The sequence below is a fragment of the Giraffa tippelskirchi genome, chromosome 2, assembly GCF_054371585.1.
Source record: "Giraffa tippelskirchi isolate mGirTip1 chromosome 2, T2T-mGirTip1v1.2.pri, whole genome shotgun sequence".
Taxonomy (NCBI): domain Eukaryota; kingdom Metazoa; phylum Chordata; class Mammalia; order Artiodactyla; family Giraffidae; genus Giraffa; species Giraffa tippelskirchi.
The window spans coordinates 106,625,883-106,697,565 of NC_137276.1; the positions used below are offsets into that span (position 1 = coordinate 106,625,883).

The window sequence follows — 71,683 nt, forward strand, 5'->3', positions numbered from 1 at the left end:
TATTTTTCTTCTAGTTTTATGGAGCTATAATTCAGCTTATATAATTGTGTGTAAGTTTAAGGTGGACAGCATAATAATTTGACATACACACATCATGAAACAATTTTTATAATAAGTGTAGTGAACATCCATCACCTCATATCAGTTCAGTTCAGTCGCTCAGTCGTGTCCGACTCTGCGACCCCGTGAATCACAGCACGCCAGGCCTCTCTGTCCATCACCAACTCCCGGAGTCTACCCAAACCCATGTCCATCGAGTCAGTGATGCCATCCAACCATCTCATCCTCTGTTGTCCCCTTCTCCTCCCGCCCCCAATCCTATCCAGCATCAGGGTCTTTTCCAATGAGTCAACCCCTCGCATGAGGTGGCCAAAGTATTGGAGTTTCAGCCTCAACATCAGACCTTCCAATGAACACCCAGGATTGATCTCCTTTAGGATGGACTGATTGTATCTCCTTGCAGTCCAAGGGACTCTCAAGATTCTTCTCCAATACCACAGTTCAAAAGCATCAATTCTGAGATGCTCAGCTTTCTTCACTGTCCAACTCTCACATCCATACATGACCACTGGAAAAACCAGAGCCTTGACTAGATGGACTTTTGTTGGCAAAGTAATGTCTCTGCTTTTAAATATGCTATCTAGGTTGGCCATAACCTTCCTTCCAAGGAGTAAGCGTCTTTTAATTTCATGGCTGTAGTCACCGTCAGCAGTGATTTTGGAGCCCAAAAAAATAAAGTCTGACACTGTTTCCACTGTTTCCCCATCTATTTCCCATGAAGTGATGGGACGGGATGCCATGATCTTAGTTTTCTGAATGTTGAGCTTTAAGCCAACTTTTTCACTCTCTTCTTTCACTTTCATCAAGAGGCTCTTTAGTTCTTCTTCACTTTCTGCCATAAGGGTGGTGTCATCTGCATATCTGAGGTTATTGATATTTCTCCCGGCAATCTTAATTCCAGCTTGTGTTTCTTCCAGCCCAGCGTTTCTCATGATGTACTCTGCATATAAGTTAAATAAGCAGGGTGACAATATACAGCCTTGATGTACTCCTTTTCCTATTTGGAACCAGTTTGTTGTTCCATGTCCTGTTCTAACTGTTGCTTCCTGACCTGCATACAGGTTTCTCAAGAGACAGGTCAGATGGTCTGGTATTCCCATCTCTTTAAGAATTTTCCACAGTTGATTGTGATCCACACAGTCAAAGTCTTTGGCATAGTCAATAAAGCAGAAATAGCTGTTTTTCTGGAACTCTCTTGCTTTTTTGATGATCCATCGGATGTTGGCAATTTGATCTCTAGTTCCTCTGCCTTTTCTAAAACCAGCTTGAACATCTGGAAGTTCACGGTTCACGTACTGGTGAAGCCTGGCTTGGAGAATTTTGAGCATTACTTTACTAGCGTGTGAGATGAGTGCAGTTGTGCGGTAGTTTGAGCATTCTTTGGCAGTACCTTTCTTTAGGATTGCAACGAAAACTGACCTTTTCCAGTCCTGCGGCCACTGCTGAGTTTTCCAGATTTGCTGGCATATCGAGTGCAGCACTTTCACAGCATCATCTTTCAGGATTTGAAATAGCTTAACTGGAATTCCATCACCTCCACTAGCTTTGTTCATAGTGATGCTTTCTAAGGCCCACCTGACTTCACATTCCAGGATGTCTGGCTCTAGGTGAGTGATCACACCATCGTGATTATCTGGGTCGTGAAGATCTTTTTTGTACAGTTCTTCTGTGTATTCTTGCCACCTGTTCTTAATATCTTCTGCTTCTGTTAGGTCCATACCATTTCTGTTCTTTATCGAGCCCATCTTTGCATGAAATATTCCCTTGGTATCTCTAATTTTCTTGAAGAGATCTCTAGTCTTTCCCAATCTGTTGTTTTCCTCTATTTCTTTGCATTGATCGCTGAGGAAGGCTTTCTTATCTCTCCTTGCTATTCTTTGGAACTCTGCATTCAGATGGGAATATCTTTCCCTTTCTCCTTTGCTTTTCGCTTCTCTTCCCAGCTATTTGTAAGGCCTCCTCAGACAGCCATTTTGCTTTTTTGCATTTCTTTTCCATGGGGATTGTCTTGATCCCTGTCTGCTGTACAATGTCATGAACCTCTGTCCATAGTTCATCAGGCACTCTGTCTATCAGATCTAGTCCCTTAAATCTATTTATCACTTCTACTGTATACTCATAAGGGATTTGATCTAGGTCATACCTGAATGGTCTAGTGGTTTTCTCTACTTTCTTCAATTTAAGTCTGAATTTGGCAATAAGGAGTTTATGATCTGAGCCACAGTCTGCTCCTGGTCTTGTTTTTGCTGACTGTATACAGCTTCTCCATCTTTGGCTGCATAGAATATAGTCAATCTGATTTCAGTGTTGACCATCTGGTGATGTCCACGTGTAGAGTCTTCTCTTGTGTTGTTGGAAGAGGGTGTTTGCTATGATCAGTGCGTTCTCTTGGCAAAACTCTATTAGCCTTTGTCCTGCTTCATTCTGTACACCAAGGCCAAATTTGCCTGTTATGCCAAGTGTTTCCTGACTTCCTACTTTTGCATTCCAGTCCCCTATAATGAAAAGGACATCTTTTTTGGGTGTTGGTTCTAAAAGATCTTGTAGGTCTTCATAGAACCATTCAACTTTAGCTTCTTCAGCATTACTGGTTGGGGCATAGACTTGGATTACTGTGATATTGAATGGTTTGCCTTGGAAATGAACAGAGATCATTCTGTCGTTTTTGAGATTGCATCCAAGTACTGCATTTTGGACTCTTTTGTTGACCATGATGGCTACTCCATTTCTTCTAAGGGATTCTTGCACACAGTAGTAGATATAATGGTCATCTGAGTTAAATTCACCATTCCATTCCATCTTAGTTTGCTGATTCCTAGAATGTTGATGTTCACTCTTGCCATCTCCTGTTTGACCACTTCCAATTTGCCTTCATTCATGGACCTAACATTCCAGGTTCCTATACAATATTGCTCTTTACAGCATTGGACTTTGCTTCTATCACCAGTCAGTTAGATTTATTCCTAGATATTTATTCTTTTGATGCAATTGTAAATTTATTTATTTTCTTAATTTCTCTTTCTGATAGTTAACTGTTAGTGTACAGAATAACAGATTTCTGTATATTAATTTTGTATCCTACAACTTTATTGAATTCATTGGTGAGTTCTAGTAGTTGTATTTATTGTGGCATTTTTAGGATTTTCTATGTATAGTATCATGTCATCTGCAAACGGTGACAGTTTTGTTTCTTCCTTTCCTATTTGCATTTCTTTTTCTTTTTTTCTCTGTGGTGGCTAGGACTTCCAATACTATATTGAATAAAAGAAATGAGAGTGGGCATCCTTGTCTTGTTCCCTGATTTTAGAAGAAATGCTTTCAGTTTTTCATCATAAGGTATGATGCTAGCTGTGAGCTTGTCATATATGTCTTTTATTATGTTGAAGTATGTTCTCTTTCTGCCCACTTTGTTGACATTTTTATTATAAGTGAATATTGAACTTTGTCAAAAACTTTTTTCACATTTTTTGAAATGACCATATGATGTTTGTTCTTTATTGTTAGCACATTGCATCACATTGGGTGATTTCCAGATATTGACCCATCCTTGCATCTTTAGGTTTAATCTGTTCTTTAATCATGATGTATGATTCTTTTGATGTATTGCTGAATTCAGCTTACTATGAGGTTCTTTTTTCTTTGTTTGCTGTGATTAGGGAGTAGAACCCATGTGATGGTTCCTGTATGTGAACTGGGCTTGTGTGGCTTGAATCTCTTGCTGGTGTCAAAGGCGGGAGCAAGAGCCCAGACTTTCTCATCAGGAGACCAGATGTGGGGCAGAAAGAGAAGAGGGAGGCATGAGGCTTGAGAGCTGTCAGTAGTCCAATATAAAAATGTAAAATATATAGAATCTGTTATACACACCAAACTATAGTATCAAACTATTCCACTCTATGCACATTATAGTTCTGTTTAAAAGTAAAAACATTAGATGGAAAAAGTAGATAGTGAATGCAAACTGGACTGACAGGTGCTTTTTTTTTAAGGTATTCTTTTTTAAAAAATTTATTTATTTTAATTGGAGGCTAATTACTTTACAATATTGTAGTGGTTTTTGCCATACATTGACATGAATCAATCATGGGTGTATGTGTGTTCCCCATCTTGAATCCCCCTCCCACCTCCCTTCCCATCCCATCCCTCTGGGTCATCCCAGTGCACCAGCCCTGAGCACCCTGTTTCATGCATCGAACCTGGACTGGCAATCTGTTTCACATATGATAATATACATGTTTCAATGCTATTCTCTCAGATCATCCCACCCTCGCCTTCTCCCACAGAGTCCAAAAGACTGTTCTATACATCTGTGTCTCTTTTGCTGTCTCACATACAGGGTCATCGTTGCCATCTTTCTAAATTCCATATATATGCGTTAGTATACCGTATTGATGTTTTTCTTTCTGGCTTACTTCACTCTGTATAATAGGCTCCAGTTTCATCCACCTCATTAGAACTGATTCAAATGTATTCTTTTTAATGGCCGAGTAATATTCTATTATGTATATGTACCATAGCTTTTTTATCCATTCATCTGCTGATGGACATCCAGGTTGCTTCCATGTTCTGGCTATTATAAATAGTGCTGCGATAAACATTGGGGTACACGTGTCTCTTTCAATTCTGGTTTCCTCGGTGTGTATGCCCAGCAGTGGGATTGCTGGGTCATATGGCAGTTCTATTTCCAGTTTTTTGAGGAATCTCCACACTGTTCTCCATAGTGGCTGTACTAGTTTGCATTCCCACCAACAGTGTAACAGAGTTCCCTTTTCTCCACACCCTCTCCAGCATTTATTGTTTGTAGATTTTTGGATAGCAGCCATTCCTGACAGGTGCTCTTTAAAAATAGCGATGAAACTCAGAAGAAAATGCAAGAATATCTTCAAAGTACTGAGAAAATAGCTGTCAACCTATTTTACACTCAGTAAAAATATCTTTTAAAAATAAGACGAAAAGATGTTTTCTAATGAACAAAAGGGCTTCCCGGGTGGCTCAGTGGTAAAGAATCTGCTTACAATGCAGGAGATGCAGAAGACATGGGTTTGATCCCTGGGTTGGGAAGATCCCTTGAAGGAGAGCATGGCAATCCACTCCAGGATTCTTGCCTGGAGAATCCCACTGACAGAGGACCTTGGCAGATTACAGTCTGTAAGGTCACAAAGAGTCAGACACAACTGAACAACTGAGCACACATGCACGATGAACAAAACCTGAGAGAATTTACCATGAACAGATCCCAAGATTCAAATTGCCAACATCCATTGGTTCATAGAAAAAGCAAGAGAATTCCAGAAAAACATCTACTTCTGCTTTGTCAACTATGTCAAAGCCTTTGACTGTGTGGAGCACAACAAGCTATGGAAAATTCAAGAGATGGGAATACCAGACCACCTGACCTGCCTCCTGAGAAATCTGCATGCAGGTCAAGAAGCAACAGTTAGAACCGGACATGGAACAATAGACTAGTTCCAAATCGGGAAAGGAATACGCCAAGGATGTATATTGTCACCCTGCTTATTTAACTTATATGCAGAGTACATCATGCAAAATGCTGGGCTGGATGAAGCACAAGCTGGAATCAAGATTACCAGGAGAAATATCAATAACCTCAGATATGCAGATGACACCACCCTTATGGCAGAAAGTGAAGAAGAACTAAAGAGCCTCTTGATGAAAGTGAAAGAGGAGAGTGAAAAAGCTGGCTTAAAACTCAACATTCAAAAAATGAAGATTATGGCATCCAGTCCCATCACCTCATGGCAAATAGATGGAGAAACAATGGAAACAGTGAGAGACTTTACTTTCTTGGGCTCCAAAATCACTGCAAATGGAGACTGCAGCCATGAAATTAAAAGATGCTTGCTCCTTGGAAGAAAAGCTATGATCAACCTAGACAGCATATTAAAAAGCAGAGACATTACTTTGCCAACAAAGGTCCATCGCAAAGAGTCGGACACGACTGAGCAACTGAACTGAACTGAACTGAATCAAAGCTATGGTTTTTCCAGTAGTCATGTATGGATGTGAGAGTTGGACTATAAAGAAAGCTGAGCACCAAAGAACTGATGCTTTTGAACTGTGGTGTTGGAGAAGACTCTTGAGAGTCCCTTGGACTACAAGGAGATCAAACCAGTCAATCCTAAAGGAAATAAATCCTGAATATTCATTGGAATGACTGATGCTGAAGCTGAAACTCCAATGCTTTGGCCACCTGATGTGAAGAACTGACTCATTGGAAAAGACCCTGATGCTAGGAAAGACTGAAGGCAGGAGGAGAAGGGGATGACAGAGGATGAGATGGTTGGATGGCATCACCCACTCAATGTGCATAAGTTTGAGCAAACTCTGGGAGTTGGTGATGGACAGGGAGGCCTGGCATGCTGCAGTCCATGGGGTTGCAAAGTGTTGGACACAACCAAGCGACTGAACTGAATTGATTCCATGAAGGAAATTTAAAGTATATTCTTCAAGAAGAAGAATGGTTGGAAATGGAAGAAGTAATGGTCAACCAAGATATTGTTAAGTGTATGGATAAATCCCATAGAACATTTACTGTGTAAATCATTATAAATCAAATCTGATTTGTAGAGCTCTCAGACAGCAAGATAGGATTCAATATTGTGCAATAATAACACAATTTGGGGCAGAATGATGGGATGAAAGTATTCTGAATATTTTGTGTTATTTGAGAAAAAGTAAAGATATTGATCAGCCTTAGAATGTTGTGGTGGATTGCATACAGAAATGATGCCAATTCTTTGCCCACTTGTATCCATACCCTTTGCAAGTTGGTTTTCTAGCTCTTGCCATTAAGCAGTGGAGTCTGTCTCTACCCCTGGAATCTGGGTGCATGTAGGGACTCGCTCTGGACATTAACAGCACATGGCCTACGCCTCCAGAGGTCTTCCATCCTTCCACTTTCTCTCTTGGAAGCCAGCCCAGCTGCCCAGAGACTGAGCACAGACTAGCCTGCTGGGTGATGACTGTACTCAGTCCAGTGCTCCAGTGAACAGTCAGCCAACCTCCAGGAGCTGAATCTTCTAGCTGGCCTGTAGTGTACCCCAGACCCACAAGGGCCCTGTAGGGAACAGTAGAACCATAGAGATGACCCAGCTGAAGTTGTGACCTGCAGAATCTTTAACTGAATGAACAATTGTTTTAAGATACTAAGAATTGGAGGCATTTGTTATGTAGGAATAACTAACTGATGCACTTGTGTTAGGGCTTCTCAGGTGGAGCTAGTGGTGAAGAATCAGCCTGCCAACTCAGAACACTCAGAAGATGTAGTATCAATCTCTGGGTCGGGTAGATCCCCTGGAGGAGGAAATGGCAACTCACTCCAATATTCTTGCCTGGAGAATCCCATGAACAGAGGAGCCTGGCGGTCTATAGTCCATGGGGTCGCAAAGAGTCAGACACAACTGAAGAGACTTAACATGCATGTATGCATTTGTGTTAAGTAGGCTTGTTAAAATATCTGTTTCTGCTGACTCCTTATTAGGTGCAACAATAAATATTTCCCTTACATGTATTTTTTCCTCCAAGTTTACAAGCTCCATTTCTCCAAATGCATGGTGTAGCATACATAATTAGAAAAATCTGTGTGTGTATGGTCGGACTTACATTCAAGTCCTGGTCCCACCATGAATTACCTGAGAAGGACATGCTAAAATTTGTGGGCTCAGAGTCAAAGTACAAATCGAGGCATGGGTTACAGGCTGGCTCCTCCACTTTCTAACCAGTTCCATCCTCCCCAAAGAGTCCTATCCCCTAGCGGAAGGGTGCTGAGCTGTGTCAACTCCCCTGAAGCTGTGAGTTGACATTTCAGGAGGAGGTTGTGTCTGTGACTTCTGGAGAATCCATTTAGCAGCTAGGTGGTCGGACAAAGCTATGAGAGTGGCCATGATTCCATGTGATTTTATTTTAAAATCTAGAAGTTCGGGGTCCTAGAGAGATGGAAAAACTATAACAAGATTGCAAAATTCCCATTAAGTTCATGGGTCTTTGGAGCTTGAGTCAAAGCAAATCTAAACAAACAAGAAGGCAGTATGGATGGAGAAGAAGACCCCCAGGAGAAGATGCAGGATGTGATCAGTAAGACTCTCCCAGCAACTCTGGCTAACTACCTGCTCTTTGCTTGGCTTCTGGACTCCATGGCATGGTGGCTGCGGGGAAGAGCTTAGAGAAAAGCAGTGGTCCTCGCAGCTGGAGCAAGGATGAGACTGGGTGAAGGGTAGCGGGGTTGCGGGGAGGCAGGGGGAGTGTCGGGCAGGAGACTTTGGGTAGCTGCTGAGAGATAGGAGGATTTTAATCAGTTTTTCCACATGCTGTGGGATAAGTCATGCTGTGTACAGAAAATTCACAGAGGATTAAGGAAAGGATTTTCCTTCCTTTCTTTTCAGTTTTAGTCTCCTGGCTGGTGTTTCCTGAATAGCACACGTTACAAAGGTGAGCTGTGCAAAAGGAGCAGGAAGGTCCCAATTTGGAACCTTCACATTATCCTAAGGCCCCTGGATGCCACACAAGGATTAAGCGGTGGGTGTTTTTAAGAGTTTGGTCACGGCAGTGGAGAAACTGTATGGAAAGGGTCAAGGTCAGTTTAGGGAAGAAATTAAAAGTTCATCGGATAGAGACCAGATCTGTGGTTGCCAGTGGAGAGGAGGGAGGGAGAGGGAAGGAATGGGAGTTTGTCATTAGCAGCTTCTAACTGCTGTACATTGGATGGATAAACAACAAGGTCCTGCTATATAGCATAGGGAAATATATTCAATATTCTGTCTGTCTGTCTGTATGTGTAACCATCACTTTGCTATACAGAAGAAACACAACATTGTAAATCAACTATATTTCAATAAAATATTTTTAATTAACAAAAAAAAATTGTAAAAAGTTCATCACAAAAGTCTGGGGAAGAAGAGGTGATGACTTGGATCAGGGCTGGGGCAGGATGAACGGAGAGAAGGGGAAGGACCTGAGGTCTGGAGGGAGCAACAAGGGCATCTGAAGGTCACTGGGTTGCAGAAGTGAGAGACACAGGAGGCAAGGATGGTGCTGAGGTTTCACTGGGGCAGGTGGTGCTTCATTCACTCCAATGACAGGAAAGAGGCAGGCGTTTCAGGGGACCTGGAGCCCCATTCTGGATATGGGGGCTCTGCCTTGATGCCCAGGAGCAGACTGGGGGCCCAGGAGAGATATTGGCCCCAGCTGTGGATTCAGAGTCTGGAGAAATCCACGTGTTTCCTAGTGACCACCTCCCCTGCGTTCACCTTGCCCAGAGCCAGCCAAGCAGCACCAGTACATGTACCACCTTAATTCCCCTTACGGGAGTCAAGCATGAGGTGCAGAACCCTGCTGTTCCTCCAAGATGTCTACATCTGCTGATGAAACTGGTAACAATACTGTTTGCAATCTGCTTTCCTTCAGAGAAAATGTCTGCAGCATATACGTTTTAATAGCTTATGTTACCGTGGTCCTCAAACTCTAAAAATCTGTTCACTCCTTACGGTTAAGTCACTAATTCTTTTTTTTTTCTTTGAATGCTAAGACACATCTTAATTAAATTAAAAGATGCTTGCTCCTTGGAAGAAAAGCTATGACCAACCTAGACAGCATATTAAAAAGCAGAGACATTACTTTGCCAGCAAAAGTCTGTCTTCTAGTAGTCATGTATGGATGTGAGAGTTGGACCACAAAGAAAGCTGAGCCCCAAAGAATTGATACTTTTGAACTGTGGTGTTGGAGAAGACTCTTGAGAGTCCCTTGGACTGCAAGGAGATCAAACCAGTCAATCCTAAAGGAAATCAGTTCTGGATATTCATTGGAAGGACTGATGCTGAAGCTGAAATTACAATACTTTGGCCACCTGATGCGAAGAACTGACTCATTGGAAAAGACCCTGCTGTGGGGAAAGATTGAAGGTGGGAAGAGAAGGGGACGACAGAGGATGGCATCACCGACTCGATAGACATGAGTCTGAGCAAACTCTGGGAGTTGGTGATGGACAGGGAAGCCTGGTGTGCTGCAGTCCATGGGGTCGCAAAGTGTCAGACACGACTGAGGGACTGAACTGACTGAAGACACACCTGATCTACTGAGGTCCCCATTGGGTCTCAAGTTCTTGGCCACCCTCTTGTCTAGGAATGAGGCCTGCCATGTGGTTTGCAAAATCACAATGAATGGAGGCCAGTGTTACGTTCATCACATCTGTTCGCAAAAGGTCCCTCCAGGGGCAGCAGAAGCAGGCGGGGTGGGGTGTTGTGGGGACGGGTCTGAAGTGACTGCCAGCCACTCTGCTTTTTTCCTGAGGACAAGATTCCAGATACCATGCTGGGTCTTGACTTTCCATGTCAGGATGATTCTCCTCACAAAACCCAGCAAACTCAGTAATGAAACCCAGGAGAGGGGGATGGGGGTTAACGTTCCTTCCTAGTGTTGGGGTGGTGCTGCCCTGTCTCTGTGCTGTGCTCAGTCACTCAGTCCTGTCCGACTCTGCGACCCCAAGGACTGTAGCCTGCCAGGCCCCTCTGTCCATGGGCTTCTCCCACCTGGGGAATCCACTCCAATAGCTCAGGGCCCCCCCGGGTTTGTCCCCAAATATGCTTGGGTCTCTGGGTTCTCCTACAGTAGACCCACACGCTGTCTGGGCAGTTCCCAGGCTTTGGAGACAGACGCCAGCCTTTGAAGAGGGTAATCGATAGAGGCCATGTGGGAGGATGTGGAAAGGGACAAGGAGTCTGGGGCATCCTCCTTTGGGGCCAGGTGGAGAGCAGCAGCCATGAGAAGGGTGGAGAGGTCAGAGGACAGGCAGGGAGGAGGCTGGCCTCAGTTTCTTTATCTGTGCAGTGGGCTCCTGACAGCCCTCCTGTCTCCCCGCCACACTGAGGATGACCCAGTTCCCTCCCTTCCTTCAGAGTTCCTGCCCAGTGAGTCACCCAGGTGTGACCAGGCACCGCACACCTGGGAAGGACAGAATGATGGGTCCAGTGGTGCAAGGGAGCTCTGCCTCGTGGGTGAGTCAGGGGAGTTGCCGGCAGGACAGCACCCCAGGACCACTTCCTCCACACCCTGCAAGCAGGGGCCAGCCAGGCCCTTCTGAGAAGTGGTCATCCAGTTATTCTTCACGTGGACTTTAGACCGCATGTCTCACTGTCAGAGGAGCCACCAGGCCTTCTGACGTTAAGGGGCGGGCGTTTTCTCCACGCATGACACATCTGTGCACCCACCCGGGAGTCAGGGAACATCCCTCATCCCCCTCTGCAGAGTCACTGTCCTTGGGCGCTGGAATTCTGTGTCGGGAAGCATCAGGAAACTGCCCTTGAGTCTACAGCGGTGCTAGGCAGGATGGACAGGAGCGGGGGCAGCCCCAAAGTGGGCAATGAACGAGGCTGGAGCAGGGCCTGGTCCACCGGGAGAACACCTGACCCCTCACTCCGAATGTCTCTCTATCTCTGTCTCTGTATCCCTGCATCTCTGTCTGTCTGCATTTACGATGGTGACCTGAGGAAGCTCCACTGGAGAACCAGAACACATCCCCAAGCCACCCAAACGTAGAGCCATGCTGGGCAGGTTACAGGAGGGCCAGCAGCCTGTGTGTACTTTCTGGGCAGGGAAGAGATCTGCGAGGTGCCATCTGTGACCCACTTGGCCTGGCACTGTGGAGACATGCCTGGCTTCCCTAAGCAGGCCACCCAGGACTGCCTCTGTTTATTACTGGCTTATCTTACTCTGGGGGTTACAGACATCCACAGCATTCGAAGATACAATCAGAGCTGGAGAAGGGAGCAAAGACAGGAAAAGGAGGGGGTGTGGTCGGACCCCAGGCCCCTCTCCCCAGAGGGGCACCCATCTGCCTGTGAGGATGCACAGACCCAGTGTCCACCCGGTGACAACTGATTCTTCAGCTGAAAACAGTATTTCCATGTGACCTCAAATTCCTCTGGCTCAGAGGTGTTTTCCCAGCCCTCTCCATGGGGGTCCCTTATTCCCAGGAGTGGGCCAGGCTTGGGTTTGGAACGCAGACCCTCATAGAGGATGGAGGGGACAAGAAGCCTGAGCCCAGGGAGGTGCAGGCGGGGCAGTGAGGTTCTGAGCTGGCCCCCAGAGCAGGAACCCAGGGCAGGTTGGGCCTGGGGCAGGAGGGGATGGGTACCTGGTCTCAGGGGTGCTCACCACCTGGGGAGGCACAGGCTGACCTAGGCAGGAGACAGCAACACACTCATTCAGATGGGCGGGTCCGGGACCACCACGGGAAGACACTGCTAAGTCATCGGCAGGCCCTTCCCAGCTCCCGCCCCTCAGAGGACCCGGGCTCATCTGATGCAGACATGGATGAACTGTGTATCCTTCCAGGGTGCTTTGACCCATCACTCATCTCCCATTCTGGGTTCTGTGGCTCAACTTATCGACACCTCGGCTTCCCCGCTGCCCCCAGAGACTGAGGTCAAGGCCTAGCCTCACCCTGGCCAATGACCACACACCTACAGACCACAGTCCTGGGGGGACACTTGCCACAGGTGGGTCCTGTCTAGGGGAGCATGTGACAGCGTGGCCTGGGGACTCCTAGGGTGGTCAGGATCAGTGAGAGCCCCAGTTTCCTCCAGCATGCAGGGGGGCCGTGTCACAGCCCCCCATGGCTGATGTGAGTCCCCAGGGTGGTGTCAAGAGTTGCCTCTTTTTGTTGTAAGTTTTCAGCAACTGGAATTCCAATTTACACTTCAGGGATAAAAGTAGGTCAGGGAGACTGTATCCAGAATGAGGTCACTGTGAGGGGTGAGGTCGTCCCACTGTGGTCAAAGCCGGAGGGCCTGGGTTGAAAACAGCACAAAGCAGGATTAAGCGGGTTGGAACCTGGGAGTCGGGGTGGGGGTCTAGGGGGCCCCCCGACCAGCCCAGAGACCCTCATTCCCATCCAGGGAAGCTCCCACGCTGCAGACGCCCCATCTCTGCCTTTTGCTCAGAGTCTCACACTCATATCTCTCAGTTCCCAGCATGTGGAATTCTCCAGTCATCCCGGACAGAATCTCATTTTGCCAAATACGCCAGCATCTGACGTTGTCAATTCTTTATTTTTTTGGACCATGCAGCATGTGAAATCTGAATTCTCTGTGTATTCAGTTGCTAAGTCAGGTCCGACCCTTTGTGACCCCATGGACTGAGGATGCCAGGCTTCCCTATCTCTTGGAGTTTGCTCAGACCATGTCCGTTGAGTCGTTGATGCTATCTGACCATCTTATCCTCTCCCGCCCCTTTTTCCTTTTGCCTGACCAGGGATCAAACCTGGACCCCTGCTTTGGAAGCTCAGAGTCTTAACCTTTGGACCACCAGGAATGTCCCAGGTCAATTCTTTTAGACTAAACTTCTCTGAACAGTCCTTGAAGAATGAGAGAGTTTTAGAAGTAATACCCTATAATTTTTCAAAACACAAAGCATACAGGGCCCAGTGGTGTGTGCCAGCCCCTCCCCCACAAAGAATTTACTACTTCTCAATGCACAGACCTCCCCACTGGGTGGAAATTCCGGTTTCCTCACTTAGCCACTGGGCAGGCACTATTTGTTGCCAGCCCAGTATCCATTTCCCCACATCCTAACCAACAGAATCCCAATTATGCCCAGGCAGGTAACACGACCAGCTAAAAGTATTGACATCTTCAGACTCACTTGAAGCTATAGGTGGCCACATGACACTTCTGGCAAACAAGGCATAGACAGAAATCTGCTGGTGCTTCTGAGAAAGCATTTCCTTCTCTGACTCAGGGACTACCCTTCCTTCTCCTGTATTTTCCTCCTCTTTGAACTACAGAAGCAATGTCTGGAGCTGCTGCAGCCATCTTGCTATCACGAAGCAATGATCTGGGAATGAAAGACAACATTAATGGTGGTAGAGCAGAGAGACAGAAGAACTAGAGTCCCTGATGGCATTGTTGAGCCACTTGCCTAAATATGGGGCCTACATGTGATTTCTTACAATGTGATACATACACATTATTCAACCTGGATTAGTTGAAGGATCTGTTATTTGTAGCTAAATGTTCCTAGGATGTACCTGAGTTTATAGGGGAGGCCTTGTGATATGATCAGAATAGATCTGGACTGAAGTCAGGTGGGCATTTTGGCCAGTCACAAGTGTATTGTTGCTCAAAAAGACACAGGGGGCAAGCACATACAGGCTTCCTGGACAAGGGTCCATGGCTAAAGCTGTGTGGCCAGATTCTGCTGTCCCCACAGTCCTGCACAGTGACTGTACACCCTGGGGTGGTTACGGAGTCCCCTGGGGTCTGCTAATGAGTCAGACAATACAGAGGCAAAAACTCTGTTTCTTGGGAACCTCAGTTTTTGTCAGTTTGATTGATTTTCTTTTGTTTTTACCATAAATTAGGGTTCCCTTCTAACCTGTCCTTCTCTATGTCTGGCCAAGAGTGGCAAGATTGCCAGTAAGTGGAGAGGGAAAGGGTAAAGAGAGATTTCACTGGAAAACCTTTTCTGACTCTGGGAAGATAACCATTTATTGTTGGAGGTAGAGGTGGGGAGGTATTTCCACATCAGTTTAGTTCAGTTCAGTTGCACAGTCATGTCTGACTCTTTGCAACCCAATGGACTGCAGCACACCAGGCTTCCCTGTCCATCACCAACTCCTGGAGCTTACTCAAGCTCATGTCCATCGAACTGGTGATGCCATCCAACCGTCTCATCCTCTGTAAGCCACTTCTCCCACTGCCTTCAATCTTTCCCAGCATCAGGGGCTTTTCCAATGAGTTGGTTCTTCATATCAGGCGGTCAAAGTATTGGAGCTTCAGTTTCAGCATCAGTCCTTCCAATAAATATTCAGGACTGATTTCCTTTAGGATGTACTGGTTTGATCTCCTTGCAGTCTAAGGGACTCTTCAGAGTCTTCTCCAACACCACAGTTGAAAGCATCAGTTCTTCTGCACTCAGTTTTCTTTATAGTCCAACTCTCACATCCATACGTGACTACTGGAAAAACCACAGCTTTCACTAGATGGACGTTTGTTGGCAAAGGAATGACTGCTTTTTAATATGCTGTCTAGGTTGGTCATAACTTTTCTTCAAAGGAGCAAGCATCTTTTAATTTCATGGTGCAGTTACCATCTGCAGTGATGTTGGAGCCCAAGAGAATCAAGTCTGTCTCTGTTTCCATTGTTTGCCCATCTATTTGCCATGAAGTGATAGGACCAGATGCCATGATCTTAGTTTTCTGAATATTGGGTTTTAAGCCAACTTTTTCACTCTCCTCTTTCAGTTTCATCAAGGGGCTCTTTAGTTCTTCTTCACTTTCTGCCATAAGGGTGGTGTCATCTGCATATCTGAGGTTACTGACATTTCTCCCGGCAATCTTGATTCCAGCTTGTGCTTAATCCAGCCCAGTGTTTCTCATGATGTACTCTGCATATAAGTTAAATAAGCAGGGTGACAATATGCAGCCTTGACATACTCCTTTTCCTATTTGGATCTAGACTGTTGTTCCATGTCCAGTTCTACCGGTTGCTTCCTGAACTGCATAGAGATTTCTCAGAAGGCAGGTCAGGTGGTCTGGTGTTCCCATATCTTCAAAAATTTTGTGCAGTCTGTTGTGATCCACACAGTCAAAGACTTTGGCATAGTCAATAAAGCAGAAATAGCTGTTTTTCTGGAACTCTCTTCCTTTTTCGATGATCCATCGGATGTTGGCAATTTGATCTCTGGTTCCTCTGCCTTTTCTAAATCCAGCTTAAACATCTGGAAGTTCATGGTTCACATACTGTTGAAGCCTGGCTTGGAGAATTTTGAACATTACTTTGCTAGCATGTGAGATGAGTGCAATTGTGTGGTAGCTTGAACATTCTTTGGCATCGCCTTTTTTTGGGATCAGAATGAAAACTGACCTTTTCCAGTCCTGTGGCCACTGCTGAGTTTTCCAAATTTCCTGACATATTGGGTGCAGCACTTTAGGATTTGAAATAGCTCAACTGAAATTCCATCACCTCCACTAGCCTTATTCATAGGGATGCTTCCTAAGGCCCACTTGACTTCACATCCCAGAATGTCTGGCTCTAGGTGGGTGAGCACAGCATCGCAATTATCTGGGTCATGAAGATCTTTTTTGTATAGTTCTTCTGTTTATTGTTGCCACCTCTTCTTGATATCTCTGCTTCTGTTAGGTCCATACCATTTCTGTCCTTTATTATGCCCATCTTTGCATGAAATATTCCCTTGGTATCTCTAATTTTCTTGAAGGGATCTCTAGTCTTTCCCATTCTATTGTTTCCCTCTATTTATTTGCAATGATCACTGAGGAAGGCTTTCTTATCTCTCCTTGCTATTCTCTGGAACTCTGCATTCAAATGGGTATATCTTTCCTTTTCTCCTTCGCCTTTTGCATCTTTTCTTTTCTCAGCTATTCGTAAGGCCTCCTCAGACAACCACTTTTCCTTTTTTCATTTCTTTTTCTAGGGGATGGTCTTGATCCCTACCCCGAGTACTATGTCACGAACCTCCGTCCATAGTTCTTCAGGCATTCTGTCTATCAGATCTAATCCCTTGAACCTATTTGTCACTTCTCCTGTATAATCGTAAGGGATTTGATTTAGGTCATACCTGAATGGTCTAGTGGTTTTCCCTATTTTCTTCTTTCCTATTTCCACATAGGACTGTTTTTATCAGAGAAGTGTTTTGGTTTTCTTCCTGTTTGACAAGAATGCACACCAAGTATCACTGACGTCGGCATGAACTCAGCATCCTGAACCCAAATATTTACATTCCATGTGAATTAGTCTGCTGGGTCAGCTCAGGTACCAGCCTGAACATGGGAAAGGATGCCCTGCCAGATGCAAGGCTCAGGGCCCCTGAGGGTGGTCATGTGAAGCCTTGACCCTACGTGTCAGGTGAGACTCCTGTTGTTCAGATGCTCAGTCGTGTCTGACTCTTTGCAACCCGAAGGACTGCAGCATGCCAGGCTTCTCTGTCCTTCACTGTCTCCCAGAGCTTGCTCAAACTCCTGTCCATTAAGTCGGTGATGCCATCCAACCATCTCATCCTCTGTTACCCCCTTCTCCTCCTGCTTTCAATCTTTCTCAGCATCAAGGTCTTTTACACTGAGCTGATTCTTCACAACTTTAGCTTCAGCCTCAGTCTTTCCAATGAATATTCAGGGCTGATTTCCTTTAGGATTGACTGGGTTGAACTCCAGCAGACTCTCAAGAGTCTTATCCAGCACCAATGTTAGAAAGCATCATTCCTTTGGTGCTCAGCCTTCTTTGCGGTTGAGCTTTCACATCTGTACATGCTATTGGAAAAACCGTAGCTTTGAGACTCCTGGGAAATCAGTGACTCTGTTGCCTTTGCTCTGCAAATACACAGCCATGGGCCAGACCCAACCTGTCCGCATTCTGTGAACTGACTGCAGAGGAGGACACAGGTCACAGGGCAAGCGGTGAAGCGGCGACTGTCTCCTTCAGGAAGAGCTGCTCCCAGCTTCCCAGAGGGCCCGCTGCCCAGGGGAATTCAAGCCCTGTGGGTTCTGTAAGGCAGGGCTCTGGGGCTTCCGAGGAAGATGTCCTTCAGTAGGTTCCCTGCTCTGCCCTTCCCTCCCCACCCCCACCCTGGCATCCCAGATTCAGCAGTGGGGGCCATCTCATCCACCCCTGGTACTTGCCATCAATAGAATTTGTGTTTCTGTTACTCCTTCAGACAAACCTGAGTGCTCTTAGAGCATCCGGGGCCAGAGATAGAGGAGAGAGTCTGGGGCTTATATCTCTGCAACAGCAGAAACTACGTTCCAGATTCCCTCACCCCAATCCAGGTCAGCCAACCAGGCCGCACAGCCCAGGGAAGTCAGGGTCAGGCTGTTAATCTGTATGTCTGGCTTTAGGCATAGTGCTCGCATACAGTAGGTGCTCAGTGCTTGTTCAGTTGAGCCATTCCTCTCCTATTTGAAATAAGGACGTCATTCAGCTTTGATGAGAAGGGTGTTCTTTGTTGTTTAGTTTTTGTTTTTGTTTTTGGAGCTCAAAAAGAGAGCTGTAATGCTCTAATAATTTAGGCATCTTCATTTACCTGGAGGCTTTCAGATAATTCACATTGTAAGCTGTTTGATGATGTTCATACTAGGTCCATTTGGGACAAAGTACTAAACAACACACATACACACATCTTAGACAGGCCATCATTTCTCAAGATGTCATCCATAGAAGATGCTCCATTATTTTATGGAGTCGAAGCAGAAACAGTGGCTTCCAACTAAACTCTGCTATGCCATCATTTGGAAGATGTCTCCCCATTTCAGAGATGTTAAAATTAGACTTGACTTTCAACAGCTAAGTCAAAGATCTCTCTTGGTAAATATCACCTTGCACTTGAAAATATCTTTCAAATATCTTTTAATATTGATTTCTAAGATAATTCTACAGTGATGAGAGAAGAGACTCTGTATGATTCCAATACCATTAGACCATGAAATTTTTGCACCTTGTTTTATGTCCCTGGGTATGTTCTAGTGTCTCTTGGTTTATAGTCTATGAGAACTTGAATAGAATTTGTATCCTGCTGTTGTGTGAAAATTACGTAAATCTTAATTACTTTGAATTGGTTCATGGTGCTTTTCAGGTCTATTATATCCTTCTACTTTTCTGGCTCTTCATTCTATTAATTTTTGAGAGTTTGATATTGAAACTCCAACTGAAAATCTTTATCTACTTAACAAAAATAATTGTAATATATAGTGAAACTATACATAACTTTGTCCTGTATTTTCCAAGTCTCCTGTAAATGTGCTATTATACTCTCATAATCTAAAAAATAAGGAAATAAGAAAAGTCTGGTATTTATTCAATGAAGTATAGTAGTTATTTCCCTTGACTTGATGTGTGCTATGATTTATACACCTGAAATAAATCTAAAAACTGAGATCAGACAGTACTTATGAATCATGAATTACGTGCTTTGGCATAGGTAACGTGGGAATTCAGAGAGGAGAAATGCCAGACAGTGCTGAGTCATATCGGGGAAGGATTTGAAAAGAAGATGAAGTTATCTGGGCCCCAAAGAGTGACACTCTAACTTCAAGGATATGCCAGGAAGTGGCATCATGAAAAATCCTCAGAGCTTAGGCTTGGGGAGGGGGTTGGGGTGGGAGGCAGGGGAGCCAGTCAGACCGACTGCAGCTCAGGTATGATGCTGAGGATGCTCACCCGTGCACAGAGCTCTTCACACACATCATGTTGCAGCCCTCACACCCCGAAGGTGAGGTAGATTCCCCAGGAGCATGCATCATGTACTCAGGAAGTGCTGCCAGGAGAGCCTGGTAAAGGGCTGGGACCACCAGATCAGGGACTAGAAAAAGGTGAAGTCCCAGCCCGATCCCACAAGGGCACTGAGTGCACATCCCATCTTGGAGAAGGAAGCTGGGCTCTCACCTGTCCATCTGGATGGATCCAAATCCCCAGGCACTGCAGACTAAGATGTGTGGCAGAGTAGCTCTTCTAAGCAGTCCTGCAAGGAGACCTGCAGGTGAGGACTGCTCTGAGCAAGCCCAGGAGGTGCGCAAGTATGGGAAACGGGCTTGGGGAGCATCCAGGTACAGCCCCAGTAGTGTCGGTCCAACAGGCTTAATTACTCCCTTGTACAGAAGAAGATGACCGTGGTCTCTAAGGTGACACTTCTGGAAGTTAGAAACAGGCTCTCTGACTCTGAATAAAGCACTTCATGCATTTATTTATCCATTTGATGGCTAATTACTTATTTTTTGTCACTTTTTTTTTGTTTTTGCTACAGCCACTGCTGAGAAAAGGATTTGATTGCACAGTAAAGAAACTTGAATTAAAATGGGAAGGACAGAAGCATCAGTGAGCTGTGGAATTTTTCAACTATCTTTAGGTGTCCCTTTGTTCTACATTAAAATAGACAGATGATAGATAATTGACAGATAGAAGGTAGAGTGATTAAAAAAAAGTACCATAAGGAAAGTATACGACAAAAAACTAGTTAGGAGATTTCCTGGTGGTCCAGTGGTTAAGAATCTGCCTGCAATGCAAGGGACGTGGGTTCAATCCCTGGTCCCGGAAGATTCCACGTGCCTCAGAACAACAAAGCCCATGCACCACAACTACTGAAGCCTGAGAGCCTAGACCCCACGAGCCGAACCTCCTGAGCCCGAGTGCTGCGACTGCTGAAGCCTGTGTGCTCTGGAGCCTGTGCTCCACAGCAAGAGGAACCACAGCAAGGAGAAGCCTGTGCACTGCAACCAGAGAGAAGCCTCTGCTCACCACAACTAGAGGAAGCCTGCGTGTAGCAAAACAAAGTTTTTAAATGTTCGGAAAAAAATACATGTAACTTGTGAAACTCCGATACTTTGACCACCAGATGTGAAGAACTGACTCATTGGAAAAGACCCTGATGCTGGGAAAGATTGAAGGCGGGAGGAGAAGGGGACGACAGAGGATGAGATGGTTGGATGGCATCACCTACTCGATGGATATGAGTTTGAGTAAGCTCTGGGAGTTGGTAATGGACAGGGAAGCCTGGTGTGCTGCAGTCCATGGGGTAGCAAAGAGTCAGACATGACTGAGTGACTGAACTGAACTGAATTTGTACCACAGAAAAGGTGCTATTTTGCTAATGTTAAAGAGCTGCCAAAATCAGGGGGAAAAAGACCCACACGTCAATATTTGAAGTGGGCTGGAGATAATGAACATCAACTCACAGAAAAGGAAATGCAAATGGGTTGGACCATACAAAAAGATTCTCAAAGTTATTTTAAGAGAAAGGTAAATATTTTGAAAACCACAAGAGATTCTATTTCTTAGCTATCAGAACGACAAAAATGTTGATGACACATGCAGTTGGAAAAGTTGTATAAAATAGACATTCTCACACGCTACTTATAGGAGTACAAACATGGAACAACCCAATACAGAGGGGAATTTGATAGGATCTACTAAAATTTCGTGTTGATCAGATAGCTCAAGAGTAAAGAATCTGCCTGCCAGTGCAGGAGACACAAGAGACATGGCTTCAATCCCTGAGTTGGGAAGATCCTCTGGAGTAGGAAATGGCAACCCACTCCAGTTTGCCTGTGAAATTCCATGGACAGAGGAGCTTGGCGGGCTACAGTCCATGGGGTCACAAAGTCAGACACTATTGAGCACCACCACCCTCATCCAGTGATAAAGAGTAAGCATTAAAATCTAGAAGTGCACCCCAAAGATATACTGGCAAAATTAGTACATGAGACCCTGATGCTGGGAAAGATTGAGGGCAGGAGGAGAAGGGGGCGACAGAGGATGAGACGGTTGGATGGCATCATCGACACAACATCACATTTGCGCAATTTGAGCAAATTCCGGGAGATAGAGAAGGACAGGGAAGCCAGGCGTGCCGCAGCCCATGGGGCCAAAAAGAGTAGGACACGACTAAGCGACAGAACGGTGGCGATCTGTTCCCTGCAGTGTTACTCAAAGTCGTAAAGTACAGGAAGGAAAACAATTGTCCATCAACGAACTATGCTGCCTTCATACATGGAGTGCTGTGCGGCTCTAAGAAGGAGTGAAGGCGGTCTCTGTACACTGCTCTCGAGTGGGCTCCAGGATATGCGGACGAGGGGAAAAATAAGGTGCCGACCAGGGTGTATAAAGGCCACCCCTTTTGTAAGAAAGGAGAATAAACAAACACAGATTTTTGGTCACATGTGAAAAAAATGATGGAAAGATAAACCAAAACTTAATAAACTATTAACCCATAAGGGGAATTAAAAAAACAGGTGGAGGGAACTGTGATGCAAGCCAGACCTCTGTGTATGAATCTTGCAGGGAGTTATTGAAGGTGGTTCTCAGAACACAGATTTCCACGGGGAAAGTGATACACAGCCAGGCAGGTTACTGCCAGCAATCTCACCGGAGCTGTCTGGAGCTGACTCCTACTAAGTGGCAAGAGTCAAGTATTAACTATTCAGGAATTTCACAAGCTGGCTGTTAAGCTACTGGTAACTTGATACTGGACATGATCAAGGTGTTCCTGCCTGAGGACTGGCTCAGATCTAGAAGCCGGGAGTGGGATCAAGGTTTCTATTGGGGTGACTCCCTCCCCTTCCCATTCAACCGTCTTAGATTTCTGCTATTTTAGGGGGTTGGTTTAGGGGGTGGGTATTTTGTTTTACAGATTTTGAAGAGTCTACAAGTATGGAAACTAGCTTCCCGACAAAAGATGGTGATTTGCAGTGCTTGCCAATTTTCTTGATGTAAGTGCTCCCACCTCGGAAGAGCCCTGCAGTCAAGAGAAGTATGCATGCAGGTATTCTCCGTCGCTCAGTTGTGTCCAACTCCATGGACTGCAGCCCTCCAGGCTTCTCTGTCCATGGGATTCTCCAAGCAAGAATACTGGAGTGGGTTGCCATTTCCTCCTCTAGGGGATCTTCCCACCCCAGGGATTGAATCTGCATCTCCTGCATTGGCAGGCAGATTCTTTACCACTGAGCCACCTGGGAAACCCCAAGACAAGTTTCAGTAGTAAGAATTATCCCAGTTTTTCCCCCACCCCAAGCATTTACCCATGCAACAATATGAGGGAAGAGAAGAACCCCAACATTTCAAGGATGGTTGAGCACAGAGTTCAGTCCTGAAACATCATTATGGGCTCTGCGTCCATAGGACAGAGGGAAGGAACGTCTTTATTCAAGTCTGGGCTACATTCAGGTCAGAGAGGGTCCATCAGGCACGCAGACCAACTCAGAGGTCATTCCCATGTCTCTGCATGTGTAACTGGAATGGACGTCCCTGGTGTTTAAAACAACCCCACATTCTTTCCAAGCTTTGGAAGGAATTCTCATATTAAGAAAGATAAGCCTCTGAAACTGCTTCCCCTGTGCCCCGAGTCAGGAGAGTGCTTCAAAATCAGCATTGCAACCTGGGAGCAGTGGCAGAAATGAGTGCTGCTTTAAAGACCTGAAGGATGTGGGGGGTGGTTCCCCATAACATCTCCATTCACCAGTCTACAAAAAGCAGTTGGATCCTGGGAAATGACAAAGAACTACTGGAAACCCACCAGTGAGTAGCCCCAGTCTCAGCTGCTACAACACATGTGCTGTGTTTGCTGGAGCAGCCGAACCCAGCATTCAGTGCATGGTAAGCAGATAAATCAGATCTCATCAGCATTTTAAAAGTCTGTCAGAGGACACTGTCAAGAGACTGAAAGGACAACCCACAGAATGAGGGGCAATATTTGCAAAAAATGATTCTGATAAAGGGCCTAATAGTCAGAGTACATAAAGAACGCCTATAACTGGACAACAAGACAAACAACCTAATTTAAAATGGACAAAGTGCTATCACAGACATTGTTCCAAAGGAAATACACAAACAAGCACAAGAAAGGAAGTACAGTGTCATTGGCCATTAGGGAAATGCAAGTCAAACACAAGGAGATGCCACTTCATGTCGACTAGGGTGGCTATAATTTAAAACAAACAAATAAATGAATAGAAAATAAGTCTCGATGAGCAGGTAAAGAAATTGGGATCCTTGTACATCGCCAGTAGAAATGTAAAATGGCACAGCTGCTATGGAAAATAGTCTAGCGGTTCCTCAAAAGTTTGCCATATAACCCATCAAATCTACTGCTAGGTGTACACCCAAAAGACTTATTAATAAAAAGAGATGTTCAAACAAAAGCTTGTACATAAATATTCATCACACCTTATTCACACTAAGAAAAATGTGTTGTTGCTGTTGTTGTTCAGTCACTCAGTCCTGTCTGACTCTTTGCAACCCCATGGACTGCAGCACCCCAGGATTCCCTGTCCATCACCACCTCCTGGAGCTTGCTCAAACTCAAGTCCATTAAGTCAATGATGTCATCCAACCATCTCATCCTCTGTAGCCCCCTTCTCCTCCTGCCCTCAATCTTTGCCAGCATCAGGGTCTTTTCCAAAGAGTTAGCTCTTCATATCAAGTGGCCAAAGTATTGGAGTTTCAGCTTCAGTCCTTCCAATGTATACTCAGGGTTGATTTCCTTTAGGATTGACTGGTTTGATCTCCTTGCAGTCCAAGGGACTCTCAAGATTCTTCTCCAACACCATAGTTCAAAAGCATCAATTCTTTGGCACTCAGCCCTCTTTATGGCCCAACTCTCATATCCGTACATGACTATACGGACCTTTGTGAGCAAAGTGATGTCTCTGCTTTTCAATATGTTGTCTAGGTTTGTCATAGCTTCTCTTCCAAGGAGCAAGCATCTTTGTAACCAAGAGGTGTAAATGGCCAAAATGTTCATTGACTTATGGATAAATAAAATGTGGTCTGTTTCTATGAGGAATATTATTCAGTCATAAAAAAAAGGATGAAGCACGCATGTATGCTACAAAGTGGAAGGACCTTAAAAACGTTATGCCAAGTTGGAGTCAGACACAAAAGGCCACCTACTGTGTGATTCCTTTTATATGAAATGTGCAGAACAGGCAAAGCCATAGAGACAGAAAGCAGAGCAGTGATTGACAGGGACTGGGGAGGGTCTACTTAATACTACAAGATTTCCTTTTGGGAATGTCCTGGAACTAGATAGTGGTCATAGTTGTACAACGTTGTGACTGTACTAAACGCCCCTGAACTGAACACTTTAAAATGGTTAACTTTATATTATTTGTTACATGTCATAAAAAACATGCCTGCTAAGGATTTCTAACAGGGAGGCCCCCAGAGCTTCCCTGGTGATCCAGTGGTTAAAAAATCCACCTGCCAATGCCAAGAATATAAGTCTGATCCCTGGTCTGGGAATAGCCCAGGTGCCACAACTACCAAAGCCCATATGTCCTAAAGCCAGTGCTCCGCAATAAGATAAGCCACTGCGAAGAGAAGCCTGCGCGCTGCAACAAAGACCCAGCTCAGCGAAAAATTAACTAATTAATTTTTAAAGAAGAGTGAGGACCTCAGACTGTGCAGCACTGGGTATTATCAGTGTTGTAAATCTTGGCTGATCTTCTAGGTGGGACATTTGTGTTTTCATTTAGAGATTTTAATTATCGGTGATATCCAGTAGCTTTTCATACGTTGATTGGAAATTTGAATGAACTGTGTGTTTGTGTTTGATTCTTTCGTATCATATCCTGCTTTAGTTGTAAAGACTTTAAAATTTTATATTGCAAATGTTTTCTGGCAGTTCAATATCTTCACTTTATATGCCAAAAATATTTGTTTTGGATTCTGACTGAAGTTACATCAGTGATGGATTGATCCATAAAGAGTGGACATTCAGTCTCCACTGAAACTCAGCCCTGAGTTTCTTGCTCACGACTCTCGGGTCCCAGTGGATATATGTTGTGTGTGTTCTTTGATCAAGTTTACTATTTCGCTCACAACTTATCTTCTGAGAATTGCTCTTAGGTATAGTTTGGGCTGCGGTAAAGCTAGGCATCTTTCCCTATGTATTCTCACACTGTCGAGGCTGGCGTGAGGTGGGGAGTGGCTGCAGTGGCTGGGAACTTATCTCATGCTCAGCCCCTCCCTCCGTGAATGTGACTTAGGAACCCTGGCAGTCATTCAGCAGAAACTTGCGTCTTGTATTCACCACAAGTTTTCTGGAGCCAAACAAAGAACAGACGGGAAAACAGACTCTTGCAATGTACTCACACGTTTAATGACTAAAAGCTAATTGTAGAAAACACAGCAGCCCTAATGAGGGTCTCTGTGCAACCAGCTCCAAACAGCAACAAGGAAGGGAGGGCGTGGGAGCCTCCAACCAGGGCCATGCGCATACCCGGGGCGGGTATAAAAGCAGACATCCCCAGCACCTCACTCACACACACTCACGCATACTCACACACACTCACACCTCCTCCAGCCCCACCACCTCCACCATGGCCTTCTCCGCCCTGTCTGCTTGCTCCAGTGACCTGAGCTACGGCAGCCGGGTCTGCCTGCCCGGGTCCTGTGACTCTTGCACCGGCTCCTCCTGGCAGGTGGACGACTGTCCAGAGAGCTGCTGCGAGCCCCCCTGCTGTGCCCCCAGCTGCTGCACCCCGGCCCCCCGCCTGACCCTCCTCTGCGCCCCAGTGAGCTGTGAGTCCAGCCCCTGCTGCCAGCCAGCCTGCAGCAGCTCCTGCCCGGCCTCGTGCTGCCAGCAGTCTAGCTGCCAGTCCTCCTGCTGCACCTCCTCCCCCTGCCAGCCGGCCTGCTGTGAGCCTGACTGCTGTGAGCCCGTCTGCTGCAGGCCTGTTTGCTGTACACCTGTCTGCTGTACACCTGTCTGCTGCACACCTGTCTGCTGTGAGGTCTCCCCCTGCTCAACCTCCTCATGCTGCCAGCAGTCTAGCTGCCAGACCTCCTGCTGCACCTCCTCCCCCTGCCAGCAGGCCTGCTGTGAGCCCGTCTGCTGCAGGCCCGTGTGCTGCACACCTGTCTGCTGCAGGCCCGTGTGCTGTGAGGCCTCCCCCTGCTCAGCCCCCTCGTCCTGCTGCAGACCCTCCTCCTCCGTGTCCCTCCTCTGCCGCCCCGTGTGCCGCCCCGCCGGCTGCGTGCCCACCTCCTCCTGCCAGCCCAGCTGCTGCCGCCCGGCCTCCTCCGTGTCCCTGCTCTGCCGGCCTGTGTGCTCCCGCCCGGCCTGCTGTGTGCCCGCCTCCTCCTGCCAGCCCAGCTCCTGCCGCCCGGCCTCCTCTGTGTCCCTCCTCTGCCGCCCCGTGTGCCGCCCCGCCTGCTGCGTGCCCACCTCCCCCTGCCAGCCCAGCTGCTGCCGCCCGGCCTCCTCTGTGTCCCTGCTCTGCCGGCCTGTGTGCTCCCGCCTGGCCTGCTGCGTGCCCACCTCGGCCCCGGAGCCCTGCTGCTGACCGGCCGATCATCCGCCCTCCACAAGCTGCTGTCTCTCTCACAAGCTCCAGGAGCCCCTCTCGTGGTGCCAGGACCTCCCCTCTCCCAAAGGTGGACATGCAGCTGCTGCCCAGAGGGGACCTGAACTTGGCAGGCATCCCAGAGAGCCCTCGACAGGGTGGACGGTGGGGCCCCAGGAGCCTCCTCTGCAGGACGGGCTGCTTGAATCCCATATGACAAACATCAGCTGCTCTAATGAATAAAGCGTTTGTGTCAGGAAATACGGACCCATGACTGTCTTGCCCTCCTCCCGTGGGCTCCCCCGGCCCCCCCAAATTTGGCCTGTGGGTGCTCTGCCGGCAGAAGCCAGGCAGTAAAGACACATTCTCCCAAAGCTGCTGAGAGACCACAGGATCTGAAAGCCGGTGCCATCCACACATTCCATGTCCCTTCCTACCCCAGGCTCACTCTCCCTGCAGTGGACAGCCCTTCAAGGCTGGCATGGGAGGCAGGTGTGGGTGCAGAAGGCTCAGATCCTGAGTGGGCCCTGGGTTCCTCCCACACCCACCCCCTGCCCACGCAGGTTGAAGGCGACTTGGGGAGCAGGAGAAACCCTCCTGGGTCAGGATCTGAGAGTCCAGGGCGAGTGCCGTTGGAGAGAGGTGCCGACACTGAGGAGGCTCGCCTGTGTGCTGGTCTGTGTACGAGATTCTGGGGGCTCCAAGGGGGCGCGGGGTCAATTTAGACATCGCTCATTCTACTCAAGCTTTCAAGGCCTGACCGAGGAGGGACAGAACAAAAGAGACGCCTTGCGAACAAACCCTCAGGACAGTGGGGGAGAATGAGCCTGCAGTCTCAGTGGACACTAGCAACAGAGGAAGTGGGCACCAGTCAGCACCAGGCACCCTACTTATCCCCCCACCAGAAACAGACGGATGAGGCCCATAGGAGCAGGAGAACAGGGGAGGCTGGGGCAAGAGGGACCAGGAACTGAAGGCATCTCCCCAGGGGATACTACCCCACCCCCCGACCCAGCTCAGCTCCACCCAGGAAAGAGGGAATGGAGCAAAACCCTAAGAGGACCTGTAAACAGGCAGTGGCCACATGTAAACCTGCCTCAACTCTTAAATCTCTTTCCTGAGTTTACTCAAGACATGTACCATTTTTCTCCTTTGCCTTTAGCTTCTCTTCTTTTCTCAGCTATTTATAAAGCCTCCTCAGACAACCATTTTTGCCTTTTTGCATTGCTTTTTCTTGGGGATGGTCTTGATCACTGCCAAGTGATTAAAGGCAAAAGAGAAAAGGGAAAGATATACCCATTTGAATGCAGAGTTCCAAAGAATAGCAAGGAGAGATAAGAAAGCCTTCCTCAGTGATCAGTGCAAAGAAATAGAGGGAAACAATAGAAAGGGAAAGTCTAGAGATCTCTTCAAGAAAATTAGAGATACCAAGGGAATATCTCATGCAAAGATGGACACAATAAAGGACAGAAATGGTATGGACCTAACAGAAGCAGAAGATATTAAGAAGAGGTGGCAACAATAAACAGAAAAACTATACAAAAAAGATCTTCATGACCCAGATAACCACCATGGTGTGATCACTCACCTAGAGCCAGACATCGTGGAATGTGAAGTCAAGTGGGCCTTAGGAAGCATCACTACGAATAAAGCTAGTGGAGGTGATGGAATTCCAGTTGAGCTATTTCAAATCCTAAATATGCACTCAATATGCCAGCAAATTTGGAAAATTCAGCAGTGGCCACAGGACTGGAAAAGGTCAGTCTTCATTCCGATCCCCAAAAAAGGCAATGCCAAAGAATGTTCAGACTACCACACAATTGCACTCATCTCACACGCTAGCAAAGTAATGCTCAAAATTCTCCAAGCCAGGCTTCAGCAATATGTGAACCATGAACTTCCAGATGTTCTAGCTGGTTTTAGAAAAGGCAGAGGAACCAGAGATCGAATTGCCAACATCCGATGGATCATCGAAAAAGCAAGAGAGTTCCAGAAAAACAGCTATTTCTGCTTTATTGACTAGGCCAAAGACTTTGACTGTGTGGATCACAATCAACTGTGGAAAATTCTTAAAGAGATGGGAATACCAGACCATCTGACCTGTCTCTTGAGAAACCTGTATGCAGGTCAGGAAGCAACAGGTAGCACTGGACATGGAACAACAGGCTGGTTCCAAATAGGGAAAGGAGTACGACAAGGCTGTATATTGTCACCCTGCTTATTTAACTTATACGCAGAGTACATCATGAGAAACCCTGGGCTGGAGGAAGCACAAGCTGGACTCAAGATTGCCGGGAGAAATATCAATAACCTCAGATATGCAGAGGACACCACCCTTATGGCAGAAAGTGAAGAAGAACTAAAGAGCCCCTTGATGAAACTGAAAGAGGAGAGTGAAAAAGTTGGCTTAAAACCCAGTATTAAGAAAACTAAGATCATGGCATCTGGTCCTATCACTTCATGGCAAATAGATGGGCAAACAATGGAAACAGAGACAGACTTGATTCTCTTGGGCTCCAACATCACTGCAGATGGTAACTGCACCATGAAATTAAAAGATGCTTGCTCCTTTGAAGAAAAGTTATGACCAACCTAGACAGCATATTAAAAAGCAGACATTCCTTTGCCAACAAACGTCCATCTAGTGAAAGCTGTGGTTTTTCCAGTAGTCACGTATGGATGTGAGAGTTGGACTATAAAGAAAACTGAGTGCAGAAGAACTGATGCTTTCAACTGTGCTGTTGGAGAAGACTCTGAAGAGTCCCTTAGACTGCAAGGAGATCAAACCAGTACATCCTAAAGGAAATCAGTCCTGAATATTTATTGGAAGGACTGATGCTGAAACTGAAGCTCCAATACTTTGACCGCCTGATATGAAGAACCAACTCATTGGAAAAGCCCCTGATGCTGGGAAAGATTGAAGGCAGTGGGAGAAGGGGACGACAGAAGTTGAGATGGCTGGGTGGCATCACGACTCGATGGACATGAGTTTGAGTAAACTCTGGGAGTTGGTGATAGACAGGGAGGCCTGGTGTGCTGCGATTCATGGGGTCACAAAGTGTCAGACACCACTGAGGGACTGAATTGAACTGAACTGAACTGAACTAGGTTGGTCATAACTTTTCTTCAAAGGAGCAAGCATCTTTTAATTTCATGGTGCAGTTACCATCTGCAGTGATGTTGGAGCCCAAGAGAATCAAGTCTGTCTCTGTTTCCATTGTTTGCCCATCTATTTGCCATGAAGTGATAGGACCAGATGCCATGATCTTAGTTTTCTTAATACTGGGTTTTAAGCCAACTTTTTCACTCTCCTCTTTCAGTTTCATCAAGGGGCTCTTTAGTTCTTCTTCACTTTCTGCCATAAGGGTGGTGTCCTCTGCATATCTGAGGTTATTGATATTTCTCCCGGCAATCTTGAGTCCAGCTTGTGCTTCCTCCAGCCCAGGGTTTCTCATGATGTACTCTGCGTATAAGTTAAATAAGCAGGGTGACAATATACAGCCTTGTCGTACTCCTTTCCCTATTTGGAACCAGCCTGTTGTTCCATGTCCAGTGCTACCTGTTGCTTCCTGACCTGCATACAGGTTTCTCAAGAGACAGGTCAGATGGTCTGGTATTCCCATCTCTTTAAGAATTTTCCACAGTTGATTGTGATCCACACAGTCAAAGTCTTTGGCCTAGTCAATAAAGCAGAAATAGCTGTTTTTCTGGAACTCTCTTGCTTTTTCGATGATCCATCGGATGTTGGCAATTCGATCTCTGGTTCCTCTGCCTTTTCTAAAACCAGCTAGAACATCTGGAAGTTCATGGTTCACATATTGCTGAAGCCTGGCTTGGAGAATTTTGAGCATTACTTTGCTAGCGTGTGAGATGAGTGCAATTGTGTGGTAGTCTGAACATTCTTTGGCATTGCCTTTTTTGGGGATCGGAATGAAGACTGACCTTTTCCAGTCCTGTGGCCACTGCTGAATTTTCCAAATTTGCTGGCATATTGAGTGCATATTTAGGATTTGAAATAGCTCAACTGGAATTCCATCACCTCCACTAGCTTTATTCGTAGTGATGCTTCCTAAGGCCCACTTGACTTCACATTCCACGATGTCTGGCTCTAGGTGAGTGATCACACCATGGTGGTTATCTGGGTCATGAAGATCTTTTTTGTATAGTTTTTCTGTTTATTGTTGCCACCTCTTCTTAATATCTTCTGCTTCTGTTAGGTCCATACCATTTCTGTCCTTTATTGTGTCCATCTTTGCATGAGATATTCCCTTGGTATCTCTAATTTTCTTGAAGAGATCTCTAGACTTTCCCTTTCTATTGTTTCCCTCTATTTCTTTGCACTGATCACTGAGGAAGGCTTTCTTATCTCTCCTTGCTATTCTTTGGAACTCTGCATTCAAATGGGTATATCTTTCCCTTTTCTCTTTTGCCTTTAATCACTTGGCAGTGATCAAGACCATCCCCAAGAAAAAGCAATGCAAAAAGGCAAAAATGGTTGTCTGAGGAGGCTTTATAAATAGCTGAGAAAAGAAGAGAAGCTAAAGGCAAAGGAGAAAAATGGTACATGTCTTGAGTAAACTCAGGAAAGAGATTTAAGAGTTGAGGCAGGTTTACATGTGGCCACTGCCTGTTTACAGGTCCTCTTAGGGTTTTGCTCCATTCCCTCTTTCCTGGGTGGAGCTGAGCTGGGTCGGGGGGTGGGGTAGTATCCCCTGGGGAGATGCCTTCAGTTCCTGGTCCCTCTTGCCCCAGCCTCCCCTGTTCTCCTGCTCCTATGGGCCTCATCCGTCTGTTTCTGGTGGGGGGATAAGTAGGGTGCCTGGTGCTGACTGGTGCCCACTTCCTCTGTTGCTAGTGTCCACTGAGACTGCAGGCTCATTCTCCCCCACTGTCCTGAGGGTTTGTTCGCAAGGCGTCTCTTTTGTTCTGTCCCTCCTCGGTCAGGCCTTGAAAGCTTGAGTAGAATGAGCGATGTCTAAATTGACCCCGCGCCCCCTTGGAGCCCCCAGAATCTCGTACACAGACCAGCACACAGGCGAGCCTCCTCAGTGTCGGCACCTCTCTCCAACGGCACTCGCCCTGGACTCTCAGATCCTGACCCAGGAGGGTTTCTCCTGCTCCCCAAGTCGCCTTCAACCTGCGTGGGCAGGGGGTGGGTGTGGGAGGAACCCAGGGCCCACTCAGGATCTGAGCCTTCTGCACCCACACCTGCCTCCCATGCCAGCCTTGAAGGGCTGTCCACTGCAGGGAGAGTGAGCCTGGGGTAGGAAGGGACATGGAATGTGTGGATGGCACCGGCTTTCAGATCCTGTGGTCTCTCAGCAGCTTTGGGAGAATGTGTCTTTACTGCCTGGCTTCTGCCGGCAGAGCACCCACAGGCCAAATTTGGGGGGGCCGGGGGAGCCCACGGGAGGAGGGCAAGACAGTCATGGGTCCGTATTTCCTGACACAAACGCTTTATTCATTAGAGCAGCTGATGTTTGTCATATGGGATTCAAGCAGCCCGTCCTGCAGAGGAGGCTCCTGGGGCCCCACCGTCCACCCTGTCGAGGGCTCTCTGGGATGCCTGCCAAGTTCAGGTCCCCTCTGGGCAGCAGCTGCATGTCCACCTTTGGGAGAGGGGAGGTCCTGGCACCACGAGAGGGGCTCCTGGAGCTTGTGAGAGAGACAGCAGCTTGTGGAGGGCGGATGATCGGCCGGTCAGCAGCAGGGCTCCGGGGCCGAGGTGGGCACGCAGCAGGCCAGGCGGGAGCACACAGGCCGGCAGAGCAGGGACACAGAGGAGGCCGGGCGGCAGCAGCTGGGCTGGCAGGGGGAGGTGGGCACGCAGCAGGCGGGGCGGCACACGGGGCGGCAGAGGAGGGACACAGAGGAGGCCGGGCGGCAGGAGCTGGGCTGGCAGGAGGAGGCGGGCACACAGCAGGCCGGGCGGGAGCACACAGGCCGGCAGAGCAGGGACACGGAGGAGGCCGGGCGGCAGCAGCTGGGCTGGCAGGAGGAGGTGGGCACGCAGCCGGCGGGGCGGCACACGGGGCGGCAGAGGAGGGACACGGAGGAGGAGGGTCTGCAGCAGGACGAGGGGGCTGAGCAGGGGGAGGCCTCACAGCACACGGGCCTGCAGCAGACAGGTGTGCAGCACACGGGCCTGCAGCAGACGGGCTCACAGCAGGCCTGCTGGCAGGGGGAGGAGGTGCAGCAGGAGGTCTGGCAGCTAGACTGCTGGCAGCATGAGGAGGTTGAGCAGGGGGAGACCTCACAGCAGACAGGTGTGCAGCAGACAGGTGTGCAGCAGACAGGTGTACAGCAAACAGGCCTGCAGCAGACGGGCTCACAGCAGTCAGGCTCACAGCAGGCCGGCTGGCAGGGGGAGGAGGTGCAGCAGGAGGACTGGCAGCTAGACTGCTGGCAGCACGAGGCCGGGCAGGAGCTGCTGCAGGCTGGCTGGCAGCAGGGGCTGGACTCACAGCTCACTGGGGCGCAGAGGAGGGTCAGGCGGGGGGCCGGGGTGCAGCAGCTGGGGGCACAGCAGGGGGGCTCGCAGCAGCTCTCTGGACAGTCGTCCACCTGCCAGGAGGAGCCGGTGCAAGAGTCACAGGACCCGGGCAGGCAGACCCGGCTGCCGTAGCTCAGGTCACTGGAGCAAGCAGACAGGGCGGAGAAGGCCATGGTGGAGGTGGTGGGGCTGGAGGAGGTGTGAGTGTGTGTGAGTATGCGTGAGTGTGTGTGAGTGAGGTGCTGGGGATGTCTGCTTTTATACCCGCCCCGGGTATGCGCATGGCCCTGGTTGGAGGCTCCCACGCCCTCCCTTCCTTGTTGCTGTTTGGAGCTGGTTGCACAGAGACCCTCATTAGGGCTGCTGTGTTTTCTACAATTAGCTTTTAGTCATTAAACGTGTGAGTACATTGCAAGAGTCTGTTTTCCCGTCTGTTCTTTGTTTGGCTCCAGAAAACTTGTGGTGAATACAAGACGCAAGTTTCTGCTGAATGACTGCCAGGGTTCCTAAGTCACATTCACGGAGGGAGGGGCTGAGCATGAGATAAGTTCCCAGCCACTGCAGCCACTCCCCACCTCACGCCAGCCTCGACAGTGTGAGAATACATAGGGAAAGATGCCTAGCTTTACCGCAGCCCAAACTATACCTAAGAGCAATTCTCAGAAGATAAGTTGTGAGCGAAATAGTAAACTTGATCAAAGAACACACACAACATATATCCACTGGGACCCGAGAGTCGTGAGCAAGAAACTCAGGGCTGAGTTTCAGTGGAGACTGAATGTCCACTCTTTATGGATCAATCCATCACTGATGTAACTTCAGTCAGAATCCAAAACAAATATTTTTGGCATATAAAGTGAAGATATTGAACTGCCAGAAAACATTTGCAATATAAAATTTTAAAGTCTTTACAACTAAAGCAGGATATGATACGAAAGAATCAAACACAAACACACAGTTCATTCAAATTTCCAATCAACGTATGAAAAGCTACTGGATATCACCGATAATTAAAATCTCTAAATGAAAACACAAATGTCCCACCTAGAAGATCAGCCAAGATTTACAACACTGATAATACCCAGTGCTGCACAGTCTGAGGTCCTCACTCTTCTTTAAAAATTAATTAGTTAATTTTTCGCTGAGCTGGGTCTTTGTTGCAGCGCGCAGGCTTCTCTTCGCAGTGGCTTATCTTATTGCGGAGCACTGGCTTTAGGACATATGGGCTTTGGTAGTTGTGGCACCTGGGCTATTCCCAGACCAGGGATCAGACTTATATTCTTGGCATTGGCAGGTGGATTTTTTAACCACTGGATCACCAGGGAAGCTCTGGGGGCCTCCCTGTTAGAAATCCTTAGCAGGCATGTTTTTTATGACATGTAACAAATAATATAAAGTTAACCATTTTAAAGTGTTCAGTTCAGGGGCGTTTAGTACAGTCACAACGTTGTACAACTATGACCACTATCTAGTTCCAGGACATTCCCAAAAGGAAATCTTGTAGTATTAAGTAGACCCTCCCCAGTCCCTGTCAATCACTGCTCTGCTTTCTGTCTCTATGGCTTTGCCTGTTCTGCACATTTCATATAAAAGGAATCACACAGTAGGTGGCCTTTTGTGTCTGACTCCAACTTGGCATAACGTTTTTAAGGTCCTTCCACTTTGTAGCATACATGCGTGCTTCATCCTTTTTTTTATGACTGAATAATATTCCTCATAGAAACAGACCACATTTTATTTATCCATAAGTCAATGAACATTTTGGCCATTTACACCTCTTGGTTACAAAGATGCTTGCTCCTTGGAAGAGAAGCTATGACAAACCTAGACAACATATTGAAAAGCAGAGACATCACTTTGCTCACAAAGGTCCGTATAGTCATGTACGGATATGAGAGTTGGGCCATAAAGAGGGCTGAGTGCCAAAGAATTGATGCTTTTGAACTATGGTGTTGGAGAAGAATCTTGAGAGTCCCTTGGACTGCAAGGAGATCAAACCAGTCAATCCTAAAGGAAATCAACCCTGAGTATACATTGGAAGGACTGAAGCTGAAACTCCAATACTTTGGCCACTTGATATGAAGAGCTAACTCTTTGGAAAAGACCCTGATGCTGGCAAAGATTGAGGGCAGGAGGAGAAGGGGGCTACAGAGGATGAGATGGTTGGATGACATCATTGACTTAATGGACTTGAGTTTGAGCAAGCTCCAGGAGGTGGTGATGGACAGGGAATCCTGGGGTGCTGCAGTCCATGGGGTTGCAAAGAGTCAGACAGGACTGAGTGACTGAACAACAACAGCAACAACACATTTTTCTTAGTGTGAATAAGGTGTGATGAATATTTATGTACAAGCTTTTGTTTGAACATCTCTTTTTATTAATAAGTCTTTTGGGTGTACACCTAGCAGTAGATTTGATGGGTTATATGGCAAACTTTTGAGGAACCGCTAGACTATTTTCCATAGCAGCTGTGCCATTTTACATTTCTACTGGCGATGTACAAGGATCCCAATTTCTTTACCTGCTCATCGAGACTTATTTTCTATTCATTTATTTGTTTGTTTTAAATTATAGCCACCCTAGTCGACATGAAGTGGCATCTCCTTGTGTTTGACTTGCATTTCCCTAATGGCCAATGACACTGTACTTCCTTTCTTGTGCTTGTTTGTGTATTTCCTTTGGAACAATGTCTGTGATAGCACTTTGTCCATTTTAAATTAGGTTGTTTGTCTTGTTGTCCAGTTATAGGCGTTCTTTATGTACTCTGACTATTAGGCCCTTTATCAGAATCATTTTTTGCAAATATTGCCCCTCATTCTGTGGGTTGTCCTTTCAGTCTCTTGACAGTGTCCTCTGACAGACTTTTAAAATGCTGATGAGATCTGATTTATCTGCTTACCATGCACTGAATGCTGGGTTCGGCTGCTCCAGCAAACACAGCACATGTGTTGTAGCAGCTGAGACTGGGGCTACTCACTGGTGGGTTTCCAGTAGTTCTTTGTCATTTCCCAGGATCCAACTGCTTTTTGTAGACTGGTGAATGGAGATGTTATGGGGAACCACCCCCCACATCCTTCAGGTCTTTAAAGCAGCACTCATTTCTGCCACTGCTCCCAGGTTGCAATGCTGATTTTGAAGCACTCTCCTGACTCGGGGCACAGGGGAAGCAGTTTCAGAGGCTTATCTTTCTTAATATGAGAATTCCTTCCAAAGCTTGGAAAGAATGTGGGGTTGTTTTAAACACCAGGGACGTCCATTCCAGTTACACATGCAGAGACATGGGAATGACCTCTGAGTTGGTCTGCGTGCCTGATGGACCCTCTCTGACCTGAATGTAGCCCAGACTTGAATAAAGACGTTCCTTCCCTCTGTCCTATGGACGCAGAGCCCATAATGATGTTTCAGGACTGAACTCTGTGCTCAACCATCCTTGAAATGTTGGGGTTCTTCTCTTCCCTCATATTGTTGCATGGGTAAATGCTTGGGGTGGGGGAAAAACTGGGATAATTCTTACTACTGAAACTTGTCTTGGGGTTTCCCAGGTGGCTCAGTGGTAAAGAATCTGCCTGCCAATGCAGGAGATGCAGATTCAATCCCTGGGGTGGGAAGATCCCCTAGAGGAGGAAATGGCAACCCACTCCAGTATTCTTGCTTGGAGAATCCCATGGACAGAGAAGCCTGGAGGGCTGCAGTCCATGGAGTTGGACACAACTGAGCGACGGAGAATACCTGCATGCATACTTCTCTTGACTGCAGGGCTCTTCCGAGGTGGGAGCACTTACATCAAGAAAATTGGCAAGCACTGCAAATCACCATCTTTTGTCGGGAAGCTAGTTTCCATACTTGTAGACTCTTCAAAATCTGTAAAACAAAATACCCACCCCCTAAACCAACCCCCTAAAATAGCAGAAATCTAAGACGGTTGAATGGGAAGGGGAGGGAGTCACCCCAATAGAAACCTTGATCCCACTCCCGGCTTCTAGATCTGAGCCAGTCCTCAGGCAGGAACACCTTGATCATGTCCAGTATCAAGTTACCAGTAGCTTAACAGCCAGCTTGTGAAATTCCTGAATAGTTAATACTTGACTCTTGCCACTTAGTAGGAGTCAGCTCCAGACAGCTCCGGTGAGATTGCTGGCAGTAACCTGCCTGGCTGTGTATCACTTTCCCCGTGGAAATCTGTGTTCTGAGAACCACCTTCAATAACTCCCTGCAAGATTCATACACAGAGGTCTGGCTTGCATCACAGTTCCCTCCACCTGTTTTTTTAATTCCCCTTATGGGTTAATAGTTTATTAAGTTTTGGTTTATCTTTCCATCATTTTTTTCACATGTGACCAAAAATCTGTGTTTGTTTATTCTCCTTTCTTACAAAAGGGGTGGCCTTTATACACCCTGGTCGGCACCTTATTTTTCCCCTCGTCCGCATATCCTGGAGCCCACTCGAGAGCAGTGTACAGAGACCGCCTTCACTCCTTCTTAGAGCCGCACAGCACTCCATGTATGAAGGCAGCATAGTTCGTTGATGGACAATTGTTTTCCTTCCTGTACTTTACGACTTTGAGTAACACTGCAGGGAACAGATCGCCACCGTTCTGTCGCTTAGTCGTGTCCTACTCTTTTTGGCCCCATGGGCTGCGGCACGCCTGGCTTCCCTGTCCTTCTCTATCTCCCGGAATTTGCTCAAATTGCGCAAATGTGATGTTGTGTCGATGATGCCATCCAACCGTCTCATCCTCTGTCGCCCCCTTCTCCTCCTGCCCTCAATCTTTCCCAGCATCAGGGTCTCATGTACTAATTTTGCCAGTATATCTTTGGGGTGCACTTCTAGATTTTAATGCTTACTCTTTATCACTGGATGAGGGTGGTGGTGCTCAATAGTGTCTGACTTTGTGACCCCATGGACTGTAGCCCGCCAAGCTCCTCTGTCCATGGAATTTCACAGGCAAACTGGAGTGGGTTGCCATTTCCTACTCCAGAGGATCTTCCCAACTCAGGGATTGAAGCCATGTCTCTTGTGTCTCCTGCACTGGCAGGCAGATTCTTTACTCTTGAGCTATCTGATCAACACGAAATTTTAGTAGATCCTATCAAATTCCCCTCTGTATTGGGTTGTTCCATGTTTGTACTCCTATAAGTAGCGTGTGAGAATGTCTATTTTATACAACTTTTCCAACTGCATGTGTCATCAACATTTTTGTCGTTCTGATAGCTAAGAAATAGAATCTCTTGTGGTTTTCAAAATATTTACCTTTCTCTTAAAATAACTTTGAGAATCTTTTTGTATGGTCCAACCCATTTGCATTTCCTTTTCTGTGAGTTGATGTTCATTATCTCCAGCCCACTTCAAATATTGACGTGTGGGTCTTTTTCCCCCTGATTTTGGCAGCTCTTTAACATTAGCAAAATAGCACCTTTTCTGTGGTACAAATTCAGTTCAGTTCAGTCACTCAGTCATGTCTGACTCTTTGCTACCCCATGGACTGCAGCACACCAGGCTTCCCTGTCCATTACCAACTCCCAGAGCTTACTCAAACTCATATCCATCGAGTAGGTGATGCCATCCAACCATCTCATCCTCTGTCGTCCCCTTCTCCTCCCGCCTTCAATCTTTCCCAGCATCAGGGTCTTTTCCAATGAGTCAGTTCTTCACATCTGGTGGTCAAAGTATCGGAGTTTCACAAGTTACATGTATTTTTTTCCGAACATTTAAAAACTTTGTTTTGCTACACGCAGGCTTCCTCTAGTTGTGGTGAGCAGAGGCTTCTCTCTGGTTGCAGTGCACAGGCTTCTCCTTGCTGTGGTTCCTCTTGCTGTGGAGCACAGGCTCCAGAGCACACAGGCTTCAGCAGTCGCAGCACTCGGGCTCAGGAGGTTCGGCTCGTGGGGTCTAGGCTCTCAGGCTTCAGTAGTTGTGGTGCATGGGCTTTGTTGTTCTGAGGCACGTGGAATCTTCCGGGACCAGGGATTGAACCCACGTCCCTTGCATTGCAGGCAGATTCTTAACCACTGGACCACCAGGAAATCTCCTAACTAGTTTTTTGTCGTATACTTTCCTTATGGTACTTTTTTTTAATCACTCTACCTTCTATCTGTCAATTATCTATCATCTGTCTATTTTAATGTAGAACAAAGGGACACCTAAAGATAGTTGAAAAATTCCACAGCTCACTGATGCTTCTGTCCTTCCCATTTTAATTCAAGTTTCTTTACTGTGCAATCAAATCCTTTTCTCAGCAGTGGCTGTAGCAAAAACAAAAAAAAAGTGACAAAAAATAAGTAATTAGCCATCAAATGGATAAATAAATGCATGAAGTGCTTTATTCAGAGTCAGAGAGCCTGTTTCTAACTTCCAGAAGTGTCACCTTAGAGACCACGGTCATCTTCTTCTGTACAAGGGAGTAATTAAGCCTGTTGGACCGACACTACTGGGGCTGTACCTGGATGCTCCCCAAGCCCGTTTCCCATACTTGCGCACCTCCTGGGCTTGCTCAGAGCAGTCCTCACCTGCAGGTCTCCTTGCAGGACTGCTTAGAAGAGCTACTCTGCCACACATCTTAGTCTGCAGTGCCTGGGGATTTGGATCCATCCAGATGGACAGGTGAGAGCCCAGCTTCCTTCTCCAAGATGGGATGTGCACTCAGTGCCCTTGTGGGATCGGGCTGGGACTTCACCTTTTTCTAGTCCCTGATCTGGTGGTCCCAGCCCTTTACCAGGCTCTCCTGGCAGCACTTCCTGAGTACATGATGCATGCTCCTGGGGAATCTACCTCACCTTCGGGGTGTGAGGGCTGCAACATGATGTGTGTGAAGAGCTCTGTGCACGGGTGAGCATCCTCAGCATCATACCTGAGCTGCAGTCGGTCTGACTGGCTCCCCTGCCTCCCACCCCAACCCCCTCCCCAAGCCTAAGCTCTGAGGATTTTTCATGATGCCACTTCCTGGCATATCCTTGAAGTTAGAGTGTCACTCTTTGGGGCCCAGATAACTTCATCTTCTTTTCAAATCCTTCCCCGATATGACTCAGCACTGTCTGGCATTTCTCCTCTCTGAATTCCCACGTTACCTATGCCAAAGCACGTAATTCATGATTCATAAGTACTGTCTGATCTCAGTTTTTAGATTTATTTCAGGTGTATAAATCATAGCACACATCAAGTCAAGGGAAATAACTACTATACTTCATTGAATAAATACCAGACTTTTCTTATTTCCTTATTTTTTAGATTATGAGAGTATAATAGCACATTTACAGGAGACTTGGAAAATACAGGACAAAGTTATGTATAGTTTCACTATATATTACAATTATTTTTGTTAAGTAGATAAAGATTTTCAGTTGGAGTTTCAATATCAAACTCTCAAAAATTAATAGAATGAAGAGCCAGAAAAGTAGAAGGATATAATAGACCTGAAAAGCACCATGAACCAATTCAAAGTAATTAAGATTTACGTAATTTTCACACAACAGCAGGATACAAATTCTATTCAAGTTCTCATAGACTATAAACCAAGAGACACTAGAACATACCCAGGGACATAAAACAAGGTGCAAAAATTTCATGGTCTAATGGTATTGGAATCATACAGAGTCTCTTCTCTCATCACTGTAGAATTATCTTAGAAATCAATATTAAAAGATATTTGAAAGATATTTTCAAGTGCAAGGTGATATTTACCAAGAGAGATCTTTGACTTAGCTGTTGAAAGTCAAGTCTAATTTTAACATCTCTGAAATGGGGAGACATCTTCCAAATGATGGCATAGCAGAGTTTAGTTGGAAGCCACTGTTTCTGCTTCGACTCCATAAAATAATGGAGCATCTTCTATGGATGACATCTTGAGAAATGATGGCCTGTCTAAGATGTGTGTATGTGTGTTGTTTAGTACTTTGTCCCAAATGGACCTAGTATGAACATCATCAAACAGCTTACAATGTGAATTATCTGAAAGCCTCCAGGTAAATGAAGATGCCTAAATTATTAGAGCATTACAGCTCTCTTTTTGAGCTCCAAAAACAAAAACAAAAACTAAACAACAAAGAACACCCTTCTCATCAAAGCTGAATGACGTCCTTATTTCAAATAGGAGAGGAATGGCTCAACTGAACAAGCACTGAGCACCTACTGTATGCGAGCACTATGCCTAAAGCCAGACATACAGATTAACAGCCTGACCCTGACTTCCCTGGGCTGTGCGGCCTGGTTGGCTGACCTGGATTGGGGTGAGGGAATCTGGAACGTAGTTTCTGCTGTTGCAGAGATATAAGCCCCAGACTCTCTCCTCTATCTCTGGCCCCGGATGCTCTAAGAGCACTCAGGTTTGTCTGAAGGAGTAACAGAAACACAAATTCTATTGATGGCAAGTACCAGGGGTGGATGAGATGGCCCCCACTGCTGAATCTGGGATGCCAGGGTGGGGGTGGGGAGGGAAGGGCAGAGCAGGGAACCTACTGAAGGACATCTTCCTCGGAAGCCCCAGAGCCCTGCCTTACAGAACCCACAGGGCTTGAATTCCCCTGGGCAGCGGGCCCTCTGGGAAGCTGGGAGCAGCTCTTCCTGAAGGAGATAGTCGCCGCTTCACCGCTTGCCCTGTGACCTGTGTCCTCTTCTGCAGTCAGTTCACAGAATGCGGACAGGTTGGGTCTGGCCCATGGCTGTGTATTTGCAGAGCAAAGGCAACAGAGTCACTGATTTCCCAGGAGTCTCAAAGCTACGGTTTTTCCAATAGCATGTACAGATGTGAAAGCTCAACCGCAAAGAAGGCTGAGCACCAAAGGAATGATGCTTTCTAACATTGGTGCTGGATAAGACTCTTGAGAGTCTGCTGGAGTTCAACTCAGTCAATCCTAAAGGAAATCAGCCCTGAATATTCATTGGAAAGACTGAGGCTGAAGCTAAAGTTGTGAAGAATCAGCTCAGTGTAAAAGACCCTGATGCTGAGAAAGATTGAAAGCAGGAGGAGAAGGGGGTAACAGAGGATGAGATGGTTGGATGGCATCACCGACTTAATGGACAAGAGTTTGAGCAAGCTCTGGGAGACAGTGAAGGACAGAGAAGCCTGGCATGCTGCAGTCCTTCGGGTTGCAAAGAGTCAGACACGACTGAGCATCTGAACAACAGGTGTCTCACCTGGAACTTAGGGTCAAGGCTTCACATGACCACCCTCAGGGGCTCTGAGCCTTGCATCTGGCAGGGCATCCTTTCCCATGTTCAGGCTGGTACCTGAGCTGACCCAGCAGACTAATTCACATGGAATGTAAATATTTGGGTTCAGGATGCTGAGTTCATGCCGACGTCAGTGATACTTGGTGTGCATTCTTGTCAAACAGGAAGAAAACCAAAACACTTCTCTGATAAAAAACAGTCCTATGTGGAAATAGGAAAGAAGAAAATAGGGAAAACCACTAGACCATTCAGGTATGACCTAAATCAAATCCCTTACGATTATACAGGAGAAGTGACAAATAGATTCAAGAGATTAGATCTGATAGACAGAATGCCTCAAGAACTATGGATGGAGGTTCGTGACATTGTACAGGAGGCAGGGATCAAGACCATTCCCAAGAAAAAGAAATGAAAAAAGGAAAAGTGGTTGTCTGAGGAGGCCTTACGAATAGCTGAGAAAAGAAAAGATGCAAAAGGCGAAGGAGAAAAGGAAAGATATACCCATTTGAATGCAGAGTTCCAGAGAATAGCAAGGAGAGATAAGAAAGCCTTCCTCAGTGATCATTGCAAATAAATAGAGGGAAACAATAGAATGGGAAAGACTAGAGATCTCTTCAAGAAAATTAGAGATACCAAGGTAACATTTCATGCAAAGATGGGCACAATAAAGGACAGAAATGGTACGGACCTAATAGAAGCAGAAGATATTAAGAAGAGGTGGCAAGAATACACAGAAGAACTATACAAAAAAGATCTTCATGACCCAGATAATCACATTGCTGTGATCACTCACCTAGAGCTAGACATCCTGCTTATTTAACTTATATGCAGAGTACATCATGAGAAATGCTGGGCTCCATGAAGCACAAGCTGACATCAAGATTGCCACGAGAAATATCAACAATCTCAGATATGCAGATGACACCACCCTTATGGCAGAAAGCGAAGAGGAACCAAAGAGCCTCCTGATGAAAGTGAAAGAGGAGAGTGAAAAAGTTGTCTTAAAACTCAACATTCCAAAAACTAAAATCATGTCATCTGGTCCCATCACTTCATGGCAAATAAAGTCTTTATTCTCTTGGGCTCCAAAATCACTGCAGATGGTAACTGCAGCCATGAAATTAAAAGACGCTGGCTCCTTAGAAGAAAAATTATGACCAACCTAGTTCAGTTCAGTTCAATTCAGTTGCTCGGTCGTGTCCGACTCTTTGCGATCCCATGAATCACAGCACGTCAGGCCTCCCTGTTCATCACCAACTCCCAGAGTTTACCCAAACTCATGTCCATCGAGTCGGTGATGCCATCCAGCCATCTCAACCTCTATCGCCCCCTTCTCCTCCTGGCCCCAATCCTTCCCTCAACTCAAGAAAAGTGAGGTGCAGCAACATTGACACACGTGGAAACCAGAACCTACAACCCACAGCAAAGCCAGAGTCGTCCGTCAGGGTGCGCAGAGCATCTGAGGGGTTCCTGACTGGATAGCGGTGTTGCTGTGGACAGCACCACCAGACACATAAAGACCGTGTGTGCATCATGTGACACCAAGCACAAAGCAGGTGACTGCTGGTGCTGTGTCCACATGAGTCAGGCTGCAGCGCTGACCTGGGAGGAGAGAATCAGTGAAAGACGTTCATGTAGTTCACCTTAGTAACAAGTGACAATTTTAAATGCTCCGAGCCTCTTCAGATCTCAGATGAGCCTCTCCATCACTGTGACGCACTTATCATTCACGTGACTAAGACAGGGGCCAAAGGCATCCTGTGAACCAGAGCAACCCGTGAAGACTTCCTCTCCTGCCTGGTGGGCAGCACAGTGGTGCCCTCCTGGGGGTAGTAGGGAGGGCAGCAAAAAGGTGGGATGTGACATCAAATGCCCGGCTTGGTGAAGATAAACAGGCCTGGCGGGAGGTTTGGTTTGAATGGAAGGATAGTGAGGCAGTGCCAGGCACAGTGGGCGCTCTTAGAGTTCCCTCTTCACATCTTCACAGTCATGTGACATCATAGTGATGGGAGTTTCTGGGTCTGTGCCTTCCGACAGGAAGGATGCCCTGATGGTGCTCCTTTTAGACTCTTCCTTGGTTCCCAAACAGTTGTCCCTGGAACCCTGGTGTGCCAATGGCTCCCTTCTCTGGGGAGCCCCCAGAGTTGGCACTTCGTGGGGAAGCCTTCTGGTTCCTGGGCCAGGCTTCCCCTTCCCGGAATATTGCAGGCACCCCACGTGCAGGCTTGCACATTCCTTCTGCAACTGCCAGGATTCCGGACGGGATGGGGTCTTTGTGCACAGTGAGCTCATCAGGTGTCCAGTAGGTGGAATTCCCAAACTGGACCCTCCTCGTTCCTGAGGAAGCAAAACATCAAATGCTGCAGGACAAAGGGAGCCACGGTGAGGCCACGCGGTGCACGAGGGAGGGGCCAGATTCGTTTTGAGGTTTCAGCTGTCCTCTGATGGGCTGAACTGCGTCCCTCCCAAAAAGATATGTTGGAGTCCTAACCCCCAATTACCTCTGAATGTGACCTTACTGGGAAATAATGTTCTTGCAGGACTTGTTGTCCAGTCACTCAGTCGTGTCCGACTCTTTGTGACCCCATGAACTGCAGCACATCAGGCTTCCCTGTCCTTCACCTTCTCCCAGAGTTTGCTCAAACTCACATCCACTGAGTTGATGATGACATCCACCTATCTCATCCTCTGTCGCCCCCTTCTCCTCCTGCCCTCAATCTTTCCCAGCATCAGGGTCTTTTCCAGTGAGTCAGCTCTTCATACCAGGTGGCCAAAGTATTGGAGCTTCAGCTTCAGCATCAGTCCTTCCAATGAATATTCAGGGTTGACTTCCTTTAGAATTGACTGGTTTGATCTTATTGTTCAAGGGACTCTCAGGAGTCTTCTCCAGCCCCACAATTTGAAAGTATCAGTTCTTTGGTGCTCAGACTTCTTTATGATCCAACTCTCACGTCTGTACATGACTACTGGAAAGACCATACCTTTGACTATATGGACCTTTGTCAGCAAAGTGACGTCTCTGCTTTTTAATATGCTAAGATTGTCATAGCTTTTCTTCCAAGGAGTAAGTTGTGATCTAGTTAAAACGAAGCCAGTGGGATGCACTTTAATCCAAAGACACATAACTGTGTCCTCATGAACAAAGGAACTCTGGACACACAGGTACCACAGAGGGAAGATGCTGTGAAGATGACGGCAGAGGTCAGGGTGATGCCTGTGCAAGCCAAGGAACCACAGAAATGCCAGGAGCCAGGAGAGAGGATGGATTCTCCCTCATCGCCCTGAGATGGGACCAGCCTGCCCACACCTTGATTTCTGAGTCTGGCCTCCAGTCCACGAGACCACACATGCTGCTGAACATGGTACCCAGTCTGGGTGCTCTGCAGCCACAGGAATCTTCTCCAGCCCCTCCCCTGCTCCAGCCCCAGCAGAGGGTGGAGAGGCCAAGAGCATGCCTGTGCTATGGGGGTCCAGGCATGTGGGTGCCAAGGCCAAGAGCTGCCCCCGGAAAGAGCTGTGCCATGTCCCCTGCCCTCCTGAGGAGGAGGGATGGGTAGGTATGCCCTCTGCAGGCAAGCAAGGGGCTCCCAGGGGGTCACCAGGAGTGTGACAGAGTCCTCTAGGGAGGCACACCCCTTTCTGGGGCCACAACACTGGACTCTACTGCAGCTGCTCTAACAAATAACCAGGAACATGTGGCTGAAACAGCACCAAGGTGTCACCTCTCAGCTGTGGAGGCGGGATCAGGAGGGAGTCTCACTGGCCATGGTCACAGATGGATTGTCTGATCCAACCCAGCGCCTCAGGGCAGACTCTCTTCCTTGTCTCCTTCAGCTTCTAGAGGCACCATATCCTCAGCTCGTGGCCTGGCATCTTCCTTTCCTCTCCCTTTGGCCTCCCTTTTAGTGGCCACATCTCCTGTCACCTCTCCCAAGTCCACCCGTATGACCCAGAACCTCCTCCCATTACAAGGCCCTTAATTTATTCCCATCCATAAAGTTACTCTGCTGTCCATGTAAGGGGATTTATCACAGGTCGTGGGGTCAGATGTCGGCATCTCGGGGGGAACTTCCGTGGACCTCCCAATGGGAGGGAGGGGAGCCACACTTGTCAGAGAAGCATCTGGTTTCCATTTAGACTGGCAGGGGCTGAAAGAGTGGGGGTTACATATCAGTTGCTGAGCAGAAGACCTTTTTACCCAGAAGAGGTCAGTTCATGCAGTTAGTGATGTCCCTCAATCTACAGAGCACAATTGCACTCATCTCACATGCTAGTGAAGTGATGCTCAAAATTCTCCAAGCCAGGCTTCAACAGTACATGAACTGTGAACTCCCAGATGTTCAAGCTGGATTTAAAAAAGACACAGGAACCAGAGATCAAATTGCCAACATCCATTGCATCAACGAAAAAGCAAGAGAGTTCCAGAAAAACATCTACTTCTGCTGTATTGATTATGCCAAAGATTTTGACTGTGTGGACCACAACAAATTCTGGAAAATTCTTAAAGAGTTGGGAATACCAGACCACCTGACCTGCCTCTTGAGAAATCTGTATGCAGGTCAGGAAGCAACAGTTAGAACTGGACATGGAAAAACAGACTGGTTCCAAATAGGGAAAGAAGTACGTCAAGGCTGTATATTGTCACCCTGATTATTTAACTTATATGAAGAGTACATCATGAGAAACCCTGGGCTGGATGAAGCACAAGCTGGAATCAAGATTGCCAGGAGAAATGTCAATAACCTCAGATATGCAGATGACACCACCCTCATGGCAGAAAGTGAAGAATTGAAGAGCCCCTTGATGAAAGTGAAAGAGGAGAGTGAAAAAGTTGGCTTGATGCTCAACATTCATAAAGCTAAGATCATAGCATCCGGTCCCATCACTTCATGGCAAATAGATGGGGAGACAGTGGAAACAGTGACTGACTTTATTTTGGGGGGCTCCAAAATCACTGCGGATAGTGACTGCACCCATGAAATTAAAAGACGCTTGCTCCTTGGAAGAAAAGTTATGACAAACCTAGACAGCATATTAAAAAGCAGAGACATCATTTTGCCAACAAAGGTCCATCTAGTCAAAGCTATGGTTTTTCCATTAGTCATGTATGGATGTGAGATTTGGACTATAAAGAAAGCGCCGAAGAATTGATGCTTTTGAACTGTGGTGTCGAAGACTCTTGAGAGTCCCTTGGACTGCAAGGAGATCCAACCAGTCGATCCTAAAGGAAATCAGTCCTGAATATTCATTGGAAGGACTGATACTGAGGCTGAAACTCCAGTACTTTGGCCACCTGATGTGAAGAACTGACTCCTTGGAAAAGACCCTGATGTTGGGAAAGATTGAAGGCAGGAGGAGAAGGGGACGACAGAGGAAGAGATGGTTGGATGGCATCATTGACTCAATGGACATGAGTTTGAGTAAACTCCAGGAGTTGGCAATGGACAGGTAAGCCTGGTGTACTGTAGTCCATGGGATCGCAAAGAGTCGGACACGACTGAGCGACTGAACTAAACTGATCACAGAGCAGGGTGAGGACTGACCTCATAAGTTCAGGGGACAGTGTGGTCCCTTTGAGTGAGCACTGGGAGCTCGACCCTCAGCCAAGAAATCACCTTTCCATGCTTGGCCACCAGCATGGCCATCTGTGACCTGGCCTTCTCTGCAGAAGGACTTTGCAGATCCTTGGGAACCACCCCCAGAGGAAGCATTTTAGGGAAAGACACTAGAGGAGAGACATCACACGGTCAGTGAGCATCGCACTCTGATGTTTATTAGGCCTGTGATGCTAGAGGCCTCAGAGCCTGGACTGGCCAGTGTGGGCACCACGGGGATGACCCAGGCAGGGGCTGGGGGACACTGATGGTTGAGTCCCTCAGCCTAACTTGTTGGGACCAGGTGGCCTTGCTGCAACATGATCAAGTCGAGTCTGGGAGAAGTGAAGACGACAATGTCTGGGCAGCCTTGTGGGAGGTCAGAGAGCCCACTGCTTCTGACCCTGCACATGGGGCAGGGAGGGGTCTTACAGGTCATGGGCTCAGAAGCAGAAAGGGATGCTTCAGGGGATGGGTCTGCAGACCAGAGCAGGGCAGGAGGGCTGGCAGAACCTGGAAGGCTGGCAGGAGGGGATCACATACACGATGCGCTTGTAGCACATGGGGACATACAGGACAGGTTTGCAGCTCAAAGTCACAGAGCAGGATGCCTGGCAGGGGCTGGACACACAGCAAATGTCCTGGCAGGAGCTGGACACAGAGCAAATGTCCTGGCAGGGACCGGGAACACAGCAGGCTGGTCGGCACAGCAGAGCCACATGGGGGGCACCACAGGGGTTTCGGCAGCCCAGGAGAGGGCAACAGACAGCAGGGCAGGCCGGCTGGCAGGAACTGGGCACACAGCAAGCTGGCTGGCAGCCCACAGAGCAGCTGGTGTCACACATGGTGGTGTGAGGCTGGGAGGGGTCAGGACAGAAGACAGGGCTGGTCTGGAGGCTCCCTCCCCAGGGTGCCCCTTATACCCGGGCCGTGGCATCCTGCTAATGAGGGACTGGGTGTCTTCCTCGTGGCCACCTGCTATTTTTCCTCCTCCTCCCCCCGAGGGTCTCTTCCTGGAGCTTCCGGTTGCTGTGACTCAGTTCCAGAAGCTCCCTCAGCTGGAGGCTGATGGTGACCCAGTGACCCTGGGATTTCTGGAATTAGTGCCTGGGTTGGATGTGGAAGGGCCGTCAGGTCAGGACTGGGCCCCCACATTGTGATTTGCAAGGTCTTCCTCAATTTAACCACCCTGTCCTCTGTCCACATGAGCACAATCACATTTGTCGCACCAGCACCTCCATTTTATTTGTGATCCAGAAAGTTATCCCTTGGAGTGGGGCTCCTTACTGGGGGCTGTGGCCACATTATTGCCACACCAGTGTCCCTATTTGATTTGTGATCCAGAAAATTCTCCCTCTGGGTCGGGCTCTGCACTAGGGGCTGTGGCCACATTTTTGCCATAATCATAACAACAGGGTTCCAGTTCGTGCCAGGGCTGAGCTAAGCATTTTACATGGATTGTCTCATAGCCAATCAGTTATCAACCCTGCCACCATTCAAGGGGCCGGCAACACAGATGTCCAGTCAGGAAGACCTGGAAGGTCCCATGATGCGTGCTGGTTCCACCCCTGCAAACAGAGGCACTGAAGCTGTTCAGTCTCACTCTGAAATCTGTGGTCTTTACATTGTGCCCAATGGAGTGGGACTTAGGGGCAGTGTATGATTCTTGGATCTGTATTTTAGAATTTTCCCAATCAGATTTGGGGATTTTATCTCTTATTTCTTCAAAATAGCCTTAGGCTTCAGTGTCATTCTTTTCTCCTTCTGGGGTTGAAATTACTTGCATGTTAGCCTTTCTGATATGATCTCAAAGACCCTCTTCATTTTTCTTAACTCTTTGTCCCCCTTCTTCAGATTGGGACATGTCTTAGGACTGACATGCCTTCAAGTTCACCTACTCTTTCTTCTTCCAGAACCCACGTTGTGCTGTCTGGTCCTAGGGCTCTGCAATCTGAATCTTTCCCCCTACACTGGCCCCCTAGCACCACACACTGTGGGATTTCCAACTGCTCCTGGAACATGTCCATTTTTGCAGCAGATTCCTTACCACCCCCCAACTTGCTGCCTCTGCCTGGAGCACCCACTACCTTGACCCTTTACTGCACCCACTGCCAGCTCAGCATCACCAGAGGCCCACAGACCATATACTGGCACCCACTTCTCTGCTGAAGCCACTTTCTGTTCTGGGTTTTAGCCCCCTCTGGAATGATTTCATGCATTGATTTTTCATTCACTCATTTATCCATTGACCTGAAGGGCTCACGAGCCTGGATGTCTCTATTGCCAGCAAACAGAATAATCTGCTGCCTCAGCAAATCAGTTCTTGCATGATTACAATAAGGCAGAAGCTGACAAATTTTCTGTAAAGGGCAGAGAGAAAGCATCTCAGGCTTTGCAGCTACATGATCTCACTCACAACTACTCAACATTGTAGGGAAAAGCAGCCTTAGACACTTTAAATACATGAGTGTGGCTATGCCCTAGAAAACTTCATTCACATGCAGGCAGCAGGACAGACTTGCCCCACGGATTGCAGTTTGCAGACTCCTGTTTCAAAGTTTTCCTGTGCAAAATAAAAGCTCAAAATACACCACGGCCTCAAAGTCTTCATTGACTGCATGAGATAAAAAGGAGTAAAAGGGTACAGTACTCTGAGTTGATTCTGAGGTGCCCTGTGCACAATGATGACCTGGAGAAACAATGTGAACACCATGGAAAGGCAAACTAGAACATCCTGTTTACAGAAGGAGGAACTGGCCTCAAAGCCAAACTAATTTATGGAGGAAAATAGCATAGGAAAGCATGTCCCAGGGTAATAAGATGTTTGGTAATCACGGTAACAACAACCACAAGGAAGTCAACAATTGTGCTTCTATGTTGCTGGGACGCCCAGAGCCTGGGTATAAAAGCTACCAAGAGAGGCAGCCTGCAGACATCTCCAGCTCTCCTCCCAACACCAGCCAGCCCCACGCCACCATGTGCCACACCAGCTTCTCCTCAGGCTGCCAGGCTGCCTGCGTGCCCAGCTCCTGCCAACCAACCTGCAGCACATCCAGCACTTGCCAGGCCACCTGCGTGCCCGTGAGTTACAGGCCAGCCATATGTCTGCCAGTGACCTACAAGCCCACCCTATGTGTGACTCCTTCCTGCCAGTCCTCTGTGTTCCTGCCCGTGAGCTACAGGCCAGCTGTGTATGTGGCCCCCTACTGCCAGTCTTCCGGGTGCTACCAGCCCTCCCGCCCCACCCTGGTCTGCAGACCTGTCTCCTGTAGCACCCCTTCCTGCTTGTGATCATGAGCCTCCTCCCAGCTGCTCCCAGTGCAGACCGGATCACTCCTATACCCCTCCCAGCACGAGTCCTCAGTGGGCCTCCAGGTTCTGCATGTGGCAGATGAAAAGCATGATTGACCAACCTCTGAACCTGGGTGAGAACATGGCAGGATGATCTGGACCCTTCTGTGAACTGGTGCATTTCCTCCACAACCTGCCAGGAAGCCCTGGTTCCCAGGGTCTTTCTCTGTCTCCTGAAGGAAACCGCACCCCACGTGAGCCAAATAAACCATGCTATCTCAATGCAGCCTGTCCTCCTGTTTTATCTTCACATATTTTGAAGTTTTCTTCTTAGAGGTGAATACGAATCTTAAGTACAGAGGACCCTCCTCAAGAGCCCTCTTGACGGCTCAGCTGAAGGTGGAGGGTCCTTGGTGGGTGGTGGGTGGGGGAGAGTGTGTCCCCAGCCATGGCCGCCACTCAAGACTCATGTTGTGGATGGGGGAGGACTTCCCCTTTCTCTCAGGCGGGTAGGGTGGGAAACAGGTCTGGACTCAGGTCCCAGCTGGGGCCTAAAGGATGACCAACAGGGAAGCCAGAGAGACTCACACAAACCCACCACACACAAAAAGGAGAATAAGGCTGTCCCAGCGAGAAGAGGCAGATCTGAAAAAGTCTCACCCCTTAGCCCCGGACACACAGGGCCTTCCAAGGCTGACCCTGGACCGAAACCAGACAGCCCTCTGAACTCCTGGCTCCAGCCTGGCCAGCACAGCTGCCTGAGCGCATCAGTCTTCACCAGGGATAGGCAGACAGGTGTAGAGGTCACTTCTGTGTGACAGGAATGCAGGGGAAGCTGAAAATGTAGGACAGAGCAAAAACACTGTGTCCACAGCCCTTGTCCTAAGCACAAGATGCTAACAGCTCCCCACAAGGAATCTGAAGTCACTGGTACCCTGAAGGTCCTCAAGTAATAAAAAAACCCAAACCAAGGTCAAGGCAGTTTGATGCAAACTACCGCCCAAATATTGATGACCTGAGAGAAGCAGAGTCAAGGCATACCCATTCCCAGAAGGAAACACTGCTTATGTCCATTTAAAACCTAGGCAGCATATTAAAAATCAGAGACATCACTTTGCCAACAAAGGTCCATCTAGTCAAAGTTTTTCCAGTAGTCATATACAGATGTGAGATTTGGACCATAAAAAAGGCTGAGCACCAAAGAATAGATGCTTTTGAACTGTGGTGTTGGAAAAGACTCTTGAGAGTCCTTTAGATAGCAAGGAGATCAAATCACTCCTAAAGGAAATCAACCCTGAATATTCATTGGAAGGACTGATGTTGAAGCTGAAGCTTCAATACTTTGGCCACCTGATATGAAGAGCTGACTCATTGAAAGAGACCGTGATGCTGGGAAAGATTGAGGGCAGGAGGAGAAGGCAGCTACAGAGGATGAGATGGTTGGATGTCATCATCAACTCAATGGACATGAACTTGAGCAATCTCCAGAAGACAGTGAAGGACAGCAACGTCTGGGGTGCTGCAGTCCATGGGGTCACAAAGAGTCCGACATGACTTAAGAGCTGAATATCAGCAACAACAAATTAACACATGCTATCTGATATTCAAGGGCTTCCCTGCTGGCTCAACAGTAGAGAACCTGCCCATCAAGGAGAGTTCGGTTCGATCACTGGGTCAGAAAGATCCCCTGAAGAAGAAAATGGCTACCCATCCCAGTATTTTCGCCTGGGAAATCCCATGGACAGAGGAGCCTGGTGGGCCACAGTCCATGGTATCCCAGAGAATCAGACTTGTCTGAGCAACTGAGCATGCACGCATCTGATATTCAGCAGAACTTGGAAGACATACAAAAAAGCAGGGGGAAAACATGAATTCATTGTCAACAGACAAAGCAATCAACACAACTAGACTCAAAGTGACCCAGATATTGGAGCCATCAGACTGAAAGCTCAAAATAACTATGAGCAGTGAAATAAATCAGAGAAAGAAGTTCTGTATGATCTCTTATATGTGGAGTCTAAGAGACAAAAACCTCATAGATATAAAGAGATTGGTGGTTGCCAGAGGTGGGAAGAGGTGTAGGCAAAATGGATTAAGGGGATCAAAAGGTATAAACTTCTACTTATACAACAATAAGTCCTCGGGATGTGATGTACAGCATGCTATAAGACAAAAAAAAACATTTATTTTAATTATTTACTTATCTAGAGAAATAAAACAGAATTATGAAAATATGTAACCAGCCAGGACCCTATGGGGCATTCCCAGAATAGGACACGCACCCACCATGTCTGCACCTGCCTTTTGTTTGTAGAAAAACTTCAAAGTATAAATTTAATCAGAGGATAACTTTGTCAAAGTATAAAGAAGTGAGAAAATGCAGAAACAAAGGAAAACAGTCAAGCAAGACAAAATAATAATAGTTTAGCCATTAAGCAAAGTCAAAGACCTTTAGTTCCTCCTAAGGGCTATAGATAATATTCTGAGCCATATCCTTGGAGCTGTTTTGCTGATACTGAAACCCCTACCAGGTGGGAAATTTTAACTATGTGCTGCCCATAAGCATGGAGACCCCAGATCAGTTAGAACCAGAAGGTTGATGATTTGACACCTGATTACCTCACCACCAACCAATCAGAGGAATGTCCATGAGCTGATCACACACCCAACAACCCTCTTCCCTCACCCTGTTTTTAAAAATATATCCCCCAAAGCCTTTAGGGGAATTGGGATTTTTTAAGCACCAGCTTCCTAGCCTGCTTGCTTGGCACCTGCCATAAATGCTTGACTTTCCTTCACCACAACCTGGTGTTAGTAGACTTGTTTTGCTGTACACAGGGTGAGCAGACTTCAGTAAAGTTCAGTAACAAAGAGGGTGAATTTCTATTAAAACAGAGAAAGGAACAGGTTTTGGGAAAGCAAATAGCACTTTTAGAAACAAAAGATCAAGTAGTGGAAATTAAAAACTCAGTCAAACAGAATATTAGACACAATTGAGGAGAGAATTAGAAAAATTAGAAGACAGTTGAAGTCACCTGTCATCCCTTTCTGGGAGTTGCCTCAGTTGAAGACAATTTCCTTGACCAAGGTCAGACCCCCTTCTCAGGAAAACTCACATCTAAAGCTTTTATTTTTTTTATTTATTCATTTGGCTGCATCAGGTCTTAGCTTCAACATGGAGAAGCTTTAGTTGAGGCATGTGGGATCTACTTCCCTGAACAGGCATCGAACCTGGGCCCCCTGAATTGGGAGAATGAGGTTTTAGCCACTGGACCACCAGGGAAGTCCAAAAGCTCACATCTAATTCCTTATTCAGGGCAATAAAGTCCTGTTCTGGGTCCACAACACAGGACAGCACTGAAAGACCCTCCCAGCTGGAGAGCTATCTCTGGAGTCATTGACTGCATCGTGGGCTAACTTTTCCTGAGTCCAATCCTCTCCTTCTCCCTCAACAGCTGTTGATCCCAAGAGAGCTCCCTAAGAAACCTAGTATTTGGGCACCTCCATCTGCAGCAAAGGACCTGGAAGCAGTGGCATCCTTGTAGCCTTGTTGTTGTTGTTCAGTCACTCAGTCATGGCTGACTCTTTGCGACCCCATGGACTGCAGCACACCAGGTTTCCCTTTCCTTTACCAACTCCTGGAAGTCACTCAAACTCATGTCCATCGAGTTAGTGATGCCGTCCAACCATCTCATCCTCTGTGGTCCCCTTCTCCTCCTGCCTTCAATCTTTCCCAGCATCAGGGTCTCTTTGAATGACTCGACTCTTCACATCAGGTGGCAAAAGTATTGGAGCTTCAGCTTTAGCATCAGTCCTTCCAATGAATATTCAGTCAGGGTTGATTTCCCTTAGGATTGACTGGTTTGGTCTCTGCAGTCCAAGGGACTCTCAAGAGTCTTCTCCAACACCACAGTTCAAAAGCATCAGTTCTTTGGTGCTCAGCCTTCTTTATGGTCCAACTCTCACATCTGTACATGACTACTGGAAAACCCATAGCTTTGACTAGACAGACCTTTGTTGGCAAAGTAATGTCTCTGCTTTTTAATATGCTGTGGAGGTTTGCCACAGCTTTTCTTCCAAGGAGCAAGTGTCTTTTAATTTCATGGCTGCAGTCACCATCTGCAGTGATTTTGGAGCTCAAGAAAATAAAGCCTGTCACTGTTTCCATTGTTTCCCCATCTATTTGCCATGAAGTGATGTGACCAGATGCCATGACCTTCGTTTTTTTGAATGTTGAGTTTTAAGCCAACTTTTTCAGTCTCCTCTTTCACTTTCATCAAGAGGCTCTTTAGTTCCTCTTCTATTTCTGCCATAAGGGTGGTGTCATCTGCATATCTGAGGTTATTGATATTTCTCTCAGCAATTTTGATTCTAACTTGTGCTTCACCAGCCCAACATTTCTCATGATGTACTCTGCATAGATGTTAAATAAGCAGGGTAACAATATACAGCCTTGTTGTAATTCTTTCCCTATTTGGAACCAGTCTGTTGTTCCATGTCCGGTTGTGTTGCTTCTTGACCTGCACACAGATTTCTCAGGAGGCAGGTAAGGTGGTCTGGTATTCCCATCTCTTGAAGAATTTTCCACAGTTTATTGTGATCCACACAGTCAAAGACTTTAGAGTAGCCAATTAAGCAGAAGTAGATGTTTTTCTGGAACTCTCTTGCTTTTTCTATGATCCAACAGGTGTTGGAAATTTGATCTCTGGTTCCTCTGCCTTTTCTGAATCCAGCTTGAACATCTGGGATGTGATTGCTAAGTCTCATTTCCCACTGAAAAAATCAGGTGCTGCCTGGATTGGTGGTTGGCTGCTGGGGCGGGGAAAGAGCTCAGTGAGTCTGGGACACCTTGAGCCCCAAAGCAAGGAAGCTGTCAAAGACTCCTGACACTATATGAAAGGGACACAGGAGCCAACCTGAAGGGGCTCCCACTGATGCCTGCTGAAGAAAGAGTAGCTTCATTCTGCTAAAGAATAGTTCCTGTATAGAGTGAAGCACACCAATTATATAAAAATCCGTAAAAATGCATAAGATACACAGAATTTTATGTGTATAGATACATGTGTATGCTGTATGCTTAATCACTCAGTCGTGTCCAACTCTTTGTGACTGTTTGGACTGTAGCCCACCAGGCTCCTCTGTCCATGGGACTTTTCAGGCAAGAATACTAGAGTGTGTTGCCATTTCTTCCTCCAAGGGCTCTTCCCAAACAAGGGATTGAACCTGGGTCTCCTGCATTGCAGGTGGATTCTTTACCTGCTGAGCCATCAGGGAAACCCATAGAGATATCACTTCAGTTCAGTTCAGTCTCTCAGTCATGTCCAGCTCTTTGCAACCCCATTGTCCCTGTCCATCACCAACTCCGGGAGCTTGCTCAAACTCATGTCCATCGAATTAGTGATGCCATTCAAGCATCTCATCCCTGTCGTCCCCTTCTCCTCCTGCCTTCAATCTTTCCCAGCATCAGGGTCTTTTCCAATGAGGCAGTTCTTCATACCAAAGTAGAGATATATACACACATAAATATACATAAGAGCATATATATATATATATAAATATTTACATATTATAAATATATAATATATTAAATATATTATATAATTTTTATTTATAATATATAATTTTGTGTTATATAATATATAACTATTAATTATATTAATATTAATAATATAATACATAAAATATAATGTATTATATTAATATCATGTGTTAATATTAATATAACTAACATTTATATATTATATAATATATAATATATTATGTATAATATATTACATATTATAATATATAATATACATTAATATCAATATATTATTAATATTAACATATTATATATTATATATGTGATATAAATAATACATATTATCTATATAAATACATAATATATATAATAGAATCATTATAATATATATATTTATATATACATATGCTCTTATGCATATTTATGGACATTTGTTTATGGATATTTATAATTTTCTGTATTATACAATATATATTATATAGAATATATTATATTAGAATATATAATATATAATATATATTATATATAATAATAATATATTATGTTTTAATAATATATAATATATATTATTACATAATATTATATATTATGTAATAATATCTAGTATTATAATATTTTAATATATTATATTAATTATATATTAATATATTAATATTAATATATAATTAATATTATATTATATATTATAGTATTACATATATTATATATACTATTTATAATTATATATCATTATGTATTATTATGTATAATATATAATATATTGTATTATTGTATATTATATATAATATATATTATGTAATATGTATTATCTATTATATGTTATATGTTATATAATTATAGATTATATATACTATATATACTATATATTATATAATAATATAATATAATATAATAATAATATATATTATAACAATATATAATATTCAATAATAATATATATAATATATAATAGTTATAATATTATTAAATATTATTAAATAAAAATAAAATAATATATAACAATTATAATAAATATAATATAATTATAATAATTATAATATAGTATATGTAATAATTATACTATATAATTATATATAATATAATATATAATAATTATAATATATAATATATTATATGCAATTACATATTATTTATTATATGTTAGTATATATTGTTATAATATATTATAATATTTATTCTTTATAGTATTATAATATATTATAATATAATATATACTATAATATATTTTGTATATATTATATATTATATAATATAATTATTATTTATTAATATATAATATGTTATAAATATATAAATGTATATACATGTAATGTATGTGTATAGTTAGAGATCTGTAAAAGTTACTAGGACACCAAAAAATTCTGTAAATTGATTATAAGGGCAGAATAAATCATATATCTGGGCTTCTCTGCAAAAAGAGCATTTTAGGGTAACCAACAGGCATCGAAAGAAAGTCCTTTATAGAAGAATTCCAAGTTAAAAATGTAGATAAGTTGATAGGCTTAGCCAGTCACCACCTTCCCCCAGTTATGTAACGGGTCTAAGATCAGACTTTCAGTGGTGACTGAAACTGAGCTGAAAGGCTGATGGGAACAGGGTGACAACAGTTCCCAGGGAGGAGCCCCAGCATCTCCCCACTGAGATGCACTTGGAAGCACACAACTCCTGTGAAGTGTTCTCACCACAAGAGTTGAACCTGCATTTTAGCCTGTCCACAGGTCTCCCATTTTACAAGAAATATAGGGGATGAAGGATTATTTTAAAGAACACCTAATCCAGAATGCTGAAGCCTGGCTTGGAGAATTTTGAGCATTACTTTACCAGCATGTGAGATGAGTGCAATTGTGCGGTAGTTTGAGCATTCTTTGGCATTGCCTTTCTTTGGGATTGGAATGAAAACGGACCTTTTCCAGTCCTGTGGCCACTGCTGAGTTTTTCAGATTTGCTGACATATCGAGTGCAGCACTTTCACAGCAACATCTTTGAGGATTTGAAACAGCTCAACTGGAATTCCATCACCTCCACTAGCTTTGTTCGTAGTGATGCTTTCTAAGGCCCACTTGACTTCACATTCCGTGATGTCTGGCTCTAGGTGAGTGATCACACCATCGTGATTATCTGGGTTGTGAAGATCTTTTTTGTACAGTTCTTCTGAGTATTCTTGCCACCTCTTCTTAATATCTTCTGCTTCTGTTAGGTCCATACCATTCATACCATTTCTGTCCTTTATCGAGCCCATCTTTGCATGAAATGTTCCCTTGGTATCTCTAATTTTATTGAAGAGATCTCTAGTCTTTCCCAATCTGTTGTTTTCCTCTATTTCTTTGCATTGATTGCTGAGGAAGGCTTTCTTATCTCTCCTTGCTCTTCTTTGGAACTCTGCATTGAACTGAACTGAATCCAGAATGCAGAATACTCTCTAGGACAATAACTGAGTTTCTTTAGTGAATGTGTGCTATAAGAACTGCTACAAACCAGAAGGGACTTTTAAAACATTTTTTCATTTTTGCTTGTGCTGGGTCTTCACTACTGTACACAGACTTTCTCTAATTCTGGCCAGCAGAGGCTACTCTCTAATTGCAGTGCTCAAACTTCTCATTGTGGTGCGTTCTCTTGTTGCAGAGCTGTGAGGGCTTCAGCAGTTGCAGCTCTCAGGCTCCAAATTGTGGGCTCAATAATTGTTGCCCCACGTCCTGTGGGATCTTCCTGGATCAAGGATCGAACATGTGTACTCTGCTTTGGAAGGTGGGTTCTTTATGATTGGACCACCAGGGAAGTACCAGAAGGGACTTAAGAGTAGCATCACCCATGAGCTTTATGCAAGCCTTGTTTGGATTCTCATCTGAACATCAAGTACTTTAAATGTCTTGTTTTAGACATTTAAGTACATTTCTGAGTAAATTGAACAGACTAGGTATTAGTTAACCACCACCTTTTATAGCTCAGTATTTCACATTTGTATAATTGCTCATAGTATATACATTGTTGCTGTTGTTGTTCAGTCCCTAAGTTGTGTCAGACTCTTTGCAATGCCATGGACTGCAGCACTCAGAGCTTCCCTTTCCTTCATTATTTCCTGGAGTTTGCTCAAATTCATGTCCCTTGAGTCGCTGATGCTGTCCAACCATTTCATCCTCTGCTGCCCTCTTTTCCTTCTGCCTTCAATATTTCCCAGCATGATGCTTTTTTCCCAGTCTTTTCCAATGAGTTGGCTCTTCGCATCAGGTGGCCAAAGGATTGGAGCTTCAGCTTCAGCATCAGTCCTTCCAATGACTATTCAGGGTTGATTTCCTTTAATATTGACTGGTTAGTATAATAGTGTCAACTGGGAAAAATGCACAACCTAAAAGTTGAGAATTATGCATTATTCAATGGACATTCTGCAAACTTCAAGCCCAGGACACAGCATCTCAGAGAACTCTGACTGCTCCAAAGAGGCCAGGCAGGGAGCCAGGATATGTAGGAGCTTTGCAACAAAGACCAGGTTGTTGGAACATCAAAAGATGACTGCTGATTAAAGAAAACTAGATGTCTCAGGTTAAGGAATTTAGCACTTTTCTATGTATGGGAGGATACAGGAATCTGAGCTCCTTGAAATCATTCCTTCAATGTGAAACCTCAGCTATCTGAGGCCAGTATCCTCCTTTTCTCCATCCTGATGCCCCTCAGCATGTGCAGTTGGGAGAGGGGGTGCTGCAGTGGCTGAGGGCTTGGCAGTGGGCAGACCATTTGTCCCCATCCTGAGTTCCCGCAGGGCTCACTGTCAGGGCAGCTGTAATGAGATGATTTGATGGCTGTAACCTCCTTTGTTTACTGATATGGCAGGCAATATTTTTTGTTCACAATAGACACGTGTCTACCCATACACACATAGATTTTTTTCTTTATTTATTTTTAATTGAAGGATGATTACAATATTGTGTTGATTTCTGCCATACATCAACATGAATCAGCCATAGGTATACATATGTCCCCTCCCTTTTGAACCTCCCTCCCACCTCCCGCACCATCTCACCCCTCTAGGTTGTCGCAGAGCCCTGGTTTGAGTTCCCTGAGTCATACAGCAAATTCCCACTGGCTGTCTATTTTACTGGCTGTCTATGTTAGTGTATATGTTTCCATGCTATTTTTTCCATTAGTCCCATCCTCTTCCTCCTACCCCCAACCCCGTGTCCATAAGTCTGTTCTCTATGTCTGTGTCTCCATTGTGTGCTAAGTCACTTCAGTCGTGTCTGACTCTTTGTGACCCTATGGACTGTGTAGCCTGCCAAGCTCCTCTATCCATGGGATTCTCCAGGCAAGAATACGAGAGTAGGTTGCCATTTCCTCCTCCAAGGGATCTTCCCAACCCAGGGATTGAACCCATGTCTCTTACATCTCCTGCCTGGGCAGGCGGGTTCTTTACCACTAGTGCCACCTGGGAAGTCCTAGGCGTCTCCATTGCTGCCCTGCAAATAGGCTCATCAGTACCATCTTTCTAGATCCCATATATGTGTTTTAATATACAATATTTGTTTTTCTCGTTCTGACTCATTTCACAGTGTATAATAGGATCTAAGCTCTTCCACCTAATTAGCACCAACTCAAATGTGTTCATTTTTATGACTTAGTAACATTCCATTTTGTATGTGTACCACAGCTTCTATATCCATTCATTTGCCGATGGACATCTAGGTTGTTTCCATGTCCTAACCATTGTAAAAAATGCTACAGTGAGTATTGGGGTTCAGTTAAGTTCAGTTCAGTCGCTCAGTCGTATCTGACTCTGCAACTCCATGAATCGCAGCACACCAGGCCTCCCTATCCATCACCAACTCCCGGAGTTTACCCAAACCCATGTCCATCGAGTCAGTGATGCCATCCAACCATCTCATCCTCTGTCGTCCCCTTCTCCTCCTGCCCCCAATCCTTCCCAGCATCAGGGTCTTTTCCAATGAGTCAACTCTTTGCATGAGATGGCCAAAGTATTGGTGTTTCAGCTTCAACATCAGTCCTTCCAATGAACACCCAGGACTGATCTCCTTTAGGATGAACTGGTTGGATCTTCTTGCAGTCCAGGGGACTCTCAAGAGTCTTCTCCAGCACCACAGTTCAAAAGCATCAGTTCTTCAGCGCTCAGCTTTCTTCACCATCCAACTCTCACATCCATACATGACTACTGGAAAAACCATAGCCTTGACTAGACGGACCTTTGTTGGTAAAGTAATGTCTCTGCTTTTAAATATGCTATCTAGGTTGGTCATAACCTTCCTTCCAAGGAGTAAGCGTCTTTTAATTTCATGGCTGCAATCACCATCAGCAGTGATTTTGGAGCCCCCAAAAATAAAGTCTGACACTGTTTCCACTGTTTCCCCATCATACATGTGTCCTTTTCAATTTTGGTCTTCTCAGGATATATGCTCAGTAGTGGGACTGTTGGGTAGACACGTAGGTTTTTTTTAATGTACTTAAAATTAATCTGCTCCCCTTGATAAAATATTAAGGGCTTCTTCCCATGTTGACACACATAGATATACCTTGTTCTTCTTAATGCTTGAGTTGTATTCCATTACACAAGACATGCAGAACAACAACATTCCTCTCCCTGGTGACTCAGATGGTAAAGAATCCACCTGCAATGCAGGAGACCCAGGTTTGATCCCTGGGTTGGGAAGATCCCCTGGAGAAGGAAATGGCAAGCCACCCCAGTATTCTTGCCTGGAGCATCCCATGGACAGAGGAGCCAGGCTGGTCAAAAAGAATTGGACATGACTGAGCGACAAACACTTTCACTTTCACTTTTATTAACCATTTTCATTTGGCCTCCTTTTCTGCTGTTGTTACTATTACAGTGTGGTCACAAACACCCTCATGTATATCGCTGTGCAAGCATTTCTGTTGGGCTGTTTCCTAAGCAAAAATATCCACTTTTTAAAGAAAGGGGAAATGGCCTGGAATGACCCCAGCCTCAGGCTAGAGTCACTACATACATAGCAGAGCTGGATGGAATCCAAAGCCTGGTCTGTCTGTCCAAAAGCTGATCACATCTTCTACCTCCTGCCCTGCCTCCAGCTCTGGGGACTCTTTCAGATGGTGCGGTGAACTGACTGTAAAAGTCTCAGGAAGGGGTTGCAGTGGCAGCCCACCAGGCTGACAGTCACTGCAAATGTCTAAAACTTGCAATCAGTGAATCTGGGGATCTCGAGCCACCCACCCCACCCCACCTCCCCAGGGTTGAGTGACATTTCTCAGTCAGAATCCAGTAACCCAAAGGAGCCCATGGCTGCCCACTTGGGTCATCCTGGCAGTAACCAGGCGATGGCAGAGGATGAGACTGCGGGTGTGGCAGGATTCCTCTAGGGATTACACTTGTTAACACACACCAGCCACACCCAGGGGCTTCAAAGTCTCTTCCATTGAATTGAGGACTTTGGAGGAAAAAGGACAATGATGCCTCTTGAGTGGGTGGCCCCGAGAGAGGCTCCCCTGTCTTGTCCCCTTCCGGCGGGTAATGGGGCCAACCTGGAATCAGAAGGCTTCTTTTCTGGTATCTCCCCCAACCTGTTTTGTCCATCTCTGCAAAAGAGGCATTGTCTAGCAACCAGAGAGGTGCAATGACATCCTTGGACTATTCCATTCCTCTCCTGTAACACTTAAATCTGCTTGATCATTAGCACCTGCAGCGGGAAGGTGGCAACAAGCTTTAAAGAAAAACAAGTTCTGTAAAGTCACGAAAAACAAGTTCTGTAAAGTCACCAGAGGGCAGAAAGGGCACTTTTAGCCTGACTTTGGGAAGATGTCTGGCCAGTATGAGATTTTTCAGTTCTCAGAAAGAATCTTTCTTCCTAAACCTGCAAGATTCCCTGGGAAAGAAGACAATAGACGCTAAGAAAACTCTTTGAAATATGAGCCCTTCCATTTGCTTTCTAATCTGCAAAGCTGTGAAGCAAATTTGATCTTTGCTTGCCCGCCTCTCTTGACACTCTTAGCCTTTACATTTTTTTCCCTTCTTTTTTTAAAATTTATTTATTTTAATTGGCCTTTACATTTTTTAAGTATATTGAGCAACTGGAAAGTAATATGGTGTAGGTAACTGTGATATACCATTAATGGGCTTTCTGTGTCTTTCTCTATAAGAATGTGTTAATAATTTACATTTTAACTCGGAGTCACTGTTGACGCAGTGGTAGAGAGACTTTTCAAAGAGCCATTTCTATTACCAGGTAAATAATCCTAGATAAGCTTTGCTTACCCCAAGACTCAGGTAACTTGGAAACTTTAAGATATGCCTTTGGGAAAGTCCATTTGGCTGAGGTCCTACCATAGCAAACTGGCACCAAAAAAAGAAATCCACCCACTTGCTCACACAGAGGAGATATCAGGCACTTTTGCATAATGCAAGTCTCTAGATGTGTGGATGAAGAATGTCCCCTATCCTCCTGGTAAACGGAGGATGCTGTGGCCATCATGCCAGCAGCCGCTGCAGCCATCCTGCCTGTGCATCCTGGGGGGATTCCGGATGGAGCAAAGCAGGATGCTGGCCCCAGATTGTTAAGTAAGTGCTCATGCGTGCCGAGTCGCTAAGTTATGTCCGACTCTGAGACCCCATGGACTGTAGCCCGCCAGGCTCCTCCGTCCATGGGATTATCCTGGCAGGAACACTAGAGTGGATTGCCATTTCCTCCTCCAGGGGATTGTCCTGACCCAGGGATCGAATTTGGGGCTCCTTTGGCTCCTGCACTCGCAGGCGGATCCTTTACCACTGAGCCACCTGGGAAGCCCAATGATTGTTAAGGGGCACATCAAAGGGGTGGTTTCAGTGAGCCCAGACTCTCACATCTTCCCACACAGAGAAAAGCACTAAGATCATTAACCTGAGATGTCTGTTTTTCTTTCATTAACAGTAATCTTTTGATATTCCAACTATATAGCTCTTTTTTAAAAAAAAAGATTTTTTTCTTTGATGTGGACCATTTTTTTAAAGTCTTTATTGAATTTGTTACAATATTGTTTCTATTTTATGTTTTTGCTTTTTGGCCCCCAGGTATCTTAGTTTCCTGACTAGGTATCGAACTTGCACCCCGTGTGCTGGAAGGCGAATTCTTAGCCACTGGACAGCCAGGGACGTCCCCCAACTATATAGGAGTTCATTGCAAAAACTCCTATGTATCCTGGCTCCTCCTTGACCTCTTTGGAACAGTCTCTCAGAGCGATCGGAGTGGCTGCCTCTTGAGGTAAACCCTCAGTATGTCCCCAGATAAAATATAATTCTCAGCTTTTAGGTTGTGCTTTTATCTTTTTCAGTCAACAGACTCAATGAAGGGCAAGAGCCCTGTTTGCCCAGTGCTCAGGACAAGGCTCGTGCATTTCTTCAACCTTGCCAGTCACAATTCCTATTAAAAGGAGGGAAAAGAGCTTTCTCCACATTCTTGCTTTCTGGAGTGGGTTGAGATTTTGGTGTGTTTTTTTTAAGAAATCCTTTTTCTGTATTTTGTGTATGTGTGCTGTTGGGCATAGCAGGAATAGTTTACTTTTTATAAAGAGGTGGTCATATAGGTAGAACTTTGTTTCCTGCTTTTTTCTCTCATGTCCTGTTGGTGACGTAGATCTATGAGCAAAACGAGTTGCTATGGTGGCCATCAGCCTCCTGTTTGTGGTCCTTGATGCTGAGCACACAATTCTTTGCTATTTATAATAATCTGCTATATGGGAGCGCGTACTCAGTCGTTCAGTTGTTTGACTCTTCTGAGACCCCATGGACTGTATCCCACTAGGCTCCTCTGTCCATGGAATTTTCCAGGCAAGAATTCTGGAGTGGGTAGCCATTTCCTTCTCTAGGGGACCTTCCGGCCCCTGGGATTGAACCTACGCCTCCTGCATCTCCTGCATTGGCAGGCAGATTCTTTACCACTGAGCTACTTGAGAAGCCTGTATGGGGAGAGGGGGACCCTAAAAAATAAGGAATCAGAATTTAGATGCAGAAGACACTGGACCGCCATGGAAGTCCCCTCAAAGGGGACTCTTATCCCCCACTGTCAGGAGGAAAAGGGAACTCAGAGGGCCTTTCGTAAACCAGCTTCCTGCACCTTCAGCTACATTTGATACTTAGGCCAACAGGGCAGTTCTGGAGTGACCTGTTCTGTCCCCCTGACAGCGGAGAGTCTTTACGAACTTCCTCCTGGTTAAATGAGATGCTCTCTCTCACAGAGGTCACCCCTGTGCTGGACAAGGGCTCACCTGGGATGTGAAAAGCCCAGCTACCTTCCCCTTGCTCCACCCAGAGTCCTGTGAATGCTTCTGCAAGTAAGAGAAGATGATCTTTCCTGGGACATGTCCAGCCAAGCAGCTGAGCAAGGGGGGGGTGTGGTCTCCCCAGTGGCTATGCCCGGCTTGGTCATGCACTGGCAGCCCAGTCATGGGCCTGGCATCTGTCTGTTAGCTGATCTGATGACTGCCAAGCCCTCAAAGCCTGCACTAAACAGCTGAACGTGAAAGAAAGAACATCCTGGTTTCTACCCCAGCTCAGCCACTAGTCACTCACCAAGGTGTCCTGGGAAATTCCCGCCGTTTCTGGGGTGAGTTCCTGCAGCTCTGAGATGAAGAGAGCTAAGCCCGTCCCAGTCTCAAACTCTTCCACTGAGCTCCGCCCACCCCTCAGGCACCTCCCGAGGCATCCTTGGTCCTGTGTTGCTTCCTCAAAGTTCACAGTGTCTTCTGAGACTTCTGTTTTATCTTTGAGTCATGAAATATTGTCATTCTGTTACATGGTTGCTTTAAAATAAAAATAAAACCTCAGCCCCATAAATTGCCCCTCTCAGATGTCTAGTCTGACCACCTGATGTTGGGGTACATCCCTGGCCAGCCGGACTCTGCCTCAAGGTGGTCTCAGCCCTCTATCGCCCCCTCACAGAGAGGAGGGGAGGGTCGAGGGCTCACCAAACTTCCCACTTCCATCCCCTTGCCAGGCTGATGACTCCCCACTGAGTTCAAATCCCAGCTTCATCACTATTGGCTGTGTGGTTGTTGTTTGCTGTTCAGTTGCCAAGTCATATCCGACTCTTTGAGACCCAAGAACTGTAGCAAGCCAGGCTTCCCTGACCTCCACTATCCCCCCAGAGTGTGCTCAAATTCTTCCTCTACCTTCAAATTCATGTCCATTGAGTTGGTGATGCCATCCAACCATCTCATCCTCTGTCGCCCCCTTCTCCCCCTGCTCTCAATATTTCTCAGCATCGGGGTCTCTTCCAATGAATTGGCTCTTCGCATCAGGTGGCCAAAGTATTGGAGCTTCAGCTTCAGCATCAGTCCTTCCAATGAGTATTCAGGGTTGATTTCCTTTAGGACCAGCTGTGTGACCTTAGGCAAGTCACTCAGCCTCTCTGTGCCTCCCTTTGCCAGCACAGAAAGTGGAGGTGACAATACCATTGGCAGGGCAGTGGTGAAGGCTCGAGGAGCTGTTCTTTGAGGCTCTTAAATGAAACTCAGCACATGGAAATTGCTTCATGTGATGAGTGTCTCAGCCCCTTATATCTCAAGATCCTCTTCCTTCCAACCCGCTCCCCTCTCATCACCTTTACCTCTACCTTCAAGCTCAGGTAAATTTATCTTCCACTTTATTTAACCTTTCCCTGACTTCCTTCTCCCCTTACCTGCGTCTCCCTCTTTTTTATGTTGTTCTACTTGTGACCCTAAGATGACCTCAGGATCTGGGACTCGGTATCAAATAGTCACATGCCCTTGACTATTCAGCTTTCGGCGCTGGAATCCATCCTCCTTTGAGCCTGCATCCAGCATGGGTGCATCAGTGATGCAGACAGTGGCCTCCATGATGGTGAGTTGCTCGGGAATCCACTTACTAAGCTCGCAGGGGCTGTGTGTGTTGGCAGACAGAGGTGGCCATGCTGCGCTCCATCGGGACCACGAGGTCACTCAAGATGCTTTCACAGCTCAGAGGCGAACGTAAAACAGCATCTTCTAATATTCCAGCACTGAAAATCTTTATTGAACAATTTCAAATATTGTACAATGGTCTCCAGACCAAAAGCCTAAAGCTGTTCCGCTTGCAGTATAGCAGGGGGAGCATGAGAGTCAGCCCTTCCAGGGCCCCACCCTCCACAGTGGCCCACCTTGGCGTCCCAGCCCCCTTGGTCCGAGCCTGCAAGCATCACTGTGGAGACTATGGAGTGGGGCAGGGGTGTGCCTGCTCTGCCATCAAGTGAACAAAATAGGACCCAAATCTTACAGTAGATCTTAGGTTTTGAGAGTGTACACTGGCTGCCTCAGTCCATTCAGGCTGCTCCTGGAGCAGGTATCACAGTTCATAAGCAACAGAGGGCTTCCCTGGTGGTCCAGTGGTTAAGAATCCACCTGCCAATGCAGGGGACACGAGTTCAATTCCCGGTCCAGGAAGATCCCACATGTCGCAGAGCAACTAAGCCCGTGCGCCACAGCTGCTGAAGCCCGTGTGCTCCAGACCCACCAGCCACAACAAGAGAAGCCCGCACACTGCAACTGGAGAGTGGCCCCCACCACGACAGAAAACCCACCCAGCAAAAGACCCAGTTCAGCCAAATATAATAACTAAACAAAATTGTTTTTTTAAAAATAGACAACAGACATTCATTTCTCCCAGTTCTGGAGGGTGTAGGGGGTCAGTGAGCGTCCTCTTCCAGGCTTCACCCTTCTCCCTGCGTCCTCACCCGGGGAGGGGACACGGTGCTCTCTGGAGTCTCTTTGACAAGGGCACTGATCCCATTTATGTGGGCTCCACCCCAGGGTCCTCATTGCCTCCCAAAGACCCCACCTCTCCAACATCACATTAGGATGGGCATTAGGAGCTCAGGATTTGAATTTTGAGGGAACACACAACTAAGGTCTAGCACTTACCTGGGCTTCCCTGGTGGCTCAACCGGTAAAGAATCCCCTTGCTGTGCAGGAGACCCGGCTTCGATCCCTGGGTTGGGAAGATTCCCCTGGAGGAGGGCATGGCAACCCACTCCAGTATTCTTGCCTGGAGAATCCCACGGACAAAGGAGCCTGGCGGGCTGTAGTCCACAGGGTCGCAAAGAGTGGGATACGACTGAATAACTAAACACAGCACAGCACTTACCTACAGAAAACACTGAAAAGGCACCAATCTGTTACAGATGATTTTCTCTGGATGGTGAGATTACAAGTGTTCTAAAGCTTTCTTTTTCCTTGGAATTTTCAAAAAAAATTTAGCATAAACACATAACTTTTATATTAAGGGCAAGAATCAATAAAAGTCTCTCTGGGAGCAATAGGAGCTGAAATCAATAGCCTTAGTTGAAGGCAGAGGGTAGGGGGAGGCAGGGCAATGCTGCAGAGCCGGGGACCCAGACCTGGACCTGACACTGGACACTATGAACCCCATCTCAGGGTCCCCGGAAGCCAGTGGGGGTTAAGCAGGGAGGATGGACCATCCCATGTGGAGAACACTTGGGGTTGCTTAGAGTAACGGAACAGACAGAAGGGATGGAGCAGTGGGTGGACCACCAGGGTGCACTGTCTGCTTGCCTTCAGGGACAGACAGGAGGAATGGAACTGTGGTTGGACCACCTGGGTGCACGACCAGCTTGCCTTCTGTGTGAAGGGCTTCAGGAGCCGCCCTGGTGGGGTGATCACTGTGCCCAGCCCACTCTGTGTCCCCCTTTAAGGAGCCAGCAAAGCAAAGCAGACGTGGCATTGACAACCCAGGTTAAAATGCTGCCAGAGGCACCGTCCTTGGGAGTAGCTGCAGCCGCCTCTCCTTCCAGGCTTCCACAGGAAGGTGGAGAGAGAGGAAAGAGGAGGGATACAGAAGCAGGTGGGCTGGCCAAGGTCCGGATTGTGGAGGTGAAGCTGAGCCGTGGGGGAGAAAGGTGTGACTCTTCTCCCTCTGAGTGCAGGGAGACAGTGGAGGGTTAGGAAGAGGTGAGCTTGGGATGGGAGCAAAGTCACTGAGAACAGCCCTGAGGGTGGGGTGGACTGGGAGGGGAAGGGCTGGTGGTTGGGGTGATATGGGGAGGGAAGGGGGTGGTGAAGAGATGGGAACAGGTGCTGTGATTAAAGAGGAGCAGAACCCTTCCATCACGGGTCTCGATGGGGCGAATTGTGTCCCCCAAAGATACACTTGAGTCCTACCCTCAGGACCCAAGAAAGTGATCTGATTTGGAAGTGACAGTCTTTGCAGACATAGTCAAGTTCAGATGAGATCAGGCTGGATCAGGGTGGGCCCTGAGTGGTGACAAGTATCCCTGTGCAAAGCTGGAGACACACAGAGCCTGGAGGAGGAGGCTGTGTGAAGACAGAGGCAGAGACTGGAGTGATGCAGCCACAAGCCAAAGGCTGCCAGCAGCTACCAGAGTCTGGGAGAGACAGGGAGTCTCCTTCCTTGGAACCCCAAGAAAGCAGGGCCCCGAGGACACCTTGGGTTCAGACTTCTGGCTGCCAGACTGAGGACACAGGTGTCCGCTGTTTAAGCCCCCAGGTTGTGGTACGTTGGTGCAGCAGCCCCGGGAAGCCAATGCTAGTCCTCGTCAACACTGTGCATATCACACTGCCCACCTGGTTCCTGATGGACACGCAACGAGCTAGGACCACCCAGACCCCCAGATAAGCCTCACTGCAGGGTGCCTGCACCCCCCCCACACACACACACTCCCAGAGATGGGCATTTGGCAGAGGCATCCGAGCAAAGCAAGACCAACAGGCAAGGTTGAGGGAGGTGGGGTGAGGTCAGGAGACAGAGCCCTTGCAGACAGCCATCTGACCCCCGATAGCATGCCAATCCGGTGGGGGACGATGAGAAGCCAGCCCCTCCATGTGGGTCATAGAGATGCACATGCTTGGGGCAGGGTGTCCACATAAGTCTCCAGCTACCCTACCCCTTGGGTGGCCGAGACCCACTCCTCTCGCCCACCTCCCCACACCCAGGACGAGCCCCAGGGGCCTGGGGCGACAGAGAGGTCCTGGTTGGAGTGTCGCTGTCTCCTTCCTAGGACAGAGGCCAGGGACCTTTTCTGGGCACGTGGGCCCCTCTACTGAAGGAAGTGAAGAAGGCACTGTGTGCAGAGGTTGCCGTGCTGGGCAGGGAGGCACAGGGGACCTTGAGCTACTGCCCAGGTCACAGCCGTGAGGCCAGCCTGGGCTGGGCAGTCATCCTAGAGGAACCAGTGCTCCTGGTGCTCCTCACAGAGCAGAAGGGCCAGGGCTGTCCTGGAGACTGGGGTGTCCTCCATAGCAGGTATTAAACGAATTCAACGAGGAGGCCATTAGACGGATATGGCTCTAAGGCAGTGACAGCTGTGTAAACAAACCAAGATCCAAGCCTGCAAATACCTCATGGTTCTGAAATCAAACCCTCAGGACAACCAGTCCTAACAGCCACGGAGGCCTTCAGCTGCACCATCAGAAATGTCCAGTCCATTTCCCTGAGTGTAAGCTTCCACCTCCAAGGCCAGTTTGGCGCCACCTCAATCCCATCGACTTTTGCTCAGATATACTCTTAAAATGTTCACGATGCCTCTGTTTAACTTCTCACGAGGAGATAAGCCCAGCCTGCTGGTGGCGCAGGCACTCGCCCGGGGGAGGGGAGCAGGTAGCCACAGGTCCCTGGAAGGGATCCGAGGTTCTTCCATTCAATATGCAAATGAGTAAACGGAGGCCAAGAATAATAAAAGCTACAGCATCATTAGTTGAGAGCCAGGCTCTGGGCGGGCACGCTGTATCATTTAACCGTCATAGCCCTGTGGAGGTTGTTCCTATTGGCCCACTTTGCAGA

General features: G+C 46.6%; 2 protein-coding genes across 2 annotated transcripts; one reads left to right on the forward strand and one right to left on the reverse strand.

Moving 5' to 3' along the window:
* Positions 1-25,891: 25,891 nt before the first annotated feature.
* LOC145539710 (uncharacterized) lies at positions 25,892-26,857 on the forward strand. Its single transcript, XM_081573724.1, has 3 exons — positions 25,892-25,945; positions 25,994-26,458; positions 26,570-26,857. Exons 1-3 carry the CDS (start codon positions 25,892-25,894, stop codon positions 26,855-26,857), a joined length of 807 nt encoding a protein of 268 aa, XP_081429850.1.
* A 5,700-nt stretch (positions 26,858-32,557) lies between these two features.
* LOC145539712 (uncharacterized) lies at positions 32,558-33,523 on the reverse strand. The gene is made up of 3 exons (XM_081573725.1): positions 33,470-33,523; positions 32,957-33,421; positions 32,558-32,845 (listed from the first exon to the last, which is right to left on the reverse strand). The coding sequence occupies exons 1-3, from the start codon at positions 33,521-33,523 to the stop codon at positions 32,558-32,560; spliced, it is 807 nt and encodes a 268-aa protein (XP_081429851.1).
* Between the last annotated feature and the right edge of the window lie 38,160 nt (positions 33,524-71,683).

Excerpts from the sequence above, each read along its gene's own strand:
- LOC145539710 (XM_081573724.1), top strand. The coding sequence starts at position 25,892 with ATGGCCTTCTCCGCCCTGTCTGCTTGCTCCAGTGACCTGAGCTACGGC. Across the intron at positions 25,946-25,993 it reads ACCTGAGCTACGGCAGCCGG|GTGGACGACTGTCCAGAGAG; the intron begins GTCTGCCTGCCC and ends TCCTCCTGGCAG. Across the intron at positions 26,459-26,569 it reads GCAGGCCCGTGTGCTGTGAG|CCCAGCTGCTGCCGCCCGGC; the intron begins GCCTCCCCCTGC and ends TCCTCCTGCCAG.
- LOC145539712 (XM_081573725.1), bottom strand. The coding sequence starts at position 33,523 with ATGGCCTTCTCCGCCCTGTCTGCTTGCTCCAGTGACCTGAGCTACGGC. Across the intron at positions 33,422-33,469 it reads ACCTGAGCTACGGCAGCCGG|GTGGACGACTGTCCAGAGAG; the intron begins GTCTGCCTGCCC and ends TCCTCCTGGCAG. Across the intron at positions 32,846-32,956 it reads GCAGGCCCGTGTGCTGTGAG|CCCAGCTGCTGCCGCCCGGC; the intron begins GCCTCCCCCTGC and ends TCCTCCTGCCAG.